Source organism: Palaemon carinicauda, chromosome 35 (assembly GCF_036898095.1).
Source record: "Palaemon carinicauda isolate YSFRI2023 chromosome 35, ASM3689809v2, whole genome shotgun sequence".
In the NCBI taxonomy this organism is placed as follows: Eukaryota; Metazoa; Arthropoda; class Malacostraca; order Decapoda; family Palaemonidae; genus Palaemon; species Palaemon carinicauda.
The window spans coordinates 71386948-71446947 of NC_090759.1; the positions used below are offsets into that span (position 1 = coordinate 71386948).

General features: G+C 39.5%; 5 protein-coding genes across 7 annotated transcripts in view; 3 read left to right on the plus strand and 2 right to left on the minus strand.

Moving 5' to 3' along the window:
• Positions 1–8653, minus strand: part of CLS (cardiolipin synthase) — a 189203-nt gene extending 180550 nt beyond the window's left edge. The window contains exon 1 of the mRNA XM_068359291.1: positions 8503–8653. The gene's annotated coding sequence lies outside the window, so the exon portion shown is untranslated. The remainder of the gene's footprint in view (positions 1–8502) is intronic.
• Positions 8654–10119: 1466 nt separating this feature from the next.
• On the plus strand, positions 10120–23531 carry Vhl (von Hippel-Lindau). 2 transcript variants are annotated; one of them, XM_068359296.1, is made up of 6 exons: positions 10120–10251; positions 19685–19783; positions 20776–20865; positions 21629–21760; positions 23054–23143; positions 23395–23531. In XM_068359296.1, the coding sequence occupies exons 2-6, from the start codon at positions 19697–19699 to the stop codon at positions 23485–23487; spliced, it is 492 nt and encodes a 163-aa protein (XP_068215397.1). In that variant the 5' UTR covers positions 10120–10251; positions 19685–19696; the 3' UTR covers positions 23488–23531. The 2 variants fall into 2 exon arrangements, with proteins under 2 accessions (XP_068215397.1, XP_068215396.1); XM_068359295.1 differs by lacking the exon at positions 10120–10251 and adding an exon at positions 10500–10518.
• A 71-nt stretch (positions 23532–23602) lies between these two features.
• On the plus strand, positions 23603–27048 carry galla-2 (MIP18 family protein galla-2). Its single transcript, XM_068359297.1, has 3 exons — positions 23603–23840; positions 24185–24324; positions 26011–27048. Exons 1-3 carry the CDS (start codon positions 23655–23657, stop codon positions 26165–26167), a joined length of 483 nt encoding a protein of 160 aa, XP_068215398.1. The 5' UTR covers positions 23603–23654; the 3' UTR covers positions 26168–27048.
• A 2501-nt stretch (positions 27049–29549) lies between these two features.
• LOC137627864 (F-box/LRR-repeat protein 5-like) lies at positions 29550–53269 on the minus strand. Of its 2 annotated transcripts, XM_068359294.1 has the most exons (8): positions 53182–53269; positions 52436–52525; positions 38390–38587; positions 37810–37956; positions 35654–36134; positions 34374–34536; positions 33435–33602; positions 29550–31366 (listed from the first exon to the last, which is right to left on the minus strand). In XM_068359294.1, exons 2-8 carry the CDS (start codon positions 52523–52525, stop codon positions 30454–30456), a joined length of 2160 nt encoding a protein of 719 aa, XP_068215395.1. In that variant the 5' UTR covers positions 53182–53269; the 3' UTR covers positions 29550–30453. The 2 variants fall into 2 exon arrangements, with proteins under 2 accessions (XP_068215395.1, XP_068215394.1); XM_068359293.1 differs by lacking the exon at positions 53182–53269 and having other exon boundaries at positions 52436–52566.
• Positions 53270–59502: 6233 nt separating this feature from the next.
• Positions 59503–60000, plus strand: part of LOC137627867 (dnaJ homolog subfamily A member 1-like) — a 16740-nt gene continuing 16242 nt past the window's right edge. Inside the window, exon 1 of the mRNA XM_068359298.1 lies at positions 59503–60000. This exon is cut by the window's right edge and continues 42 nt beyond it. Coding sequence (XP_068215399.1) covers positions 59824–60000 — 177 coding nt within the window. The 5' untranslated portion in view covers positions 59503–59823.

Consider the following 60000-nt stretch of genomic DNA (forward strand, 5'->3'; position numbering starts at 1 on the left):
TCTTAATTCTATTTATTATGTTATTTTCCTTAGTAAAATAAATTTTTGAATATACTTACCCGATGATCATGTAGCTGTCAACTCTGTTGCCCGACAGAAATCTAAGGTCGGGATACGCCAGCGATCGCTATACAGGTGGGGGTGTACACAACAGCGCCATCTGTGAGCAGGTACTCAAGTACTTCTTGTCAACAAGAACTCAATTTTCTCCTCGGTCCACTGGTTCTCTATGGGGAGGAAGGGAGGGTCCTTAAATTCATGATCATCGGGTAAGTATATTCAAAAATTTATTTTACTAAGGAAAATAAAATTTTTCAATATTAATCTTACCCGATGATCATGTAGCTGATTCACACCCAGGGTGGTGGGTGGAGACCAGCATACATGTTAACATTAGAAGCTAAGTATCCCGTATTTCATTTTAGCAGTTATTCAAAATAACAAGCATAAAATAAATAAGTACCTGGTAAGGAAGACGACTTGAATAATTACTCTGCCTTTTTAAGTACGTCTTCCTTACTGAGCCTCGCGATCCTCATAGGATGCTGAGCGACTCCTAGGAGCTGAAGTATGAAGGGTTGCAACCCATACTAAAGGTCCTCATCAAAACCTCTAATCTAGGCGCTTCTCAAGAAATGATTTTGACCACCCGCCAAATCAAGTAGGATGCGAAAGGCTTCTTAGCCTTCCGGACAACCCAAAAATATTTCAAGAGAAAGATTAAAAAGGTTCTGGAATTAGGGAATTGTAGTGGTGGAGCCCCCACCACTACTGCACTCGTTGCTACGAATGGTCCCAGAGTGTAGCAGTTCTCGTAAAGAGACTGGACATTCTTAAGATAAAAGACGCGAACACTGATTTGCTTTTCCAATAGGTTGCGTCGAATATATTTTGCAGAGATCTATTTTGGTTAAAGGTCACGGAAGTTGTGACAGTTCTAACTTCGTGTGTCCTTACCTTCAGCCAAGCTTGGTCTTCCTCATTCAGAAGGGAATGAGCTTCTCGTATTAACAGTCTGATAAAATAGGATAAAGAATTCTCTGACATAGGCAAAGATGGATTCTTAACTGAACACCATAAAGCTTCAGACGGGCCTCGCAAAGGTTTTAAAGTAGAACTTAAGAGCTCTTACAGGACATATTACTCTTTCTAGTTCATTTCCAACCATACGATAAGTTTGGAATATCGAACGATATTGGTCGAGGCCGAGAAGGCAGGTCGTGTTTGGCTAGAAAACCAAGATGTAGAACATGTAGCCGTTTCGGATGAGAATCCGATGTTCTTGCTGAAGGCATGAATCTCACTGACTCTTTTAGCTGTGGTTAAGCATATCAGGAAAAGAGTCTTAAAGGTGAGATCTTTCAGGGAGGCTGATTGAAGTGGTTCGAACCTGTCTAACATAAGGAATCTTAGAACCACGTCTAAATTCCAACCAGGTGTAACCAAACGACGCTCCTTCGTGGTCTCAAAAGACTTAAGGAGGTCCTGTAGATCTTTATTGTTGGAAAGATCTAAGCCTCTGTGACGGAAGACTGATGCCAACATGCTTCTGTAACCCTTGATAGTGGGAGCTGAAAGAGATCGCTCTTTCCTCAGATATAAGAGGAAGTCAGCTATTTGAGTTACAGAGGTACTGGTCGAGGATACGGATACTGACTTGCACCAGTTTCGGAAGATTTCCCACTTCGATTGGTAGACTCTAAGGGTGGATGTTCTCCTTGCTCTAGCAATCGCTCTGGTTGCCTCCTTCGAAAAACCTCTAGTTCTCGAGAGTCTTTCGATACTCTGAAGGCAGTGAGACGAAGAGCGTGGAGGCCTTGGAGTACCTTCTTACGCGTGGCAGACGTAGCAGGTCCACCCTTAGGGGAAGAGTTCTGGGTACGTCAACTAGCCATCGAAGTACCTCGGTAAGTTATTCTCTCGCGGGCCAGAGGGAAGCAACTAGTGTCAACTTTGTCCCTTCGTGAGAGGCGAACTTCTGCAGTACCTTGTTGACAATCTAGAACGGAGGGAATGCATATAGATCTAGATGAGACCAATCTAGTATAAAGGCATCTAAAAGAACTACTGCTGGGTCCGGGATAGGTGAGCAAAGTATAGAGAGCCTCTTGGACATCGAGGTTGCGAAGAGATCTATGGTTGGCTGGCCCCAGGTGACCCAAAGTCTCTTGCATACATCCTTGTGGAGGGTCCAATATGTTGGAATTATTGTCCCTTCCTACTGAGACAATCTGCTAAGACATTCAAGTTGCCTTGGAAGAAACTTGTTACTAGCGAAAAGTCTAGACCTGTTGAACAGGAGAGGAGGTCACTTGCGAACTCGTACCATGTCAGAGAGTAGGTCCCTCCTTGCTAGGAGATGTACATCAAAGCAGGGAGTTGTCCGTGTTCACCTCCACTACTTTGCCTTGAAGGAGAGACCTGAAGCTTTTCCAGGTCAGACGTACTGCCAGAAGCTTCTTGCAGGTGAAATGCATTGTCCTTTGACTCGAGTTCCATAATCCCGAGCATTCCCTACCGCCTAAGGTCGCACCCCAGCCTACGTCCGATGCGTCTGAGAAGAGAACGTGGTTGGGAGTCTGAACAGTCAGGGGAAAACCCTATTAAAGGTTGATAAAGTCCTTTCATCAAGTTAGACCAGACTTATCTTCCGGAAACCGGGATCGAGACCGCTTCTAGCGTCTTGTCCTTTTCCAGTGAAGAGCTAGATGAAACCGAAGAGGACGGAGGTGTAGTCTTCCAAGTGACACCAATTGAACCACGGATGACAGTGTCCTAACCAGACTCAACCACAGCCTGACAGGGCCATGTTCCTTCTTCAGCATCTTCTGGATGGATAGCAGGGCTGGGGGTTGATCGTCTTGTTCAGCCATGTCCTCATCAGAGGGTTCCTCATCCGAAACTGATGAGGAAACGGCAACGGAGTGGGCAACGTCTGACTCGCTGAATCCGGTCGCACTGGTGGATGCGTGACGGAGCCGGACACAAGATCATGGTACTGCTGCACAGTCTGTGAACTGTCAACCATGGGGAAGCGAGGAAGTACAGCGACAACCCGAAACTGTCTAGACTGTCTGGGTTGTGCAGACAACCCCTTAACGGGTTGCTGAGGTTGCCGCACTGCGTCACAACAAGTCACCTCTGCAGGTTGTTGAACGTCTTCCCAGTGACACACTGAACGTCCACAACCACCTCCGAGAGTCGCTTAACGTCAACGTGCGACTGGCAATCGAAACTGGGTCGCACCGGTGGAGGAACCATCTCAACTGGCGGACGTGAGTAGGATACCTCAGCGTCAACAGGGCGTACAACCAACCGGTAGGAAGGTTGTTGGCAAGAAGGTTCTTCTCCGTAAAAAATCCTCTATCAAGGACTAAGCTTGGACTGCATGTCTTGCAACAAAGCCCAAGGTCTATGGGAGCAGGTGTGGCAACAGACGGGGTTAGCGACTGAAGCGGAACCATTTACCCTCCCTGGAAGCATGTTATGCTTTAATTAAAGTCCATAGGAGGCTAAGCAGCTTAAGGCTCCTCTCCAAATGACAGAGTCCTCAAGGGAATATCAGAAGGAGGGAGAACAGCACTTTCTCATCTACAGGAACCATGTCCGAGAAAAGCTAGGTTATCTCAGTGAGGGTTTCACTGGTGCATAAGCAGCAGACCAGAAGGCAACGTTATGAAACTGCTTGACAGTCTGTGAACTGTCAAAAACTGAACTGTCAACCCCAACAGGTGCGTGAGGACATACAGCACTGGTGTATTAGTAGCACACCAGAAGGCAACGTCATGTAACTGTTTGACAGTTTGTGAGTTGGCAACAACCAAAGCTGTGTGGGGAAGCCTCAACTCCTCACTGACAAGTTTGCTGCGGGCGAGTGGCGGTAACCACAGAGTGTTGCGGAGGCTGACACACCGTGTCAAAACACGGCAGCTTGTGGTAGCTCACGCACGGCAACGGAGTGCTCCGTGTGTCTGTGGGAGTCAGCATGCGTGGAGGAGCTCTCACAACAAGAGTGAGGGAGCAGGCAGTCATGCCGGGCGCACAACCGTGGCAGGCTGTAGGCCAAGGGGTGCATAGTCAACCTTCTCCGCAGTCGGAGTGTGGGAGCTGGCAACAACAAAAGCAGAGTGCTGGTGCGTGGGAGGGGCTGCGGTGGGTTGAGGAGCATGCGGTATGGTATGCTGAGCATGCTGTAAGGTATGCGGCTCATGCTGCATGGTATGCGGAGCATGCTGTAAGGTATGCAGAGCATGCTGCATGGGCTGCGGAGAAAGCCGCATAGTGCTGGAACCCGGCAGCTCTACAGAACCTTCCCACTGCTGATGCGGTAGCTCACGCATGTTAGCAGATGGTGCAGCAAGAACATGCGTCTGGCAGGGTGGACTGCGCATCGGTGGTGGAGCTCTCACGGGTGGAGGGTGGGAGCAGGCCGCCGCAGTATCTGCTGAGCGCACAACCTCGGCGGGTTGTAGGTTAACAGGTGCATTGTCAACCTTCCAGCACGATACTCCTGCATGAAGGAGCAAGCTGAGACTGTATAGTCTGCAGCATGGACCACTAGGGTCTATGAAAGACAACAACAAACGGAGCTACCGTCCGTTGTGACTGAGGGTCTAAAACAGCTGGTGCGGCAACAGACGGAGTTACTGCCTGTTGCGGAACCACCTTACCTCTCTTGGGAGGTGTGCAGTTGTCGTACTGCAGCGAGTCCGAACTGACCCAGTGGCTACACCTAGGCCGTTGGACTTGCGCGGAAGGGACCGACTTGCACTTAAAAGCTGCAAGATTTGGTCCATGGTTTCTGCGAGAAACCTCTTCCGCAGACGAGGAATAAATGGGCTCTCTCGTCTTTGTGTGGGTGGGGTGATCACGTCGGCAACGTGTGTAGATACACCCGAAACCACGGAGGGAAACGTTTGTTCGTCGATCAAGACCTGTGGAACCCATAAGTCCTTCGACATTACTTCTCCCCTGGGCTTGGGAGCTTGTAAGAGGTATCGGACTAGGTGAACAACTGGCACGAACAAACGAACCCTCGAACGCAACACTGTAACACTTTGCGCATATCACTTTATCTCTTTTGATTTTCTGTTTGCACTTATTACACTGAACTCAAAACTTTAAGTGGTTTGTACCTGAAACACGCAATCCTATCCTTCATTAAAAGGTAGTAATTGCGAAAACAGTATTACAATGTAACAGAAAAACATAATGAAAGATAAAGAATTCAGTGGCTGGAAAAGAGACTAAACACTAGATCAAATAAACTACGTTTAAAATCTCTCACCGCATAAAGCCTGGGAACAAGAATAAAACTCTAGAAACGTTTTACCTTCTTCCCCTATAGCGACTAGGGAGAAGAGCAAAAAATGAGAACAACGTTACCCGCTTGAACGAAACGTTTATCCTCCTCTCTCTCCCTCCGTCTCTATCTCTCTCTCTCTCTCTCTAGACTTAGAACCTGAGAGATGAGCCCAATTATATATATCGTTAAAACATATTATTTGTTAAAGGAAAAAAACTGAAAGGTTTCCCAAATAAAAAGTTCCTTTATTAGAATTAAAACCATTTAAGCTAAGAAAGAATGAACGAAACGCTAGAATCGGTTTACTCTTACTGCAACGTGAAACCGTGAATACTCTCTCTCTATCGTAACGATAGAGCGCAAGTTGAACGTTCTGAACGTCAACAACTGCGGAGACTAAACAAAACGTTAATTCAACTTTGAAAACAGTACGAGACTATCAAAGAAATTCTTTCAAATACATAAAAATTAAAATAGCATAAATTCTTAACAGGAAAAACGATATGACGGGCTCAATGTTAATTAACTTCGGTTCCAAGTAAGGACCGCCTACTATTAGGAAAGGTCGCATATAAACAAACATAAAAATTAATTTTATAAGTTTATAATAAATGGAAAGATAATCGAAGAGGCCTATAAATGGCGGAGAGATATAAAATAAATCTATAACTTTGTTAAAGTGAAAGAGAGTCTATACTCTCTTCGACACCAACACTTCCGTCTAAGGGAAGAGTCGGCCATTTAAAAGTGAAAGAGAGTCCATACTCTCTTCGTCACCATAATTAAATCAAATTAATTCCAAAAGCTTGCTAAGCTAATGATAAAGCTTCCTGAATAGCGAAGGCTAAACTCTAGAGCAAATACATCACCAAATCGTGAACAATAACTCCAGAATCAACAGCGTATCCAAGTAGGTCTAGCCGGTGGCACGACAGAGGAAAAATTGAGTTCTTGTTGACAAGAAGTACTTGAGTACCTGCTCACAGATGGCGCTGTTGTGTACACCCCCACCTGTATAGCGATCGCTGGCGTATCCCGACCGTAGATTTCTGTCGGGCAACAGAGTTGACAGCTGCATGATCATCGGGTAAGATTAATATTGAAAAAGCTATTTTTCTATCTCCTACTTGTTCAACTTTGCTTTAATCTCATCAAAACCAGATTTTCTTATAAAAGACCAAAATATTTCTTAGAATCCTCTCTAGCAATTGACAGTACATGTACTGTACCAAATATTACAGTATCTAAAACGGCTGAAAATGGAACGTAAAAATGGAACGTCCATATTGTGAAATTTTTTTTACGCTTAAAAAATAAAACATTATAGCCATTATAAAAGAATAACAGACGGATGCATACTGTACATTTAAAAAAGTAAATAATATACTTATAGCTAATGTGTAAAACATAGCTATCCATGCACCACAAAAATATATATTTTGTATCTCATTTTATGACTAAATTAGATATATCATTGACGTAATTTCATGGAATTGGAAGGATAATTAATCCGAGCCTTTATAGTTGGTTGGGACAGACCAAGTCAGTTCGGTAATTAAAATGTGGGTAGATTTATTATAGCACAATATAATGAAGAAAATAAGGAGTGTTCCTAGTGTATATAGATACTTTAAATTGTTTTGATGCAAATAATTGGGGAAAACATATTTTTCAAAATTTTGAAATTCCTAAAGTTTTAAAAGGGAAGCAAACACAATTACATCACATAACCCAAGGTTCTCCACCTAACCTAACCTGCTGGAGGGGCTACGCTGCTGTATCCTTAGCTTAACCCTGTGTTTGTTTCCTAACCAGTTTCACTACTGGCATGGCAAGACTACATGATAATATTTAATAAATCGTAAAACTAACTTCGGAATGTTGTATTTCACTTTACTTTAAGGGTGGCTTTCCTGGTCCAACCCACTACAAGACCTACTAGATCAGTTTATTGTATCACGCAGCATATTATGTGTTTATTGTCAAGTCAGACAAGATAAAAAACGGTTCTATTGTAGTTTATTACAGGGTAATGTAACCTAGGGAAAAAACTACTTTTTTCTATAGAAAAAAGTCTGTTCTCTTCGAAAATGACACTCGTTCCTGTTGGAAATGAATAGTTTCAGAAATATATATATATATATATATATATATATATATATATATATATATATATATATATATATATCCACCAATAATGGGGGACCCCCAGAGGGAACTTTGGGTTTTGGGTAGGGAAAACATACTGAGGAAACGGTATATACAGTAATGGTAAAACAAGCCTTTTCTTCTCTATACATTACCTTCTTGGCTGTATAATAAACCAATAAAAACTTATCAAGCCAGTGGTGGAACAAGAACCATTATATTTAGCGTTGGTCATGTTAGCGTAACATTGCTAATGTTAGCGTGCGCAGCTCGACATTACCGCTTGCCAGTACATATGAGCTTGATGCTTTTGTTTTCTGGCGAGCGAAGCGAGCCCGCGACGGAACAAGAGCCATTATATTTAAACATTTAAACAGGAAATGTATGTTTTCCTCTAGTAAATAATGTGATTTAACCGGTTTCACCTTCATTTCAACCGCAACAACAACAACAAGTTCGGCTACTTGAAGTTAGTCGAACTGGTTGTTCTGTTTGTTTTTGGTTGAAATGAAGGTCAAATTTGGTTAAATCACATTATTTGCTACAGGAAAACATATATTTTCTGTTCGAAATGATACCATGTAGACTTGTAAAACTTTACCTAAAAACATTCTCCTTAAATGGAAAATTGATTTGACAATAAAAAAGTTTATGCCTGTCCCAACCAACTACATATATCCAAGATAACCATTAATGTGGGTTGCATATGGGAAAGAATTGCATAAATTTCAGAGGATTTGGGTATTTTAGGCGACTTCCAAGTTGATTCATTCCTATTAACGGCTAGGCAGTAAGCTTAACCTTAAAGAGGGAAAAGGTGATGAGAAACAGTCTGAAAATATATATGGCTGATATATTTGCAGCAAAATAAACTAATTGTGGTAGCACTATTCCTTTAGGCTAAACTCTAAGATGATACATATGTAGAATGACCTATAAAACGCATAACCACGGAGGATCTGGACTTAAAGTAAGATAGGTCATGGTAAAACATTTTTTTCTTTGTGCCTATTTCAATAAACAATTAACAATAGTCTGTAGATAATTACCTTTAAATGAATTTGATCCTATTTATCAAAGTACATTATGGATATTGTGAATAGCGAACACGAAGCCTTGCTGAAGTTTTGCGAAGTTTGCAAATTAGCAACTCAGCAACTGTCAAATTATGTTTACTTTGCAAGGAATGCGCCAAGAGGCAGCCATTTGTTCGATGAACTAAGTTTGTGTTATTTAAGGGGAGCTATAGATAACATTTAAAAATAATGTTTCTTATATAAAACAAAGTTTCTTAACAAAGTATGTTTGCTAAATTACAACTTACAAAAAAAATCAGATAAAATCGTAATTCTATCTTTAAATAAAACTTAATTTTATCTTCAATATTACCTGCGAGAACATAAGTCTACATGTTCTTAAAGTTCTTGTTTACTTATTCATATAAATAATTATGATCTACAAATTCTTGTTAACTTCATCACTTTGAATAAAGAAATTTTCTAATACCAACTTGTTAGAAGTTCGTTTTACCTAAGCATGAGAATTCTGAGGTAGCTGTCCACAACTAAGACAGCAAAAACTATCAAAGGAAAGTTAGTATGGTTAGTTCGTAATTGTCCAGCATTTCATTGGGGTAGCTGGGACGGAGCCGGAACAGAGCCTGAGAATGAGATGTCTATAGACCTGACAAAGCTAGAGTAGGCCATAAATTATTGTTAATCCTACGTGTGGAGTGCTTCGGCCTCTGGACAGTAAATTTCCCTTTTGTATTTGAGAGTGATGGTTAGTGAATTGTGACAGTAAAGTATTAGCAGGGTGTTTGTGCCCCGAGAGTAAGTGCTCCTATCCTCCCCTGTTGAACTTTATGTAACTGTTATAAGGAGACTTTCCCGGACTAAGTTCCCACTCAGAACACATAACCATCAAAAAATTCTCCACAGTAATCCTTCTGCTTCCAAGTAGCAACAGGGAACTTTCACTTAATTGCTGAGGTAGTTAAAACCCTTATAAACTTATTCTCAATTATCCAGATGGTATTCAAGAATAGATTTCCACCCCTTTACAGTAAAATTTAAAAAAAAAAATCTGGTTTCAGGTGCTCTATTGATATTGTATTATTTGCAGCTAAAATCTCCATTAACCCAGAAACTGGTGACATGACCCCCAAAGACTTTATATATACATATATATATATATATATATATATATATATATATATATATATATATATATATATATATATATATATATATATATATATATATATATATATATATATATATATATATATATATATATATATATATATATATATATATATCAAAAGATTAGAGAGTAATTTTTACCATAATCCCATCATAATGAAATATGATTATGAATGTAAACTGTGTATCTCCAATTCCTTCATAATAAAATATGTGATTCCACCTATCATGAGAGAGAGAGGGAGAGAGAGAGAGAGAGAGAGAGAGAGAGAGAGAGAGAGAGAGAGAGAGAGAGAGAGAGAGAGAGAGAGAGTATTAAAATACCCCAATTAAATTCAATGTTTCAAAATAATTGAACATTACAAAATAAAATGTAGTTTTCATTAACAGAGAGAGAGAGAGAGAGAGAGAGAGAGAGAGAGAGAGAGAGAGAGAGAGAGAGAGAGAGAGAGAGAGAGAGAGACCAACGCCGGAGTAGTAACCTTCAACTGCATTAACTTAAGTGTCGTAAGAACCCAGTGGCACCAGTGCCCTACAACCTTGTTTCTCCACCAATAATAATACGCCTTCCACAGCAATTCTTTACAAGGCAGAGTGAGTTAAGAACTATTTTAATCAAGTTTAATTATATTCTATTATGCTCAATTTATTATCAGAGGTAACCGTTTAACTATATACGTATTTTAAGGTGTTTTTCTTTAAGTAGTCTGGCAAGTCCTGATTGATATCCCAGCTAAGATGACACTATTCACTAAATAGATTACGCAACGCAATGACCTTATTAAATCTATGACCTTATTAAATCTTCACTAGCCATAGTGGTGAAAGTACGTGGTAAGGTACTGCTGGTTATTGCTGATGGTATGTTATTGTCAGAACTTTTGCTACTTGTCATTGAAGATAGAGTAGTTGGTGAATTCTTTTTCTGTGAGGAATGTGTTTTTTTTTTTGTTTGTTTCTGTGAGGAATGTGTTTTTTCCGACCTATTACGATCGTAAACCAGTAGTTGGGGTAAACTTTACCGTAGTTGATGCCTTTGTATAACAGCGCCCAGTTCCTCACGTATTGATTAAAAATGGACATCAACTAACCCAAACTTTTCCTCCTAACCTAACCTACAAGCTGTTATCTTACCTACTTACATAATGGGAGCTAACGCCCCCCTTTGACCCCCCGTAGACTTCTGGTATTCTCTATTCTAAGTCAGGCGTCATCGTACATACAGGTGGATGCTATTATACATATACCCCCCAGTAGTTTTGGGGTGTATGTATGATAGCGGCCGGTATTATTTTACTGTTATAGGGCAATGTAGCCTAGGAAAAAAACTACTTTTTCTTATAGAAAAAATTACGTTCTCTTCGAAAATGACACTCGTTCCTGTCGCAAATGAATAGTTTAAGAAATATATATATATCTATATCCTACAATAATGGGGGACACCTGTATGTATTATGTCTCACTTAGAATACGGAAAAGTGTAAGAGGGGTCATTAGCCCCCCTGTTAAGTAAGTAGGTAAGGACACGGCTTGTAGGTTAGGTTAGGGGGGAAGCTTAAGTTAGTTGATGTCTATTTTTAATTAACGTGTGAGGAACTGGTCGCCGATATACAAAAGCTCCGTAGTTTATAGAGATACCAGGTAGATATCCACGTACTGGTGGCCGCTATCATAGATACACCACCAGTAGTTTTCAGAGATACCAGATAGATGTCCTCTGTTTAGACAAACGTCAATGGACGCCACAGTGTAAAACCAAAGTTGATAGTTGTGATGAAAAGCCATTTCGTAAATGGTGGGAAAGCAGATATATATTTGTATATATTAGGGTATCTCCTGGTAAGTAAGTCCACTATTTTAGGTTAGGTTGTGATGAGGGGTGTGAGATTGCTATATTTAATACTGAAGGTACACGGGTAAATATTTTTTTCCCAAACTTTTTTTTACAAGTCATCATATATATTAAGGTTGTGTGTAGAACTTAGGAAAATTTAGAGCGGTAGTTGGAATCTTTTTTGATTACCTCGGTTGTCGTTACCTGGCGAATCATGTTTATGGACATCATACTAATGTAATAGTAGAGATTTATTGAAATATGCTGGTTAAAATTGTTTTGAAAATTTTGCATAAATCTAATTGCAATATCAGAATAGTTTATTTTGGATGTCGAAGGGCATCCAAATTATAGAATGATAATCAGAGATGGGAGGTGAACATGAAAGCTACTGCAGAAATATACTCATGTATTGTAAACCTAACCTTCGCAAACCTAACCGGTGAGCCTCTGTTATGCCTATGTCTGAACCAATAAGAGTCACCATCTCTGATTCAAAGAATTCTCTTATTACTGAACTCTTAGAAGAATATTGAAACGTCGCCTATTTTTCAATATTAAACTTAGCCGGTGATCATATAGCTGTCAGCTCTGCTGCCCGACAGAAAAACCTAAGGACAAAATACGCCAGCGATCGCTATACAGGTGGGGGTGTACATCAACTGCGCCATCTGTCGAGCAGGTACTCAAGTACTCCATGTCAACACAGAACCAATTTTCTCTCTGTCGTGCCACTGGCAAGACCTACTAAATACGCTGTTACTAACTGGATTTGTTTTCACAACTATTTGGTGAAGTACACTATTCTAGTTTTGAGCTTTCGCTATGCAGGGGTTTTATCTTCATCTCAAAACTTGAACTCGTTTTGGATAGATTTAATTATGGTGACAATGAGAGTATGGACCCTCTTTCACTTTTAAATGGCCGACCCTTCCCTTAGACAGAAGTGTGTTTAGGTTTTTAGTATTTTTGCTTAACACGTTATAGATCTATATATTTTATATCTCTCCGCCTGTATTAGGCCTCTTAGATTAACTTTCCATTTATTATAAACATATAAAAATAAATTTTTATGTTTTGTTTATATGCGACCTTTCCTGATAGTAGGCGGTCCTAACTTGGAACCGAAGTTAATCAACGTTGAGCCCGTTATATCGTATTTAGCCTTTAAAGAATTTAAAACTTTTTAAATTTAATGTTTTATGAAAGAATTTCTTTGATAGTCTCGTACTGTTTTCAAAGATGAACTAACGTTTGGTTTTTAGACTACGCAGTTGTTGACGTTCAGGACGTTCAACATGCGCTCTATCGTTACGATAGAGAGAGAGTGTATCACGGTTTCACTTTGCAGTAAGAGTAAATCGATTCTGACGTTTCGTTCATTCTTTCTTAGCTTAAATGGTTTAAATTCTAAATTAAAGGAACTTTTTATTTGGAAAACCTTTCAGTTTTTTCCTTTAGCCAAATAACATGTTTTGACGATATATAATTGGGCTCTTCTCTCAGGTGCGAAATCAAGAGAGAAAGAGAGAGAGAGATAGAGACGGAGGGAGAGAGAGGAGAAAAAACGTTCCGTTCAAGCGGGTAACGTTGTTCTCGTGTTACTCTCCTCCCTAGTCGCTGTACGGGGAAGAAGGTAAAACGTTTCTAGGGTTTTATTCTTGTCCCCAGGCTATGTGCGGTGAGAGATTGTAAACGTAGTTTATTTGAACTAGTGTTTAGTCTCTTTCCCAGCCACTGAATTCTTTATCTTTATATATGTTTTCTGTTTTTGCTAGTATTAATGAGCTGCATTATACGACTGTTTTCGCAATTACTACCTTTTAATGAAGGGTAGAATTGCGTGTTTCAGGTAGAAATCAGTAAAAGTTTCGATTTCAGTGAAATAAGTGCAAAACAGAAAATCGAAGTGATAAAGTGATATGCGCAAAGTGTTACAGTGTTGCGTCCGAGGGTTCGTCTGTTCGTGCCTGTCGTTCACCTAGTCCGGGACCTCTTGCAAGCTCCCAAGCCCAGGGGAGAAGTAATGTCGAACGACTTATGGGTTCGTCAGGCCTTGATCAACGAACAGACGTTTTCCCTCCGTGGTTTCGGGCGTATCTATCCAAGATCGCCCCACCCACACAAAGACGAGAGAGCCCATTTACTTCTCGTCTGCGGAAGAGGTTTCTCGTAAGAAACCTTGGACCAAGGTCTCGCAGCTTATTAAGCGCAAGTCGGTCCCTTCCGTGCAAGTCCAACGGCCCAGGTGTAGCCACTGGGTCAGTTCGGACTCGCTGCAGTCTTCCGATGACTGCACACCTCCTAAGAGAGGCAAAGTGGTACCGCAACAGGCAGTAACACCGTCTGTTGCCGCACCTGCTGCTGTAGACCCTAAGTGGTCTTTGCTACAGTCTATGCAGACACAGTTAGCATCTTTTATGCAGGAGTATCGTGCGGAGAAGGTTGACGCTGCACCCGTTAGCCTACAACCAACCATGGTTGTGCGTACAGTAGACGCTGACGCTACCTGCTCCCGCACTCCGCCTGTGAGAGTTCCACCACCCATGCGCAGTGTACCCTGCCAGCCGCACGTTGACGTTCACAGACGCACGCTACCCTCCGTTGACGTTCGCGAGTTACCACAACAACAGGAGGGTGGAGTTAAGTTGCTTTGTTTTGACGCTGTGCGTCAACCTCCGCAACCCACTGTGGTTACCGCTACTCGCCCGCAGCAGACTAGTCAGTCAGGATTAGAGGCTTTGCTTCCCCACACAGCTATGGTTGTTGCCAGCTCACAGACTGTCAAGCAGTTACATGACGTTGCCTTCTGGTCTGCTACTAATGCACCAGTGCTGTATGTCCTCACGCACCTGTTGTGGTTGACAGTTCAGTTTTTGACAGTTCACAGACTGTCAAGCAGTTACATAACGTTGCTTTCTGGTCTGCTGCTAATGCACCAGTGAGACCCTCACTGAGATAACCTAGCTTTTTTCTGACAAGGTTCCTGTAGATGAGAAAGTGCTGTTCTCCCTCCTACTGATATTCCTTTGAGGACTCTGTCATTTGGAGAGGAGCCTTAAGCTGCTTAGCCTCCTATGGACTTTAATTAAATCATGATGATTTTTTAAGGATCTCCGTCCGGATCTTGTAACTGCTGCTCCTCGTTCGCCTAACGTCAGAACTTACACTAGGCCTAACTACTTCGAAGCCGTTGTTGTTAAGCTAGTGCTCTCTCGCTCTCCTAGAGAGCGTTACGTTGGCTAGGCGACTGGTTTTTTGCACCAGGAGGAGTTTTAGGGATACAGCCTTTGATTTCCCTTCTTTTAAACTGGCTTATAGAGCGAGAGTCTGTTAGGACACGAGAGAAGTTCTCGGCTTGGGAGTTCATGCCTCTGCCCAGATAGACTTCTCAATTCTGGTAGACTCGCCCTGGCGCCTAGCCAGGAGACGCTCCAAGTTGTTTACAGGTCTACTTCTCAACTTTTGTCGAGCCTTTGAAGTTTTGCTGTACTATTATGTCACACATAACAAGGCTTCCAGGGATGGTAAATGGTTCCGTCTCAGTCGCTAACCCCGTCTGTTGCCACACCTGCTCCCGTAGACCCTAAATGGGCTTTGCTGCAAGACATGCAGTCCAAGCTTGTGTCCTTGATAGAGGACTTCAATACGGAGAAGAACCTTCTGGCCAACAACCTTCCAACCGGTTGGTTGTGCGCCCTGTTGACGCTGAGGTATCCTACTCGCGTCTGCCAGTTGAGGTGGTTCCTCCACCGATGCGACCCAGTGTGGGTTGCCAGTCGCACGTTGACGTTAAGCGACGCTCGGAGGTGGTTGTTGACGTTCAGTGTGTCACTAGGAAGACGTTCAACAACCAGCAGAGGTGACTTGTTGTGACGCAGTGCGTCAACCTCAGCAACCCGGTAGGGTGTTGACTGCACAACCCAGACAGTCTAGACAGTTTCGGGTTGACGCTGTACTTCCTCGCGCACCCATGGTTGTTGACAGTTCACAGACTGTGCAGCAGTGCCATGATATTGCGTCCGGCTCCGTCACGCATCCAAAAGTGCGACCGGATTTAGCGAGTCAGACGTTGCCCACTCCGTTGCCGTTTCCTCATCAGTTTCGGATGAGGAACCCTCTGATGAGGACGTTGCTGAACAAGACGATCAACCCCCAGCCCTGCTATCCATCCAGAAGATGCTGAAGAAGGAACGCTGCCCAGTCAGGCTGTGGATGAGTCTGGTAGGGACATTGTCATCCGTGGATCTTTTGTGTCACTAGGAAGACTACACCTCCGTCCTCTTCTATACCATCTAGCTTTTCACTGGAAAAAGGACAAGACGCTAGAAGCGGTCTCGATCCCGGTTTCTGGAAAGATAAAGTCTGGTCTGACTTGGTGAAAGGACTATATCACCTTAGAGAGGGTCTTCCCCTGACTGTTCAGACTCCCAACCACGTTCTCTTCTCGGACGCATCGGACGTAGGCTGGGGTGAGACTTTAGACGGTAGGGAATGCTCGGGATTATGGAGCTCGAATCAAAGGACAATGCATTTCAACTGCAAGAAGCTACTGGCAGTACGTCTGACCTGGAAAAGCTTCAGGTCTCTCCTTCAAGGCAAAGTGGTGGAGGTGAACTCGGACAACACCACGGCTTTGGCGTACATCTCCAAGCAAGGAGGGACCTACTCTCTGACAGGGTACGAGATCGCAAGGGACCTCCTCACCTGGTCAAAAGGTCTAGACATTTCACTAGTAACGAGGTTCATCCAAGGCAACTTGAATGTCATGGCAGTTTGTCTCAGTCGGAAGGGACAAATAATTCCAACAGAATGGACCCTCCACAAGGATGTATGCAAGAGACTTTGGGCCACCTGGGGCCAGCCAACCATAGATCTCTTCGCAACCTCGATGACCAAGAGGCTCCCAATATTTTGCTCACCAATCCCGAACCCAGCAGCAGTTCATATAGATGCCTTTCTACTAGATTGGTCACATCTAGATCTATATGCATTCCCTCCGTTCAAGATTGTCAACAAAGTACTGCAGAAGTTCGCCTCTCACGAAGGGACAAGGTTGACGCTAGTTGCTTCCCTCTGGCCCGCGAGAGAATGGCTCACCGAGGTACTTCGATGGCTAGTAGACGTTCCCAGAACACTTCCCCTAAGGGTGGACCTTCTACGTCAGCCACGCGTAAAGAAGGTACACCAAGGCCTCCACGCTCTTCGTCTGACTGCCTTCAGACTATCGAAAGACTCTCGAGAGCTAGAGGCTTTTTGAAGGAGGCAACCAGAGCGATTGCTAGAGCAAGGAGAACATCCACCCTTAGAGTCTACCAATCGAAGTGGGAAATCTTCCGAAACTGGTGCAAGTCAGTATCCGTATCCTCGACCAGTACCTCTGTAACTCAAATAGCTGACTTTCTCTTATATCTGAGGAAAGAACGATCTCTTTCAGCTCCCACTATCAAGGGTTACAGAAGCATGTTGGCATCAGTCTTCCGTCACAGAGGCTTAGATCTTTCCAACAATAAAGATCTACAGGACCTCCTTAAGTCTTTTGAGACCACGAAGGAGCATCGTTTGGTTACACCTGGTTGGAATTTAGACGTGGTACTAAGATTCCTTTTGTCAGACAGGTTCGAACCGCTACAATCAGCCTCCCTGAAAGATCTCACCTTTAAGACTCTTTTCCTGATATGCTTAGGCACAGCTAAAAGAGTCAGTGAGATTCATGCCTTCAGCAAGAACATCGGATTCTCATCCGAAACGGCTACATGTTCTACAACTTGGTTTTCTAGCCAAACACGAGCTGCCTTCTCGGCCTTGACCAATTTCGTTCGATATTCCAAACTTATCGTATGGTTGGAAATGAACTAGAAAGAGTCTTATGTCCTGTAAGAGCTCTTAAGTTCTATTTAAAAACCTTTACGAGGCCCGTCTGAAGCTTTATGGTGTTCAGTTAAGAATCCATCTTTGCCTATGTCAAAGAATGCTTTATCCTATTTTATCAGACTGTTAATACGAGAAGCTCATTTCCATCTGAGTGAGGAAGACCTAGCTTTGCTGAAGGTAAGGACACACGAAGTTAGAGCTGTCGCAACTTCCGTGGCTTTTAAACAAAATAGATCTCTGCAAAGTATAATCGACGCAACCTATTGGAAAAGCAAATCAGTGTTCGCATCTTTTTATCTTAAGAATGTCCAGTCTCTTTACGAGAACTGCTACACTCTGGGACCATTCGTAGCAACGAGTGCAGTAGTGGGTCAGGCTCAACCACTACAATTCCCTAATTCCATAACCTTTTTTAATCTTTCTCTAGAAATGTTTTATTATTGTTTTTGGGTTGTCCGGAAGGCTAAGAAGCCTTTCGCATCCTACTTGATTTGGCGGGTGGTCAAAGTCATTTCTTGAGAAGCGCCTAGATTAGAGGTTTTGAGGAGGTCCTTTAGTATGGGTTGCAACCCTTCATACTTCAGCTCCTAGGAGTCGCTCAGCATCCTATGAGGATCGCGAGGCTCAGTAAGGAAGACGTACTTAAAAATGCAGAGTAATTGTTCAAGTCGACTTCCTTACCAGGTACTTATTGATTTTATGTTTGTTATTTTGAATAACTGCTAAAATGAAATACAAAATACTTAGCTCTTAATGTAAACATATAATGCTGGTCTCTACCCACCCCCCTGGGTGTGAATCAGCTATATGATCACCGGCTAAGTTTAATATTGAAAAGTGTTATTTTCATTAGTAAAATAAATTTTTGAATATACTTACCCGGTGATCATATATTAAAGGACCCTCCCTTCCTCCCCAATAGAGACCCAGTGGGCCGAGGAGAAAATTGGTTCTGTGTTAACATGGAGTACTTGAGTACCTGCTTGACAGATGGCGCAGTTGATGTACACCCCCACCTGTATAGCGATCGCTGGCGTATTTTGTCCTTAGGTTTTTCTGTCGGGCAGCAGAGCTGACAGCTATATGATCACCGGGTAAGTATATTCAAAAATTTATTTTACTAATGAAAATAACATTTTTCATTTTGTGTGACTTGCTAGTCTGGTCATCTTGCCCTTCCCAGAATCTAATTTCATACTACCCCAATGAAAGATGATGGAGTTTGTTATGATGGCTAACAATATATTCAGTAGTAAATATGTCAATATTGTAATGGTAAATTTCCTATGGATTTAAATGTTTCAAATTTATATCAAGAAGACTTAGTGATGAGTTATCTGGCAGGCTAGAAATGGTGAAAAATTTTGTGATTGATATACTTGCAATACACATGTATACAGTTATCATGATTTGTATTTGGCGATAAAAGTACAGTACTGTATACATCAAAATATATATAGTGGATGGGACTTTGCTTTAGTAGGTGATTGTATAAGTTAGTACAAATACAGTACAGTATGTGCATGATTTAGTACACACTGTAGTAGATTTTCTCTTGTTAGTTATATCCCAAGGTTTTGTTGTTGTTTTTTTTTTTATTATACTTCACTCATAGTATAGAAATTGTAATTTAGAATCCACTGTGAAAAAAGTTTTTGCTATTGTGCTTTTGAACGGATGTAGTCATAGTATTGTATAAACATTTCTCAACTTACATCTTCTTCTTTATATGCATGTTGAATTTTATTTTTATTAAAATTAGAGCTTGGAAGAGTTGAGCCAGACATTTTAAGTATTATTCAGAGAAGGTACAGTACTACATATCATAGAATCATTAATGAGATATAAAATACTTCAGTTTCCGAAGTTACAGTACAGTACAAATATTTCATACCTGCCATTTACTGTACGTAGGGTAATTAAAACTTAAACAATATTTTTATGAATAGTGCTTACCTGGCAGTTATATATATATATAGCTGATTTGCGAGTGATGTATGCAAGGTGAGGTTACCGAAAGTGTAACCTCACCTTGCATACATAACTCGCAAATCAGCTATATATATATAACTGTCAGGTAAGTATTCATAAAACTTTGTTTTATCATAAAAACTCCATTTATTTGAAAAAAAAAAAAAAAACAATATTTAACCAAAGAATGTAAAGATTTTCTTGGCCAAAAAATTAAATTCCAAGGAATGGTATGGGTCATGGTATTTAGGGTCAGAGCTGCATTGAAGTTTCACGTTTGTTGTCAGGCAAGGTTTTGAGTACAAGAACAAAGTTTATCATTTGATAAAGAAAACACATGTCTTTCAGGATGCATATGTAATGGCAGATGATCCTGAACCAAATCAGTGGGAAAACAGGGTACAGCCTGCCCGGCAACAACGGCTTTTGAGATCCCAGAACTCCAGGGTATGGAAGATTCATGTTCATCTTCAAAATTTAGAGCTGTAAAATTGCTGGCATGAGCGTATTTCAATATATAGATGGAAACATCGTATTTAGTATGAATAATGTACAATACTACATTTACACTGTCGTTAAGTCATAGTTAATTTTTTTTAGTGAGGCAGGTTTGCACCAACTCGCAGGGCTGTCCTTTTAGCTCGGGAATAGTTTTCTAATAGCTGATTGGTCAGAAGTATTTTTGTCCAAATACTTCCGACCAATCAACTATCAGGAAACTTTCCAAGCTAAAAGGGCACCCCTGCGAGTCTGATCAAATCTGCCTCACTAAAATAAATTGACTATAGTTCTTTATGCATGTTGCATAAGATTTTTCATAATTCTAACCATCCTTTGCATTCAGATCTTCCCAGACTACCATCCTTTACGTAGTACTCGGTATGCAGTTAATTCTAACAGTCATGCCTTCTCTGTCATAAGGCTAAATACTACACTGTATTCTAGAAGTTTTATTCCAGCTCTGACTAGATTGTGGAATGATCTTCATAATCAGGCAGTTGAATCGGTGGCACTTCAGAAGTTCAAAACTTGCAGCGATTTTTGTTGAACTGGCTGACATAAATCTCTCTTCATAGTTATATAAAGTAGACGTATTTTAATGTTGTTACTGATCTCAAGTTACGGTACTTTATATTCCTTATTCATTACTTCTTATTTAGAGTTTGTTTATTTCTGTATTTTCTTAACTCACTGGGTTATTTTACCCTGTTGGAGCCCTTGGGCTTGTAGCATCCTGCTTTTCCAACTATGGTTGTAGCTTACCTATTAATAATAATTATAATTAGTGTCTTGAGAATATTAGTACCGTACTTCAAATGTGCTAAGTAAGAAGATTAAAGGACCGGAAGTATGCTGATTATAGTCGGCATTATTTGGAAATTAAAATACAAGTTAATACTGTAGCTAAAAAATTGGGTTTTTTTCATTTTTATTTCCAGGAACATAGCTTTGTTCGTTTTATGAATCACACCCAGAGGTCTGTTGACGTGTATTGGCTGACATATCAAGGAAGAAGACAGAAATACACCGTAAGTATTAAGTGTGAATAGCAGTATGTTTTTAGATATTGCACTCATAAATAAAATACTTAATTTCTAAGATATATAATTAAGGGTAAGCACAATGTATTGGAGTTACTGTGACAGTTTTCACATGCTGTACTGTATTTTATTAATGTGAGTTACATATTATAAATATTATTATCATTATTATTATTACTATCCAAGCTACAACCCTAGTTGGAAAAGCAAGATGCTATAAGGCCAGGGGCTCCAACAGGGAAAAATAGCCCAGTGAGGAAAGGAAATAAGGAAATAAGTAAATGAAGAGAACAAATTAACAATAAATCATTCTAAAATAAGAAACAACGTCAAAACAGACATGTCATATAATAAACTATCAACAACATCAAAAACAAATATGTCATAAATAAACTATAAAAAGACTCATGTCCGCCTGGTCAACAAAAAAGCATTTGCTCCAACTTTGAACTTTTGAAGTTCTACTGATTCAACCACCCGATTAGGAAGATCATTCCACAAATAAGGTTTGTATTAATTGAACGGGAGAATTATTTTAGATTTTGTATGTGTTGAGTACAGTAATTTGCAAAACTTTCTGCGAGTGTCGTTCGGTGTCAATCACCTTAGATGTCAGGATGCCAGAAAACCTCAAATCAATCAATCAATCAATCGGTTAGCCATTTATTATGAAATAAAGGTGTTTTATGATTATTAAAGCTTTTATTTAAAAAGTTATACAGTAGTTTAAAATTAATCCTCTGTGTTTCAGACATTAAGACCCGGCAGTTCATATAAGATCAACACGTATGTTTCCCATCCTTGGATATTCCGTGACGCTCAAACTAAGGCAAAACTTGTAGTTAATTCTGAAGAAGTGTATTTTCCCAGACCTTGGAATGAGGTATGTGTGTTTATGTGATTGATAAATCATTAAATTGATCTTTGTTACGTAATTTGGCGCTTTTCCTGCTTTTAGTAAACTCATGAAAATTATGACACCATCATTGACGCAAAGGTCCTCGGTTAGATTTCCCCAGTCATCTTTATCTTGAGCTTTTAAGTCAATACTGTACTTGGTATACTATTTTATGACACTATTCTATGCAAATTGCTAATAATTTTGCTAATTCCTATTAAATATTCACAAAGGAGGTACATTAAATAAGTCTTAATAATATTTGATTAAAGATTATTGGAAGCCAACTTAGAACAAAATTGTGTTGCCTACGTGAGGTGGAAAAATTTCATAAGTGTAGAATAGAAGATGCTAACAGAAGCTAAATTTGCACATCTTCTCATCTTTTGAAACTCATTCTGTTGTTTGAGAATTGAATTTGCATTTTATTGGGCATTTTAGTTAATTTCACATTTAAGAGACCATTTTGTTAATCCTCTCTAACTTCACCGTGACTGTGGTACAGGATTTGACTTATGTTAGTTTTATACATACTCAAATATACAGTAATTGTAGTTTATAATTCAGCACTGTAGTTACATTTTTCATCAACTCCACTCTATTCATTATCATTATCATCTCCTATGCCTATTCCCAACTGTTTGAGTTTGAAAACAAGGGCCTCATGATTAACACGGTCAAAGGCAGCACTAAAATCAAGCCAATCATACAAACTTCCTGACCACAATTGTAAGGAGAGCATCACCTGCTCCAAGGCCTTTACAAAAGCCAAATTGCAAACTAAGCAACAGATGATTACCTTCAGCAAACCTATTTAGACGTTTTGCCAAGACATTCAAAAACTTTAGATGGAAATTGGGGGGTAATCAGTTGGATATGAACTACCATAAACACATTTACATAGTTGAGTAACATTATCAATTCTCCAACAAGTGCTTAAAGCTCCTCTTCTTGCTAACTTGCGCAAAACAATGGAATTATTTTGCTAAGAAATCGTCTGTCTTTATAAAAAAACAAAGGAAAAGTGCCATTTGGGTTTACACCTCCATGAGCATCAAGGTCCATCAAGTATGTGTTACTTAAGCTTTCATTATGCTCTTGGAATCTAGTGCAACCTGCAAGCCCAAGAGCTGGTGGAATATTGTTATATCCCATATATATTAGAATGATAACAGTTATTTTTATGGTGCATGATTTTTTGGGAGTTTATACTTTTCCATTTTTTGTATCTTCAGGTCATAATCATCTCGACATTTCAATAACATTTTCCATTTGCAGGGTGCCAGGATTTTAGGACCTGTTATGCCCTGTCATGTGACGGAGTACATTATCATTCCAGTGTATTCTCTCAAGGATAGAGCCATACAGGTGGGAAAAAGGTGGTTTATGTTTTGTTTATAAAAATAAATGAATACATGGTAGCCTTTTGCAGTTAGTAAATTGGTTTACGATGTTTACTCCTTAAACTAAGAAAAACCATGTTTTCGTTCCTTCCAGTGGACTTGCGTGCTTGAAACTAATGGCTTTGACATGTTTCTTCATGCTGTCAGTTTTTTGTTTCAAAATTAAAGTAGCAATATATATGTTACCAATGCAATCTTTTTTTATTCGTTTCACAGATTGTTCGATCACAACTAAGAGTTCCTGAAGACGCTTACAAATTGGATATTCCCCAGACTCTTAGGACTGCAATTGCAGAGTTCACAACCTGAATATTACTGTCTATATATTTTGGTGGTGAGTTTCTCTCATCCTTCATTGTTTTTATAAGAGTTGTTTTGGAAGAGTTATTTTGAAATGCAGTACAGTAGCTTCATATAATGTCTTCAGTTTCCTTCTAACTGGTTTTACAGTATTACATTTTCAGACTACCATTAAGATGGCCACTAAAGATCGCCTAGAGAATGTGAATCCTCACATATTTGCAAAAGCTGGACAGAGATTAGAGTTGCCTACCGACTGGGATGATGAAGTGTATGATCCCTTTGACTCTCGAGAAGTTTTTGATCTGGTACGGAATATCAGGGATCCAGAACATCCTCTATCATTGGAGGAATTGAATGTGGTGAGTTCTTACCACTTCTTATGAAATAATTAACTCCTGTTGGAATTGAATTGAGGTTGAGAACTACAGTACTCTAGTTGTCGCTAGGTGTTCAGTGTACGAAGAAAATCAGGAGATTGATTTAGACAAAATAAAACCTGACTAATAATTTTTGAATTGTTAATGTTAATAACTGATGTACACTACTTGATTTCATAACACAGGTAAGATTTTACAATTACTGTTGAAATTTGGTAAACAATTTCCTTTATGTTTAAAGCATTAGCTTATTGCAAAATTTCAATCAATTTGACTTTGTCTAAACATTTCCTTATCCATGTTGTTATATTTTTCTATAATTCAAGGTTGAAGAAGGGCAGTGTGAAGTATGTGATGATCAGAACTCTGTGATGGTACATTTCACTCCCACCATTCCACATTGTAGCATGGCTTCCCTCATTGGCTTGAGCATTCGTTTGAAGCTTCTCCAGGCTCTCCCAGCCAGGTATGTTTACTGTATACAGTGCATTAGTTTTGATTTCTGTTCTGTATTATACATTTATTCATGTTTTGTGTCACTGCTTTTCCATTCTGAGTTCGCTACTCCTTTTTAACCTTATTCGTGTTGGAACAACTATGGATTTGAGAAAATGGAAAGAGCAATACCATGAGGAACTCCAATTTAGATGGGGAAGAGAGAATATGTGGTAAAAGACTAATCACTGAGCTGACGTAAAAATATTAAAACATGGTAAAAGACATAAAAGAACTCGACAATTTCGAGACTGTTTAATGATAGGCAAAGGGAAGGCTGATACTGTTTACTGTACTAACTAGTATGAAAGTTAGGATGAAATATACATACTTGATACAGAAGTGCTAATTGAAAATTATTGATATCTGGAATTGTTTGGTAGGCCTCAAGTCAGAGAAGTTATAGGTGGAATTTTATACAATGACCCAATACGGGAGTATTGAGGTGTTTGACAGAAAACAATAAAAAAATACATAGCATTATAAAAGCCAAGTACTAAGACCAATGTCAATCCTAACACAAGATCTAAACTACAGTGATGGACAAAAATGGAGAGTTTTGAGATAAATGTTGGTGTTCATACATTTAACCTGAAAAGTTCTCTCCTGTCCACAGCTACTAAAAACTGAAGAAAGGAATACCATGAAAGAAGTCATTAAGAAATGCGAGTTTGAAATACAGTACGGTAAAGGATTGGTGTTGGTGATGAACTCAGAACTATTAATTGAAGTGAAGTTGCTTTTGCATGAGCAAGTGATCGTAAGAGGGAGACATAGCATCATGATGTTGAGGATGGGGTTGCATTGTGCAATAAAGTTAGTTATGGAGGTATAGTACAGAAGAGTGGCAAGAGATTAGATAAAATGTTGAGGAACGCCAAGCTACTAATAAAGTAGTATTTTGTTAGGTAGCATAAAAAATTTATTGCATGTATCAAAAGGCCTTTATTATTTAAAGCACAGACAAAGTTGCTGACAAAAAAGAAATGTTACATTTTGAAAACGTGTTACAAACACGTTAAGGTTCATGGTTGGAGTTTTGTTGGAAGATCATTCAACAATAAGGCAGTTGACAGACATCTGAAAGGTTGAGACAATTTGGATAGGTGATAGGCGTAAGGAACAGTTTGTCAGAAGGAAGGAAATCAAAATAATAGGAGTTAGGAACAGTTTGTCAGAAGGAAGGAAATCAAGATTATAGGAGTTAGGAACAGTTTGTCAGAAGGAAGGAAATCAAAATAATAGGAGTTAGGAACAGTTTGTCAGAAGGAAGGAAATCAAAATAATAGGAGTTAGGAACATTTTGTCAGAAGGAAGGAAATCAAAATAAAAGGAGTTAGGAACAGTTTGTCAGAAGGAAGGAAATTAAAATAATAGGAGCTAGGAACAGTTTGTCAGAAGGAAGGAAATCAAAATAATAGGAGTTAGTTACAGTTTGTCAGGAAGGAAGGAAATCAAGAAAGTTTATAAATCAAGTGAAAAGTCATAGACTAAAGCCAAATTGCAATACAGGTGGAAAATGCACGAGAAAAGTAAACTTACCTTGATACCATTGTCAACAGAATCTCACTTCTACTCCAGACCATCTTTACTTACGTTGTTTAAAGATTAGTGTTTTCAAGTAAGAATGTTAATTAAACTCATTCATTTTTTTCAGATTCAAAGTGGATGTACGAATTACTCCGGGCACTCATGCCTCCGAGCAAGCAATTAACAAACAGCTAGCAGACAAAGAGCGTGTAGCTGCTGCCTTGGAAAACCCTCATCTACTTGAAGTTATCAACAAGTGTTTGTATCCACCTGGTTCAGCTTGAGACATTTTAAAATAATTCTACTTTTAAGGTATTAAATATTCAAAGTATATATTTTTGAGACAGAATCTATAGCTCTACTTATACTGTGTGTAAGTGTGAAAAGTTTCCGTTGTATCCTTTTCTTCTTGTGTTAAATGCATTAAGTAATTTAAATCCATTCTGAGTGTTAAAGGAATTTGCTTATCAGTAAGGTTGAATTACTAAATGTGCTGAAACAATAAATCAAATAATGAAACGTGATTTAAAGTGTTTTGGAAATTTTAACGGTAAGATTGTACTTTTAGTTTCTGTAGTATCAAAACCAGGACAGTAAGAAACTGGTTTTGTACATCCAGATACTACTATACTTTACTTCTTAAATATTTTTACTTTTAGTTTCCCAAGATCTGTATAACAATTGATTTTTTCTTTTTTTTATGGCAATAATTAATGGAGAAAGTATGTTTTTGAATTCACTGCTTTGTTTTTGTCACAGTATTGTCAAGTAACAATTTAATTTGTTGAGGCTGAAGTCAATGAAGAGAGTACTGTAATTTGTTTTTGTCACATTACAGTTGTGAGGTATGGAGGCTTTACTTATAGTCTTGCCAAGTCCCTTCAACCCCTGGGTGCACACACCTTATAGCCTACTTTTCGTGTTTCGTTCGTAGTTTAACTTCCGGGTTCAATTGAGTCATATAGCCAAAATTCCAGAAATCCAAATCTCATTGATGTTTTATTCAGATTGAAAATTTATCAAACTCAAATCACAATATAATTTTATATCACTTCTGAATGAATACATTATTAATTTATATTCCACTATAGTATTTGAATACTTGAAAAGTTCCAGTCAAATAAATGCATTAATTCCATAATCTATGATATTTGTGGTCATAATTTATTATAAACATCCCTTGCTGTATAGTAGAAGGTAGAGTAGTGAAGATGTAAATATGTTTATTAAATTCAGCTTTACTTAATAAGGATATGAAACAAGTTGGCCACACCTATGAGCTAAGAGTTTTGATGTGATCTGATTTAGCTATTAATTAATAGACCAAACTGTTCAGTGTCTACTCAGCGATAAGTGATGGATTATTCTCATTGTTTGAGAGATCTGTCATAGCCATGATTTGTAATGTACTTTTCCAATATTACTCGAGAAGGAAAAGTAGCGTGCAGTGATCTTTGTACCGGGTAGTTGGGTGTCTTGCCAAAACCTCTGATAATTGCTGTTTGTATTTACTTTTCTCCAATTAATTTTTGTAGTTTTATCAGGTCTTATTATGTTCCTTTTTATTTTACCTTTTTGCTGTTTTCTACTTCATGTTCCACTGTGGTTTTCTTGTCAATCTTCACAACATTGGTCATTAGTTTCTTTCCACTTTTATCAGTATTAAAAATTTTTGTACATTTAAATTTATGAATGCTAAATCCTGCATAATTATCCTAATTATAGTTTGTGATCAATTATAATTTATTGCAGAATAAATCTTCAAAAATGTAATCACGGTACTCTACCAAGCAATTCTGTATAAAGAATCGTTTTCTCTTTGAACCTATCTTTTTTGTCCTTTTACCAGTTTTATGTGAAACCCAATAAACTTTATATTAATTTGTGTTTGCCCAACCTTTTCACATTTAATTGTGGTATTTATAGTCTTGGTAAAGTTGTCTTTACTGTGAAAGAAAAACATTGGTTAATGATCTGTAAAATAAATACAGCTTTTATTCTCTGAATGATATATAAACAGGTGAGAAATGATGCAAGTATTAAGATAAATGTATCAAATACCCTGCATTGTATAATCAGCAGGTGTCCATATATTTTCCTTTACTTGACAGCCGAGCCAAATTTAAATTAATCGAACATTCTTACGCCAATATTAACAGGCCTTTACATAAAATCAATATCCCTCAAAAAAAGCATTAACACGAATAAATACAGTAGTAAATATTGGTAAATTAATACAGTACTTTTTTTTCTTTTAAATATCTTAACTGTCACAATTCTGGAAAGCATTACAAGAACCCTAGACTTTCAAGGTAAAACCTAGCAAAGTTATTACAAACTTTACACCAGCCATCATTCACCCGTTGTCCTTGTCATCATGGGATGGCGACACTTGTTATTCAAGAAAATGTTTTGAAAACTATACAATATTTACAAGACTTCGGAGCAAATTTGTTCTAGCTATCGAGCATTTAGTCATTGGTGCTAGCTGAATCCACTCCTAAAGAAAGGTAAACCAGTTAAAAGCTTTTATTTAATAATCTGAATTATCTATTTTCGTTGGCTAAGAAATAAAATAAAACACCGCAAACCCAAACATCACATGCTTACATGCTTGAAAGTTTCAGAAGCACCATATACTTTCCACCTTCTCTAACTAACTAAATTATTCTGCTCCCTTTTTTTAAAGCAAGAGATGATATCAAGCCTCATATAGAGTCCTGCAAGCCTGAAAAACTTCCAACTTGAGTGTGTTCCATGTAAAAATTATAAGATAGCATGTCAAAATTTCAGCTAATATAAGATAGCATGTCAAAATTTCAGCTAAAACACAACCTTGAGGACTAAATTCTATAATCCTATCCTATCATTTCTTTACATAAAAGCATAAAATATTACAAATGTATCTCATTTTCATAATAACACCAAAAGAAACATTTGCCAAAATACATTTTGAGTAGCCCTACACTCTTCTACTTGCAACTTGGTGGTACACCTGACTGAAACATGGTTTCTTACTGATACTGAAAATATTACTTTCGAAGCAAATATATTGATGCAAGCAGAAAAAAAAAAAAATCAATAGTTCAAGATTTGCATTTTCAGGGTTACGAATATTTCTTCACTATGCTGCAGCGGATCTGCCAACAGTAGCTGCACATGAGATTTGTCACTATTGGATGTGCATGCAAACTTACTTTATGATAGCCTACATTTCCATATTTATTGGGTTTGCTGCTGATTACAGAAATTCATCAAAAGATTGCTTTATTTTCTTTTGTATTATTAGGAATTCTGTCAACACTCCAATAACTTTAACTGTGTAATAGCAGCAAAACTTTAATAATAACTTTCCCCAGTTTCTGCATTAATAGTATAATTACCCTTCACATGGATGGATTTACTGTACAATCAAACTTCATGCCATTGTTTTAAAATAATTCATATCAAACCACAAGAATCTCTTGGCCTTTTCATTATCATGCCTATTCATTCAAGTAAATATTTACATATATATACACACTTACCCCACTATTTCTATACTATGAGGACCAATGCCTTGGTATGTTAAAATCACAGCCAATCGACTAAGTATGTTCCTTTTACGGAGAATCAAAATGACTAAAAATGCAAAGTTGATGACTAACCAGCCCAATATTGTACTAATAAATATGCTGTAATTCTATACAACAGAAACCTAATACGATTTACTTTGAGCTCCATGAAGTGATTGTCACAAAATTCAGCAAACGATTTACGGGCTACCAACGCAAGAGCCCGTGTTACACATAAGGTGGGCAATCGTAAAAGAAGAGTAAACGAATTACAATACTCAAGAAAAGTTCCAATTACAAAATCCTTTAGCATGTTCACTCTTGTTGGTTATAAATGTACTTTGATGAAGCCTAGGGCAAGGTCATGAATACTTTTACAATTTACAGTAATCCTATAGAAAAAAAGCTTTAATAAGAAAAACAGACCTTTATTATGTGGTTTAACACTATTTTGTGAAGAACTAATGGATATCTTACCTTGAATAATATTAATACAGGTAATGAATTCTGTAAAACTAACCATTCTCCAATTATTTTGGTGTGAACCATATATTGGATATGCACACTAATTTATGAGCACTGACGTGCTTACTTCTTGCCATTGCAGGATACTAAACCTTGTGCTTCAAGTTTTAATAAATTCTATGAAAAACATTGTGGTGTAGCCTAACACTTTGCTTTTTTTCAATTCCCTTTTTGTAAATGGATCTACATTGATTCTATCATAGTTTATAAAGAAATGCATTCAAAATTAAAATTGTCAACTACCAGACAGCAAGTTAACATAAAAATCAAGCTCTGGGTAAAATACAAAAGAAACGAACCTAGCGGCTTCCACAGGAGGTGGAGCGATTTCTCACAATTCTCCCCTTAGTGAGCCATTTGAAATTGCTGAGAGTGCTAAGGAAGTGGCGATAGACGCTCTGGCCTTCCTTAGGCCTGGAGGGCGTGACATCTTGATATCTACACGCAAAATTTTGCGATGGCTACTGAACAAAATTCTGACAACGAGAAACTTACCTTCCACTTCGACAACAAACTCTAACTGGATTGCACAAATTGGCACATCCATTAGCCCTTGTAGAATAGGGACCATCAGCAATATTATCACAGTAAAATAGATTTTCAGCCTTAAGTGCTGTGCTATCATATGCAAACATTCTCAAACCTTCTCCGCTTAACTGAAAACAGCCACTGACATCCAAGTGACATAACCTACCAACAGCTTTAGCTTCCACCAGCGCTAGAAGGCCCTCATCTGTTACTCTCCAGCATCCAGATAAATTTAGGTACAAAAGTTGGAACCCACTGTTATTACCTTCAGTGTCCAAAACATGCCCATTTCTTTGTCTTTTCTCATATTCAAGGACTTCAGCATTATCACTCATAGGCAGCTTCTTACAATGATTGTTCTGCTGGCTACTATTTTGCAACGTATTATTTCCTGGACGGCAACATATTTCTTCAATGTCATTTTCCGGTCTCAGCGTCTCATGTCTGGATAAGCTCTGTTGATATGATGAAATTCCTCTTTTTTCACATTCATGTCTAGGGTGGTTCAAGGTATTAGCAGAATTGTGTTGCTTGTAATCAGGAAAATGTGAGCAAGCTTGAGGTCTATGTTGTCTGTTTTGAGAAAACACATTCCGGTGTGAATTGCTGGATCTCTGAGCAACTAGATTTGCTCGCCAGCAGGTGCAGTAGTTACAGTATTCAAAAACAGGACCACCATTATTAACTCTCCATGACTCATTCGTAGATCGTTCGTTCGGACACAACACTTCCTCTCTATCATCAAGGTCATGGGAAAGGTATGGATTATCTGGAGCTGCACACTGTGCCAGACACTCTAATGCATCGTCATCAATAAATTCACAACCCTGTAGATCCAAATGCTGGAGTTTTCGTAGAGCACCTTGGAACCATAAGCTGAAAAATAAATAACAAGACTTTGGTTTTACAAATTTAGTTCACTGCATTGCACATCTACATTTTTGAGGTTAAGAGTGATGTGCAGTCTCCAAGGACTTTTCTGTTGAGGGCTAAATCAGGGAATCCAATTCGACAATGTCCTTAACAGGAAAGTCCTTGGAAACCACATAGTTCCTCTCTAAAAATAAGTTTTTCCTTCATCCAAACGACTCTATTATACATAGACTAATGAGTCCCGGCTTATTGATCAATGACATTCTACTAAAATTTAATCAGTAGAGTATATTTTTGGTAAAATAATTAATATCCTTTATTACTAGCAAACAGCAAATTATATGCTCTTCAAAATAAATGCTTAGGAAATAATTAAATTTTTTTTCATATAAAATCATTGATTCATCATAATACCGTGCATATTATCATTATTAATTGCTAAGCTACAACCCTAGTTGGAAAAGCAGAATGCTATAAGCCCAGGGGCTCCAACAGGGAAAATAGCCCAATAAGGAAAGGAAACAAGGAAAAAATAAATATTTCAAGAATATTAAAATAAATATCTCCTACGTAAGCTATAAAAACTTTAACAAAACACGAGGAAGAGAAATTAGATAGAATAGCGTGCCCGAGTGTACGCTCAAGCAAGAGAACTCTAACCCAAGATAGTGGAAGACCATGGTACAGAGGCTATGGCACTACCCAAGACTAGAGAACAATGGTTTGATTTTGGAGTGTCCTTTTCCTAGAAGAACTGCTCACTATAGCTAGTCTCTTCTACCCTTACCAAGAGGAAAGTAGCCACTGAACAATTACAGTGCAGTAGTTAACCCCATTGGTGAAGAAGAATTGTTTGGTAATCTCAATGTTGTCAGGTGTATGTAAAGAATATGCCAGACTATTCTGTGTATGTGTAGGCACATGTAAAGTGAACTGTAACCACAGAGAAGGATCCAATGCACTACTGCCTGGCCAGTCAAAGGACCCCATAACTCTAGCGGTAGTATCTCAACGGGTGGCTGGTGCCCTGGCCAACCTACTACCTACTATAATGAATAAAAAAATCAGGTGGCACCAGTAGGTTGGCATATGCTTATAAACTCATTTTGGTCCTCTTTGTGGAGTCAGCTAGCAATACAGTCTTAACTTGATACATAACAGTAACAGAGATTCCTTTAATTTTGGTTACAGTTATGGCTTAATATACAAAAGAAAGATGTTTATTTACAAAAACTTGTAAACATACATAGAAGGTACAGTACCTTGAACTCCTAACGAGGTGAAAAAGACCTCATGAAATAAGAAAGCTCTTGAGAAAAAATATTAAAAACCTATACTGTAACTCAAAATGAATAATGGGTTAAGAATTGTATTGACATTCCACTGTATCTGAAATTGGAATAATCTGAATATGAATGTGAACACTGAAACCATGTGTACACTGGCTTCTTGACAAAGCATAGAAAAAGGTAATGTCTCAAAATCTGTTTACTTAATAGTAACAAAAAGATCAGGAAGATGAAATTAAGTTAAAGATGCTCTTGATGTAACTACCAGGTCATGAGGGAGTTGAGAAAGACAACCTTTGCAACCTCTCCAAAAGTCGATTCAACCTAGAGTTGTGCTTGCCAAAAACACAATTTAAACTGAAGACTTCAAAGGCGGCTCAATTACATGATAGAACCAACTTCAAGGCATGAATCTAATCACTTGAGGTTATGAAAAGATCACGAACAGCCCAAGCCAAAAGGAGAAAACAAAATTCTAATAATAAAATAACTTGCTTCTCTTTTTGACTGCTACCCTAAGACTAATAAATTCTCCATTTTCTTTTCATACTTGATCAACCCTCTTCAGCCAGAAGTCTTGAGTTTATGCGGGCAATACCAATTTTTCTAAAAATTTCTTCTTTCATTTTTACTTTTCTAAATAAAGGCAAAGTTTGAACACCAAAAAGAAAATGGGGTACAGATGTTGCCTAAAAGGTCATGAACTTGCAAATCAGGCTTCCATACAAAATGCTAGATTATTAAAAAAATTAAAAAAACTAAGAAAACTTCTAATTTCTTACCCTTTGAATGTATAGTAATCAACTTGTGTATGTGCTGCTGAAAATACAGTGATATTGGGGCACAAAGCAATAGCGTGGTGCAAAAGTCGAGATGTAATTCCTGATCCTGCATCTACTACCAGAGTACTGACGCCGTGTCCTATACGTGGTAAAACCCAGTTCACTAACCTAGAAAATATAAATGTTACAAGACTTATTGGATATTCATTGTATACATTGTGTTTAAATAAAATATAAGTAAGTAAAACAAATAGCCCCACACGGTACAGTACTGTAAATCTCGTAACTAAGATTAGATCAAATAAAATTTAATAACGCCGAAAAGAACTAATATTAAATATGAGTATCATAGCTACATACAAAATAAAGAAAACTGCTAATTATTTTGATCATGGACATCATATGTTAAAGTCCAATGCTAAACTATCATTATTACTGCCATTACATCACATCAAATTTTCATAATCTTTACAAATATTAACTCAACAACCACTTAGTAACATACAGTAAATGAAAGATATAAGTACTGTAATTTGTATTTGAGTAAATAATTAATAACACTTATCAGTAACAAATACTATATGTAAAAAAAAACTTGTGTGAGTAACTTATACAAACATTTAAGCTTTTTATTAAAATTTTGTACACAGTGCAGTGTGTTTTCATGGTAAAAAGAGACTAATATCTACATGTATTTTACTTTACATTTCTAGTCTGCACAATTTATCTCTTTATTTTTACAGATGGAAACTACACCTCTAAAAATATCTAATTGATTTAATGAGGACAAAATCAAAACTAACTAAATGCTTGAATCTGACATCTGTGATTTTGAAGGTCCAATATAGAGGAAAATAATCTATTAACTATACTTTTCATAGTCAGCATATCATCTCAAAAAAGTACTGCATAGGCTTAAAAATTCTCTCAGCTACTCACTCTTCTAACATAAAATTTTCCAGGTCAGCTAAAGGATTTCTCGTTTCCTCGGCTTCATCTACATCTTTGTCTTCGTCCCGTTTGCCGAAATTACAGGACAATTTTAGTTGAGCAGCATCTTCCAAGGCCCCGCATAAGCCAACGTTATGCCACTCCCAGATGCCTGGGAAATAAAGAGAATATACTGTAATTTTTCCCTACAAACAAACAGGAGTCTACATGCAGTATATAATTTCCTGTTAACACAGACTAATATATCTAAATTAGTCTATCTAGTAGTTGGCTGCTCCCTCATAAACCCTCCAAAGAGGAACCCTCTGGAGATGAGGGCTTTTAGCTATAACTTACTTCACTCACTGTGTCTGGCAAGGAGTCAACAGCTTATCATTTTTCCTACAACATTATGATATACTTCCTACCTATTTTGAAAATTTCTATTTCTATGCTTTTCCATAAGATGTAGTATCAGATGGTGCTATATTTTGTCTCTGCATCACAAATTTCTCTTCATTATTGCTTAATGATTACTTATTGATCACAGGTGTCATTAAGAGTGTTTGTCTTAAAATCACCTTAGTGAAGTACACCTGCTTGCCTTCAGACAGCTACTGTTTTGGTGATCTAACATTCATCGTTTTCATGTGTAATTTACGGTATATCCTTTCAATTAAAAATATATGTTCCTTTTCATAATGGCTAGTTTTTGTGATGTTCAATAACCTATTCAATACACTTATATATTATTAGTTTAAATATAAAAATCAATTGCACAAATCAAAGATGGAAAGGGAGAATAAAAGTTCATCAAAGAAATCAAAAGATTTCTGTTTTATTGAACCAATATAGTTATTACTGTTAAATCCTAATTTCCTCTTTAGTTTCATGTCTAAAGGTCCTTAAAGCATACAAATTTAACCTGTATTTATCAACATATGAATACATGAAAGGATGAGCTTTTCTAAAGCATAACATTTTATAAATTACCCAAAAATATTATGAAGAACCGGTAAATGAAGAAATATTCATTGGTATCATAAATTTTTCATCTATTGTTGCCTGCACAATTTTTTTTAGGATTTGCAAAATGACATTTACTTTGATTGCTATACCAACAATAATCAAATTATGCAAATATGGTATAAACACAATACGGAACATAAATACAGATATAAAGCTACCAACATCAGTAACACTAATAAAATAAAGTTACCCCTCACATGACAAGTTGTACAACTAAAAATTAATCAGACAATTTCTGAAACAAGCAAGGTTTTTCTTACCTCTAGCCCACTGAACTGGGTATAGCGCCTTCCACAGAGCCGGTGAATATACAGCATCATTCCAAGCAGTGCAAACTTGAGCACATCGACCTAGATCTTGAGGAGAGAGCAGTCGAAGAATTTTGAATAATATTTCAGCTGGGAGATGAGGAGCCTCGGCACTCTCGGACGAGGCCAGAACTAATTCCGGGCATGCGTCATCAAAACGACGGTCTTCGATTTCAGTTGGAATGGCCTCTTTCCCCAACTCTGAGTGGCTAATGTGTGAACAGTAATCGCTATCCTCCTCTAGAGATTCATCCGAAAAACAATGCAAATCCCAGTCAAGATCCCTCAGTTCCTTCACAACCCCACACGTTTCTGGTTCCTCATCGTGGGCTTTTTCCAAGCTGTGTCTTTCCTTGACGTGCTCGTGTTCTTTGAGAACAATGTCCTTAAGGATTTTAAGTTCGTCGTATTCAAAGTATTCGACCAGTAAAGGCTGTTAAAAAAATAAAGGAACATATGTTTTATTTCAACATAATAAAACTAAGATCATAAATCAAGTACTCTATCTGGTAAGAAATTATTGTCTATACATCATACATACATACATATACCATGGCACTTCCCCCAATTTTGGGGGGTAGCCGACATCAACAAAGAAACAAAAACAAAAAGGGGACCTCTACTCTCTACGTTCCTCTCAGCCTAACAAGGGACTCAACCGAGTTGAAGAATATTAAATACTATATGTAACAACACTGTTCCTATATCTATGCCACCCTTTCATCAACACCAACTTTGTTCAATACTAAGCAAATATGATGCCAAATAGTGATATATTTGTCAAAATCATCCTCTATGTCTTATTCCTTAATGAAATCAGATATGAGAGGAGAATTTGCAAATTAAGACCACATAAATCAATTAATGACTAATAAGACCCTGCTTACAGCGTTACAGTAAATGAATTAAAAGGATATGTAAAAATCTCCTCAAACCCCACCTTCCCAGATTTCATTCCACACATTTAGTACACTACAATATAGAACTCAGTACTGTATGAGTAAGCCCAACTGCAAGCATTCCTCAAAATAACCTATAAAGGCCAATTAGAATTAAAAGATTTTGCAATAATGAAAGAAAACTATTTCCATTCTTCACTGACAAAAGGACTATTATACACCAACTATAGTCCATTTCTTTTAGCGATGCATATTTGCACCGACTCGCGGCGGTGCCCTTTTAGCTCGGAAAAGTTTCCGGATCGCTGATTGGTTGGACAAGATAATTCTAACCAATCAGCGATCAGGAAACTTTTCCGAGCTAAAAGGGCACCGCCGCGAGTCGGTGCAAATATGCATCGCTAAAAGAAATGGACTATAGTACATAGCAAAATTATTGGTTTACAGTATTTACAAAAAAAACATATGAGAAAGTGATTGTACCAACTGTGATGTATGGATCGGAGTTGTGGGGGATGAAAGTGATGGAGAGACAGAAATTGAATGTGTTTGAGATGAAGTGTCTGAGGAGTATGGCTGGTGTATCTCGAGTAGATAGGGTTAGGAACGAAGTGGTGAGGGTGAGAACGGGTGTAAGAAATGAGTTAGCGGCTAGAGTGGATATGAATGTGTTGAGGTGGTTTGGCCATGTTGAGAGAATGGAAAATGGCTGTCTGCTAAAGAAGGTGATGAATGCAAGAGTTGATGGGAGAATTACAAGAGGAAGGCCAAGGTTTGGGTGGATGGATGGTGTGAAGAAAGCTCTGGGTGATAGGAGGATAGATGTGAGAGAGGCAAGAGAGCGTGCTAGAAATAGGAATGAATGGCGAGCGATTGTGACGCAGTTCCGGTAGGCCCTGCTGCTTCCTCCGGTGCCTTAGATGACCGCGGAGGTAGCAGCAGTAGGGGACTCGGCAGTATGAAGCTTCATCTGTGGTGGAAATGTGGGAGGTTGGGCTGTGGCACCCTAGCAGTACCAGCTGAACTCGGCTGAGTCCCTGGTTAGGCTGGAGGAACGTAGAGAGTAGAGGTCCCCTTTTTGTTTTGTTTCTTGTTGTTGTCGGCTACCCCCCAAACTTGGGGGAAGTGCCTTTGGTATATGTATGTATGTATGTACAAAAAAAACAATAATAAAACAGTAATGACCAGAGCTGAGTAACAGTATCATACCTGAAAGACCTGTTCTTCTTCTTCCATGTGAGACAGAAAGTTCTCAACAAACTCTTCAAAAGCTCTCTGAAGTTCTTGACAAAAGCTGATACGTTCCCCCATTCCTTGCTCCTGAACTTTGGTGCCGGTACGCACAAGCTGGAGAACCTATTACATGAAGAATAACGAATTTCATTATTCCTTGAGACAGGGCTACCAACACTGAAAATCTTTAGTTTCCCCTCTTCGGCTGTTTGTAATCCAAGTAGAATAAAACAAATGAGAGAATTACATTACATATATGTAAACTTTTTATTGATACACGGTACAAGAATCCTGATGAAAAAACTAAGTATAAATGAAAGCTTAAATTAAGCAATACTACTTTGGGCTAATGGCTTTAGCATCCTGCTTTCCCTACTAGGGGTGTAGCTTATTCAGTAATAATAATAATACTATTCATAACCTATCGTTCCCGATGCCTCAAAACTTTAAATCAATCAATCAATCAATCCCCTTTATGAGTACATACACTGTAAATACACGCATGCAATTCAGTGCATAAAGAAAAAGCCAGAAAAGCTATGAGCGTAATACTTACATCTGCAAGTCTGTTGTCGTTGTGACAGTCGCAAACAGCTGTGTTGTGTATCTTTCGCTGCTTTAACCTATTTTTGAGTTGATCCATGATAAATATATTCTCAATAGATTCGTGAGACTTGAATTCATATAATGTGGTACCAAGATCGTGAAGAAGTGAAAAAACTTCCCTGCCATCTCTGAAATTTAAACACTGGACCTGAAAATGAAAAGAAAAAGGGAATTATGATCCATAAGGCAAATTCCATTCCATATTCCCTTACTTTTATCCCTTCAAGTGTAGGTTTATATATAATTGTTCCATTGGTTTTATGTAGGCTGAAACTGCAACGAAATATTGCACTTAATGAACTTTTCCTATGTTCTATAAAATGACAAAAATCACACTTCTTTAAAATAAATATGAAAAATTTGAAAGTAAGTTGTACTTTACCTTACAATACAAACGTGTAGCTATTTCTAGGGATTATACTTTTGGCAAAGCTGGAAGACTAACCATAAGACTTTTAGCAAGGTGTAAACATCCTAACATTAGTTACCAGGGGGGGAGGGGTAGGAAGGGTAGCCAGCTACCCTGCTCACGCACACTCACCTGTGTTACCTCGTCCCTTTTTATTGCAGACAGGAATCACCGGGGGACAGGTGATGGCGGACCAATTAGTATAAATAGCTACAGGTTTGTATCATTCGGGAAAACACAAATTACTTTCAAATTTGTTATACTGTATGTTAAGACATTAATTCAAACCCTGACACCTCGTTAAACAATTTGTGCAAAACAGGGATAGCGGCCTGAGCAATCTGTGTGATTGTGTGATACTAGCAGTGCGACTAGACCAGGTAAGAATTCTCAAAAACGTAGGAATCTTAGGATCAACCATAGATGTTATCCAATCCCATCTCGCCATGGGGTATGGGGATCTAACAAGTATATCTCTCTATACCATGATACGCAAGGGAAATGGTTTTACTTACAGACAGCGGAGGACAGCTTTGCAGAGTACCGTAGGTGAAGTTCCCCCTTCAAAGAAAGAGCCAGTCATTCTTTGTCATTCATCCCAGATTTAACCATACAGTAGTTATACTATGCCCTCCACCATCCGCTACTTGTCCATCAAGGAGCCTAACGTGTTTAAACCATTTATTGTGTATCCAACCAAGGGTCATTGGAGAACGTCTCCATGTTCCTGTGGGTCACGTCTTACAGGAAGTGGGCAGTGAAGGTTATTTGACACTTCCACACGACCGCTGACAAGAACTGCGTCACAAAGTAGTTTTCACAAACGCTAGGGGCTTGCTCCTGCTCTTAACGTTATGAGCTCTAGGTCTCCTCTATGAGGAGAAGGATCAGGATTCAATGCTCGGTCCAGAACCTTGCGAATCCAAGGTGAGAACAAGTTCTTGGTAATCCTTCTCTTGACCTTCCCCAAGCTGACGAAGAGTGCCGACATTCAGGGGAGAGCTCCTGTAGTTTTCTTGAGGTACCACCTCAATTTCCTCCCTGGCATAGTAGCCGTTGATCTGGATCATTGGCTACACTACGAAGGACTCCCAATCCGAAGAGCTCGAATCTGGTATCCGAGCTACCAGGGACGAAATCGAGTATTACCTGGCCCATCGTCGTGAATGAGAGACGTTGAAGGAATCCAATGAGATTTGCCGACTCTCTTGACCGAAGTCAACGCAAGAAGAAGACCTGTCATCGAGATCAGGTGAAGATCTGCTGCTTGGCATCCTGAGTCGTAGGGGGGCAACCTTCGGACACGAACCTTGCTCCGGGGAGGAGGTCTCCCTTTCGACTGAGGGCAGGTATGCTTGAAACTTTGTATGAAGAGAGGCGATGCCGACGGAGATGAAAGGTTAATTCCTTTTGGTCTGAAGGTGAGGCTCAAGGACGAGCAGTGGCCTTCCATCGCCGAGGACAAGAGAAGCTTTTTCTCCCGAAGGTAAACAAGGATCTCCGCTATTGGTGGAGTAGTGGCATTGAGGGGAGAGGTATCCCTTCCACGACACCAACTACAGAAGACAGTCCACTAGGCCTGGAAGACTGAAGCTGAACATCTACGCAGGTAACCGCACATCTTATTTGCAACTTGTGGAAAGGCCTTTCTGAGACAGGAGGTACTAGATAGTCTCCAGGCAAGAAGTCACAGCTAAGCTACAGGTTTGTTAAAGATACTCACATAAGGCTGTTAGAGGACAGTACAGTAGATCATGTTGTGGGGGGAGTTTTCTGGGGACTTCCGTCAGCAGTTGAAGAATATACGGAAACCATCCCACAGATGACAAGCGGAGCTAAGAGGGTCGTTGCCAGGTTACTGATGATCTTGACTTGTTAAGCACCCTTGTCCTTAAGCAGAGCAGAGGAAAAAAAAAACGGCTATTACGCAGCTGTTGACCCGCAGTTGCTGAATGTATTGTGCCGTGGAACCCGGGGATCCGGGACTGGTGAACAGTGGAGCGGAAGCCAGTCGTTCGGGGACATCGTGAAGAGATCCAATGTTGGGAAACCCCTCAACGTCATGACTTTGAAGGTCACTGGAAGATACAAAGACTGCTCGGGGACCACTATCGAGTAGCTCTGCTCAGAAGACTGTGAGCACAGTCCTGTTTGTCTGGAATGGATCAAGCTAATAGGGAACCAAATTGTCTTCTGCCCATTAGCCTACCGTGCCAGAAGACGGAGGTGTTGCAAAAAAAAAAAAAACAGGTGCTGCCCAGTTTGTTTTACTAAGCCACTACAGTACTGTGGTATTGTCATCCACCAATACCACCAAGTGACCCGCCAGGGACTGATGTACAGTATCTGCTGTAGGGCTAGGAAGGCTGTCCTTATCTCTAGGAAATTTAAATGATGGTGCCATTCGGGCTCTGACCACAGCCCGGAGGCCGAGTGGTATAGCATGTGGCCCCACCCTTTCTTTGATGCATCCGAAGGAAGCGTCAAATCAAGGAAGGGACGAGGAGCTTGACTCCTCGGTGGAGATTCTCGTTTGTCAACCATCTTCTTAGGTCCGCCTACCGCCCGGGTCCCGTGGAGACCAGAGAAAAAGGAAGATCCTCGAGCTGCACCAACTGGGATCTGGCTGCCCCAGAAGAGGTTGGATTCAAAGGAGTCCGTTGTGGGCTTGACGAACCAGAGTGAAATGGTGACCCATGAGATGTAACCACTGCTGGCTGAAAGTGCGTCTCATAGAAGGAAGAGACTACCACCATCTTCCACCTTGGACCCCTTGGTTCCGGAGAAAACTTCTGCAGGTTGATGACTATGAACATGTCTAAGAATACCCGTCTCTGATATGGAGGCAGGGATATCCCTCGAGATTTACTTCAATCCTCAGATCGTGATAAACTTGAGGAGTTGTCTCAGCGGTGACGAAGGTAAGCCACTGTGTCTGTTAGGATCAGCCAGACGTCCTTTAGTCTCAGAGAATGAAGCCGATCCTGTAGGCCCAGGTTGACACTAGGGTAAAAAGTCTCGTGAAAACCTGAAGGATGAAGGATGTCCTAGAATCCAGGAATATGAGTCCGAGAGGTTAAATGTTCACAGGAAGTCCTGTGGACTTAGTGCTTGTTTGACCGTATACCTCCTCCTCGCCGAATAGAGTTAGATGAACAAACTTGTTAAAGGAGGAGAGGACAAAAATTGGAAACTTCTATAGGAAAGAAACGACTGTAGATGCTCAAAGATACCTTGATGATATAATGCCTGAGTCCGTGAGTACAACTGGATGTTTGGATTCGCGTATATTAAAGAGAGAACTTCCCTCACACCTCAACAGGTGGAAGGATGAGAAGATGTGCATGCTCCTGTACCTGAGCTGGAGATTCTCCGTCACGCTAACGGTTGGTAGTATAAGCCTCTTCGGAGGAGGATCCCGCAACTGGAGGGCTGAGGTTGCTCATGTAAATCCCAAGGGAGTGTAGGCCGACAGAGACAGAGAGCAAAAGGAGAGGAATCCTCGCATCTAAGTTGCTATAGCCGTAGCGTAAGAATGAGCTTATTTCGGTCCCCCAAGCCAGAGGGAAAGAAAAAGAATGTCTTCCAATGCAGGTGTGAAGGGCTGAGGGGAAGATCCAAGAAATTACAGTAGCTCAAAAACCATGACAGAGATCAGATAAGTTATCAAGCTTGTGGAAAGGAGAGAAGCAAATAATTCCAAAGGATTATGTTCACAAGATTCGTTCCGAATCATAAGTGGAATGCGGCAGAGGCGAGAGGTCGGAAGACTTGTGTTGCAACAACTGCCGTATAGAACTATGTTCTACCTGCCTGGAGGCGGCATATAGGTGAGAGAGGGTCTCCTTCTGAAGGGATATGGTGCCCTAAGAACGATACTTCACTGGCGGCAAAGGTACAAATGTCTTAGCGGACTACAAGGTTGTACTATTGTAGGTGATCGAACATGATGAGTAGATGACAGATGTGTTCCTCTTTGGTGGAAGAGAACACAAGTATGTTGTCCACAGAGCGCATGCGCAACTAACGAAGGTCTTATCAATGAAGATGTTGGCTTATAAGGAAACATACAGTACCACAAGGTGATGCAAGGGAAGAGGTAGCGTGCGGAAGAGGTGACTTCGTCCCTGAGGCACATGGCACATCAGCCCACTAGTAGTAGTAGTGGTCATGATGCAAATAAAACGTTCATGAGGGACAAACGTTCATGAATGCTGATGAGGACGAGAGCCGATGAAGAAGACTGCAGGCTCTTTGAAGCTCAAAGAAGAAGAAAGCATCAGGAACCAAAAACACTGTACTTGTGTGAAACCACAAGTTCCAAGAGGCAGGTGAGGTATTAAGTGCCATGGTCGACACTTGTGCTACTGTACAGTGAACCCTCGCTACTTCGCGGTTCGACCATCGCGGATTCACCACTTCGCGGATTTTTTTCATAACCCATGTCTATACATATATTGCGGATTTTCCGGAAATATCGAAAATACCGCGATGTGACCGATGGTGCGAGATTGGAGAAAGTAAGGAAAATTGAATCATGATTGATTTTCAATATAAATGAAACTTTGAGGAGCAACAAAGATATCATTTGTTAGAGAGATAGAGAGAGGTAAGGAATGGGAGGTAGTGAAAAGTAGCCCACAGAGAGAGAGAGAGAGAGAGAGAGAGAGAGGTAGAGAGAGAGAGAGAGAGAGAGAGAGAGAGAGATAGAGGGGGGTTTAAATGTAATAAACAAAAAAATTTGATAGGTTATAACACATTGGTGCTTATGTAATATCAACTGTATACTGTAGACGGTTTGAATAAGTTAAGAAATGGTGTAAATGATACTTTGTTAGTGTATTCGTACACACTCAAGAGCGGCAGCTAGATGACAGCTGATCTAATCACAGCCAAAAGTAAAAAAAAAAAAAAGTCAACAATACTCGATTTTTAAAACACACCCGAAATTTAAAAACAAAAGTACACGCTTTCTTAATGTGCAATTAACTATTTAAAGAGTGGCAATTTTCTAGAATAAAATGATATTTCCCAAAAAATAGTGGTTTGCTGATGAAATCGGATGCCCTATTTTTGGCTATGATTGAAATGGATGTAGACTCGGCCTAATTATTTCATTTCGTATTTAATTGACACTAAGAAAACTAATTTTAGTTTCTTCATCTAAATGTAAGTATTGTATAACACGAAGAGAGAGAGAGAGAGAGAGAGAGAGAGAGAGAGAGAGAGAGAGAGAGAGAGAGAGAGAGAGAGAGAGAGAGAGAGAGAGAGAATGAATCAGCTGTTGTAATCAAATGGCGTGTTTTTGTTTCGTGAAAATTTCATCGCCACGACTTTAACAACAACATACTGTACTGAACTTTACAATATTATACAGACTACTGTAATATGATAAAGTAAAATATTTGTAATCTATTTTATATGAAATGGGGCTATTTTTGTTTTGTTTAAAATTTACATTTACGTATGTAAAACAACTCTCTCTCTCTCTCTCTCTCTCTCTCTCTCTCTCTCTCTCTCTCTCTCTCTCTCTCTCTCTCTCTCTCTCTCTCTCTCTCTCTCTCTCGTAGATTGTTTTCCTGCTTTGCTACGTATGTATGATTTTATATAGATACGGTAAATAATATTTGTAATAACATATTTTATAAAAGCTTTTACTGTAATATCATTATTTATCACTTTCATCATGCGGGTTAAATTCCTTAGTTTGTTTACTGAGCGTACTTTATGACGCCGTCGTTTCAGGCGGCGTCATAAAGAAAAAAATTTCATTTGGAAGTCCTAAGAAAAATTAAGTAAAACATTAGTAATAACCAAATCAACATACTGTACTGAATAATCAATATAATTGATGCAAAAACTAACCTATAAACAGATGTGTAAATGCGTTTGTTTCTTCATTAGGATCAGAGATAAACGTAAACAAAACATTGGTTGCCATTTTTTATCGTGCTTTTTGGCGTGTTTAGGAAACGCATGATATAAAGTCGCCTTTAATATTTGTGCCTGTTTTAGTTTAGGGTACTGTATTACATGCATTAAGTGTTCTGTACATTAAAGGGTAGTTTGTTAACAGTACTACGTACAAGGGAAGGTTTTAAAAGTCTGAATATACATGTTAAATAAATAGGTAAATATGGTGTTACTACTTCGCGGATTTTCACCTATCGCGGCCGCGTCTGGAACCTATCTACCGCGATAAACGAGGGTTCACTGTATACCCTGCCATTGATGGAGAGCGTTGGGTTAGGTTCCAATAACGAAGTGTGTGCTAGACTCCCTTAACTGCAAGCCGTGGGAAGCACTACCAAAGTAGCGTAACTACTGGCACAAGGGGGGCAACCTGCTGAAGTTTTTTGAGGTAGTACAGTACCTCAAAGTCCTTACTGGACATAATAGCAGTTGATCTGGGTTGTCGGTTACAGAATGGAGTCTCGTTATCCGGATGGAATACAATCTAGGATCCGATACTGAGTCTTAGCAACAAACTCAGGGACGAAGCTGAAACTTACCTCTCCTCATCCCCTTGAAAGGATGATGTCATTTGAAAGACCATGAAGTTCGCTAACTCTTTTGGTCGAAGACAATGCAAGTAGGGACACTGTCTTCAAAGTGTGGTGGCGATCTGTTGCCTGGCATAATGGTTCGCAGGGAGGACCCTTCAGGGACCAAAGAACCCGAACCACATTCCATGGAGGAGGTCTCACTTCTGACTGGGGACAGGTAAGTTTATAACTTTGTATGGAGGAAAGTTCTAATGAAAAGGAAATATCCAATGTACTCCTTTCAGCTTAAAGGCGAGACTCAAGAGGACAAAACCAAGAGGAGCATTTCCTACCGATGGACAAGAAATTTCGCTATTGCTGGGATAGTGGCATTAAGGGGAGAAATACCCCTTCCACGACACCAACCACAGAAGACATTCTACTTTGCTTGGAAGACTAAAGCTGAAGATCTTCGCAGGTGTCCAGCCATTTGCTTCGCAACTTGTTGCAAAAATCCTCTCTGAGTGAGGAGGTGCTGGATAGTCTTCAGTCGTGAAGTCGTAGCGAAGCTATGGCTTTGTGGAAGATGTTGGCATGTGGTTGTCTGAGTAGATCACGTCAAGGAGAGAGCTCTCTTGGAAGCTCCGTCAGGAGCTGCAGAAGGTCTGGGAACTATTCTGCGTGATGCTCTAACGGAGCTATGAGAGTCATTGAAAGACTGACTGATGTTCAGGTCTCATTAAGTTCTCTTCTCATCAGACAAAATGGGGGAAAGGCGTAAACGCTGACGTTGTCCCACCGTTGTTGGAATGCATCTTGCCAGAGTGCCTTGGGGTCTAGGACTGGGGAGCAGTACAATGGAAGCCAGAAATTCAGGGATGTTGTGAATATATCCACACTCGGGAAACCCCACTAAGTCAGGACTTATTTTGCTAGTATATGATCCAAAGACCACTGGGAGCTCACTGAGTCGCTCTGCTCAGGATGTCCGCGAGCACATTCCTTTTGCCGGGAATGACACAAGCTGATAAGGTCACTAAGTTGTCTTCTGCCCATCTCAGTATCTCTACCACCAGATGGGATAGGGGCTGCGAAAAAGTACCGCCTTGTTTGTTGATATGAGCCACTACTGTGGTGTTATCACTCATCACCATCACCAAGTGGTCCACCAGGAACTGTTGAAGGGCCAGGAAGGCAGCCTTCATCTCTTAAGAGATTTAGTGCTGGTACTTTTCGACCTCTGAACATAGGCCTGAGGTTGTGTGGTGCAGCATGTGGGGGCCCCACCCTTCTTTTGATGCATCTGAGAAGAGTATCAAGTCTGGGGGGAGAACGATAAGGTCGACACCCTTTAGCACCATACTCGTCTGCCACCCATCACTCGAGGTCCGTCCCTTCCTCTGCTTCCATGGAGATCAGAATGTCCAAGGAATTAAAGGCCTTATTCCACATGGACTTTAGCCACCACTGGAGAGATCATATCCTGAGGTGGCCATTGGGAAATAGAAGGGCCATAAATGATAGGGGCGCGAGGAGACATAACCACCTCTGGGGTGGGAGTTTTTCTCATCTGAGGAATAGTCTTGCAACCTTTGTCAGCCTCACTACCTTGTCGTCTGATGGGAAGGCTTTGTGAGGGAAGGTATCTATCAACATTCCTAGGTATACCAGTTGTTGAGAGGGAAGCAAAGATGAGTTCTTGAGGTTTACCATGATCCCCAGATCTTGGCAAAGCCCCAGAAGCTTGTCTCAGTGCTAAAGAAGGGTTGCCAGGTAGTCTGTTAGAATCAGCTAGTCGTCCAGATAACGTAGGAGACGGATGACGATTCTGTGAGCCCAAGATGACTTTAGGGCGAACACTTGTGAAGGCCTGAGGTGCTGTGGAAAAACCGAAGCCCAGCACCTTGAACTGGTATTTCTTGTTGTCTAGAATGATTCTAAGATACTTCCTGGAAGACCCATGAATTGGGATCTAGAAGTATGCGTCCTTTAGATCCAATGTACACATGAAGTCCTGTGGCTTTACCGCTTGTTTGTCCGTGTCTGTCGTCTCCATGCTGACCGGAGTTTGTCTGACAAACTTATTCAGAGCTGAGAGGTCGATGACTGGTCTCCAGCCTCCAGATGCCCTTTTCACAAGGAAGTGTCGACTAAAGAAGCCTGGGGAGTCGTCAAGGACCTCTTGGAGAACGCCCTTCTCCAATATGGTCTGGGCTTTGGCCTGAAGGGCCAGCTTCTTTGCACATCCCTTCACATAGGAGCTCAATGGGACTGGAGTCTTGGTCAGTGGAGGGAGAGATTGAATAAACGGGACGCGATACCTTGAACGAATCAAGAAGACTGTCCAGGGTTTGGCCCCAAGCTGCATCCACCTCTGCCAGCAGTAATGCAGGCATCCCCCCACTGATGGACAAGTGAGGGGACTGCCCATCCTAGCGGTTGTAGCCTCAGCCACCCTCTCTAGGATTCTTCCCTCCACGGGAGGACTTGGGGCCTTTCTTGTCCTTGGCAGGAAAGAGCTTCTTAACACCTTGTGATACGTTGCTGTAGTCTTACTTGTTGTCAGCTTCTGCTGCTTGTTCTGCGGATGAGTAGGTGGTCTACAGGGCCGGAATATTAAAGCTCTATGGAGAAGGGAGTCCTGATCGGACTTCCTCCATCTCTCCGCAGCCCGCTCAACATCTTTGTGGGACTTGAAGATGGAACCTCTCCACTATCAAATCTCTCTGTCTTAAGAGGGTGTTTGCCCACAAGTTTACAACTTGTTGGGCAAGGAACTCGATGGTTCCAGCCCCCTTCAGCAGAAAGCTTTCAATCGCCTTCCTAGAGCTTTCTATGGACAAATCCTTGGCCAGCAACAGGTTTCCCACAGACTCCAACCATAGGTCTAGCCACGAAGTACCCTGCATGGCATACTTCGCCACCTTCTCCTGATTAAGGATCTCAGAAGCAGAGAATGAAACTTGTAGTCATGAAAGTCTCTCTAGGGAGATCCCCTTTGTTAATTCCTCTAAGGAATAGTGTAGAGGAAGGGCTGGAAGAGACTCATCAAGGACCTTCTAGTATTTCCTCTGAGGCCACCAAGTGGTGGGAGGAGTCTAGAGGATGAAACTGCCCAGAGGGAGCCAGAGGAGCCAGTGATCTGAACAAACGCCTTTTACCGGGCACTCTTCAGACCCTGAGACTAGGGCAGGGCTGCACTGGTCTTGGGGGGCTTTAGTGCCGTAGACATGGTCTAAGACCGTGTCTTTGTCTTCCTGAGGGGCCATCACCGGGTCTGACAACCCATTGATGGCCCTCATGCAGGCCAAACCTACCAGAAGGCATGCTCGGAGTCTCTCTGCTCTGTTTCCAATGGTCTGGACTGACAGCAAACTCGGAGTCTTCCACCACTGAGATATCATCTAAGGGTAGGTCAAGGTTGTAATCGAAGTGAGAAATTGGGAACAGCTGCCTAAAAGCCTCTGCCGGTCTCGTAATCCTTGCCGAGGATTTTGGCAGTGTCTTTGCGCCCTTGAGTTCTTTCCTCCAGGGAAAGAGAGTTTCAATAAAGGAAGCCTTTGGAGGCACCACCTTACATTGCTCATCCGTAGGAGGAGGGACAGTATCTTCCACGGGCTTAGAGGTTGGTCAGTGCTCCCGAGGAACCACCTTGATGGGAGAGGGGAGGAAAGAGCTTGCTAGGGACTCTTCCCTGCGTGGAACCTCTTTCGGGTCTGCTGGTTGTTGAGCAATTGGACGAGGAGGAGTAGGAACAGTGATGCTCAGCCTCCACTTGGATGTTTTGACTGGAGTCAGTTTGACCCTATGCTAGACCACCTTGTTAGAAGCTCCTCTCTTCCTCTTCAGGGGAGAGGAAGAAACCAAAGTTTCTTTACAAGGAGGAACCGTGGATTTTCACTTTAGATCTGCCGGAGGCGAAGAAAACTTCTCCAAGGCTATCCTGAGTGTCTCCGAAGGATGGCCAGGGGGAACCACTGCCGCGAAGGCTTGAGAAACGGCACTCACCAGGGCTCTAAACCACGGTTCCGGACCTATACAGTAGCAGCGCTAGCGGGCAGATCCCCAGAAGGGATTGTCGAAGAGGGTTTCTGCAAGGAAGCCTTACTCGAGATCAATGACGACCTTACGGGAGGTCTCTCGTTCTGACGTCTCCTTACGAGGGAACAGTACCAGTCGTGAAGAAAGTTCTCTATAAATCTTGAATGCCTGACGAAGGGAAACATCCTTGTTTCTCTGTTCTCTCCAGCAAACGTGATGTCCTACATTTGTGAGGAGAACAAGGAGAGGGTGAACGGCAAGGGGGAGACTGTTTGACGATGGTCTAGGGCTGCTTCTAAGACCGTTGTGTAGCAGGTGGTCGATTGCGAGAGGTCACCTGTTGACGGGCTGCTCGTGGAGAATACCAGACACCAGACGATTGTTTAGGGGATCGTCGCATTGGTGAATGGCAAGCAGTGACAAGCTAGTGTTGTTTGACCTTCGATTTCCTAGGAGATCGGCGAGTTGCTGGCGAGCGACCCATTGGTGACTGGCAAGCGACCCATTGGTGACTGGCAAGCAGCCGAAAGCTGCAGGTGAGCTGGCGTGTAGTCAGAGATCGGCGAACCGTTGGAGAGAGGCGATAAGTTTGCGAACGGCAGACTGTCAGCGAACAGCATCAACTGTACGTCGACAAGTTGGCGAGAGACAAGCAACCGGGTGGTTGTAACCAGCTGACGAATCACGAACAGTATTTAGGCCTAGTTGATGAGTAGTTGGCGAGAAGCGTTGGCCTGACAAATGCCGCAAGGTTGGCGAATGACAAGACCGAGGAGCGTCTGTTAGAACAGGTGAAGGTCGGGAACCAGGAAGCATGTGGCGAGACTGGCGAGAGTCGTCGAAATGACAATCTCTGAGAGATGGCGGATCTTCAGAAGAGGATCTTCCAGCAGCAGATGACGGTAAGCCAAAAAGATGTCTCTTTGCCGAAGGCGAAAGAGAACGTCTGAGGCGAAGAAGGCCACGAACTCTGCAACGACGTTGACCGCGAGAGTGAACTTGCACTGGGGAAGACTGATCAGGAGGCTGGTCACTAGCAGGCCTCCGAAGAGGAGTCGCTATGGGTGATCTCTCTCGCGAATCAAAGTGATCAAAGTTTTATAGCAGCTAAATCTTACGCTTCTTGGTACATATGGTTACCTTGGTCTGGATATACTGTAGATTCTGAACACACATTACTACCTGTCTAAATGACTGAAATTCATGATGAACTGTAAAGATTGCTTTGACAGAGAAGTAAACTAATCTCACTAAATAAAATACAGTATACACCAAGCACAATGGTAACAATAGTTCCTTTCATGGGGCTGGAAAAATATCAATAAATGAGTGTACGCTGAATTTACACGAACCTATGATCAGTGCAATTTCCATTAGGTAAAAACACTGCCTAGAGCTTGACCTAGGTTAACCAGATGTCTCATTGATTAAATCAGAACGCCCATGCCTCAACAATGGGTGATTGATAATACCATCAATCATACTTTAATAGAAGCCCAAGATGAAATCTCAGAACTCAGTAAATTTCCCAAAGAATAGATAAACAAATCTCAGAACTCAGTAAATTTCCCAAAGAAAAGATAAACAGAGGATAAATGTATTGTACTTCAAAATATGAATAATCAACCAGGTAAAATTTTCAACAGTCTGAATAACTTTAATTCTATGATGTTTTGAAAAGACAAAAATGTCATGAGATATGGAGCCATCAGCTGTTTTGTAAACTGCCTGCTTGGCTCAGCATTTGTACTGCCATCAATGCTAAAATATACATTAAATCATCAATAAATCTTCCTTTACTTTGATGTTCAAATTTCACCAAATGGAAAAGTAACACTAGTTCATCTATAAACAAGCAATATCCCTGAATTGTAATCCATTAACCCTTTTACCCCCAGGCTATCTGGAAATTTCCAACCCTTAACCCCCAGGGGGTTATTTTTTTCCCAGCACATTTTGCAGTATATTTTATTTAAATTGCTCTAACAGCCTTAATTTTTGTCAGAGAGAGGTCAGGTTGGTCTCATTCTCTTGGAAAATGCCTGAATTTTCTCAAAAAATTATCAAAAATATGAAGAAAAAAAAAATTTAATGGCATTTTTTTGCAAGGACGTACCGGTACGTCCATGGGGGTAAAGGGATGGCTTTTGTGAAACGTACCAGTACGTCCTTTGGGGGTAAAAGGGTTAAATACTTACCTGCAAGCTAATGCTAGCAAACAATATAACTTCTTGATACCAACCCTAACACAACCTTAAATGCCTTTACTTTATTAATTTCCTTAAACTAACACATGACACAATATTCTATCTCACCGAACATCACAGTATATCTGATCGGTGCACAGATAGAGTTTTACCTTTTAATCCTAAAATGTTGATTGAAAAGCTGGGGTGTATGTATGATAGCGGCCATCTGTGTGTATGATTACGGCTGACTTAGGATGCGGCAACGTAAGGGGGCGTCGAAGTAACGCCCCCTTGTTAGGGAAGTAGGTAAGGACACGGCATGTAGGTTAGGTTAGGTTAGGTTAGGTTAGAGGGGAAAGATTAGATTAGTTTATGTCCATTTTTTTTCTACGCAGAAGGAACTGGCCGCTAATATACAAGGGCTCCAAAAAGCCTAAGAGGTTATGATTAACATGTTTAACCAAATAAAAATAGGTAGAAAGGAAACCCAAATACTGCTTATTATCAGTACCGAACATTAATAAACCAAACCTAAAAGAATAATAGCTAAGATAATATAACCTTGGGCTAGCCTATTACAGGTTCAGTTGGCCTATACAGAAAACAGGCTTAGCTGAACGGGAATTAACATAGCAATGTACTTTTGTGTAATATTTACATAGCTTATACACATACATATCCTAATTAGTTATGACATTAAAATGTAAATTATCATTATGTCAAAATACACAACAGTCCGTTACGCTATGTTGACAGGACCCAAGTTGACAAGTCAATATCCCGTGGTGATGAAACACACCAATTCATGATTGACAGTCCTTAAAAAGAGATGGTGAATCTATTTCACACAGAACACTTGTACCACGACATACCTTTTGTGTATAAATGTTCACCAGTTCCTTCATACGAGAGTGGGGGCCAGCAAACACATCAATTTCATCTGGGAAGTTTCGAGGCGCCATCTTGACATTTGTTTACCATTGAGGAAGTCCAAGGGATCATTGATGTAAAAAAAAAAAGTTTTAATATATTAAATAAATACATTTTATCATAAAAGTTAGTGGCATTTTGAAACTTTTATTTTCTTGGTTCTATAATTAAATTCTTAAGTCTTAATACCATCTATAGAGGATATACGTAATAGTTTTACATGAAATAACATAACCTTGGGATTATAAACTGAAATGCCAATGTAGATACCGTTATGATAGCTCATGCCAGTTTTCCTTTCTAATCATTACTTTATTTGTTAATGTTAAGAACATTCATGTATCCTTAGTAGTTGTAGATGTGTTAAAAAAATATACTAGTAGACAGTCGCAAACATACAAAAGAATAAAGTATCAAGACAGAAATAATTCTGTCATGGCGAACGGACACAAAAATGATTTACACCATATGTGTATGTCATGTTCATAATGACAGTAAATTAAAACAAAATTCAATGAACAATTACATTAATGATACGGGTTCCCATACCTAACAAAAATACTTAAATATACACAAAACTATGGATTAGGTAACGGGGCTAAACTGACAACAGGCATCAACGCGTTTTCTATCTCAAAGAATTAGACTAATTTGCACAACTTTTAAAAACTTAAAAAATTACGATTACCTTTATAGTACACACACTTAATTAAAGACGTTACAGATGTTAAATGGGCAAGACCGCACTTTCCTTATTTATCCTACACAACACTTGATTTATCAGTGCGTTGATTGGTATTAAAGCGATATACTCGCACGTATCAATAGATGGATAACACTACACTTGCGTGTATCAATAGATAACAGATATTGGAGCAATGAAATCGGTCATGTTTATAAGAGCAGCATGTATAATCGCATATCATTTCTGACCCTATTTAAATGAATGTCATCAGTATTAAATTTAGAAGGTAGGGGTGCTATACTAAAAATTGAAATATTCTAGAGTTATTAGAAATACACAATGCAAAGATTTTACATAAATACATAAATACTCCAAGTGAATCATGAGATGAATTATAAAAGATGATAAAAGACTAGAAAAGAGAAAGCAGAAATGTAAGACTGAAAATGAATATGAGTTAAACTAAGATAATGTTCAATGAAATTGCATAGAAACAACAAATAAGAGTTATGGGCGAATCTCTAAAGATTGTTAATAAATATACGCACTTAGAACATGCAATAAGTGTTTTATCTGGACAAGAGACCGAAATCTAATGAAGGATAAGCATGGAATATGAGCATTTGGCAAACAAAATATTATGAAATGTAAACTGCCACTTTCTCTAAAGAGAAAAGTATTTAATGATTTGGTCCTACCATTATTAACTTATGCATCATAAACTTGGAGCCTTAGAACATAAGCTAGTTACAACTCGAAGAGCTAAAGAAAGAATAATAATGGAAATAACACTAAGATACAAAAAAAAAGACAAAAAAAAAAAAGAGAAACATGGATATAACAGCAAACTAAAGTAGAGGATATTCTAACATGTAAGAAAATGAAATGGATATGGGCAGGACATGTAATGAGAATGGCAGACAATGGATGGACATTAAGAATAACAGAATGGGTCCCCTGGTAGTATGATGGCCAGGGCACCAGCCACCCCTTGAGATACTACCGCTAGAGAGCAACTGGGTCATTTGACTGGCCAGACAGTACTACATTGGATACTTCTATCTGGTTACAGCTTATTTTCCCTTTGCTTACACTTACACCAAATACTCTTGCCTATTCTTTACTTATTCTCCTCTTTCCTCATACACCTGACAACACTGATTTTACCAAACAATACTTCTTCGCCCAAGGGGTTAACTACCGCACTGTAATTGTCCTGTGGCTACTTTCCTCTCGATAAAGGTAGACGAGACTCTTTAGCCAAGGTAAGCAGCTCTTCTAGGAGAAGGACACTCTAAAATCAAACCATTGTTGCCTAGTTTTTGGTAGTGTCATAGCCTCTGCACCATGGTCTTCCACTATCTTGGGGTAGAGTTCTCTTACTTGAGGGTACACTTGGGCACACTATTCTGTCCTATTTCTCTTCCTCTTTTTTTAATCTATATAGTTTGTATAAGAAAGATTTATTTTAATGTTTTTTACTGTTCTTAAAATATCTTAGTTTGGGTTTCTTAATTACTTCTCTTTTAGTTTATTTATTTCATTTCATCACTGGGCTATTTTTCCTGTTGGAGCCCTTGGGCTTATAGCTTCCTGCTTTTCTAACTAGGGTTGTAGCTTAGTAAATAATAATAATAATAATAATAATAATAATAATAATAATAATAATAATAATAATAATAATAATAATAATAATAATAATATTTGTAAAAGAAGCAGGGGAAGGAAAAGAAGACTACGGAATTGATGAGGTAAGAAAGTTTGCGGGTATGGACTGGCACAGAAAGAAAGAAAACAGGCGCAAGTGGGAGGGCATGTCTGAGGCCTTTGTTCTGCAGTGGACAAGTGACGGCTGATATAACAATAATACCCTGGAAATAAATAATAGCAAAGGGTATTAATCCCTACGGTCCACCCAAAAAGCCAGAGCAAAGTCCCTCAAAAGAAGGCAACCGTGTTACCCCCATACGAATGGAAAAAAAAGGCACGCTAATACTAGAGTGTATCTCCCTCTTTGTTTCTTGCCCCATGGCTATTACGACACACTCACACACATACACACGCACCCACACCGCAGCTTCAGAATAAGCAAATTCGCTTGCGTCTAAAATCGATTTTTGAGATACGGTAGCCCGGTAACCTTTCCATTATGTCAAAAGAGTCTACTTACCCACCTGAGGGCTGACAAGTACTTGGCATATACTTTGGGACCAAGTAAAGTAATGGTCTTCAAATCTTTCTCAACCGGTGGGACCTTTTAAAGGTTAAAGGTGTCTGGCTTCATTTCTAGTTTCATCAGAATAGATACTCACCAGAACGTCAATCAGACAAGCCTAACACCCCACTGTGGTGCCCAACCACAACAGTGGCCTCCCCAGTAAACAGCTTAAACTCATGGTCCCTATCTGGGATCGATCTGCTGCCATGCGAATGCTAGGCAAACACAGTACGACTGTACTAGCCAAGAAGCTTTTCCTTGAATGAGGACAGCTGCTTCACTAGAAAAACAGGACAGAGGTCAACTGCCGCATCCCCTGTCTTTCAAGAAGGTTTTCAAGAAGAAACTGAGGACATTCTCGTTTTCTATGTGCTTCGATTATGTGGGTATAGCAGTAAACATACAATATGCTGTGTCATGTGCTAAATACATAAGAATGTATATGATAAACTGGACGTTTAGGTCCTGTAGAGAGCAGAGTTCTAGAGTATAGGACCAGGAAATGAATGAATGATTTGAGGTTTCTGGCATCCTGACATCGAAGGTCATTGGCGCCGAATAGTAAGTAGTATCCTCAGGATCATGTCTATACCCTAAGCATATATTGCACTAGCGATTTAGTTTACATTCTTTAATATCAAGACTGTTTTGACAACACATGCAAGTCTTCGTTCAAACCATCAGCCTATCTTAATTCCAGATTTGCTCTCTCTCTCTCTCTCTCTCTCTCTCTCTCTCTCTCTCTCTCTCTCTCTCTCTCTCTCTCTCTCTCTCTCTCTCTCTCTCGTTTCCCACATTTGTATAAGGAAACAAATTCAAACTACCCTGAACCATAAGTAATTTCACCTATGTTAATCTGCCTAATGTATTTCTGCCTATCTACACATTTTACCTGTTTCGTTCTGCATTCTATAGAAATACCGACAGACATTTATTCTCGATAGCTTCCCCTTTCTTTTATTATTTCTTCAAATGTTTCAGCAGTTCTACTTCATTTAATCACAGAAGAATTTATCATATTTGGTACATTGTTTTCCCGAACCACTAAATCACACACACCTTCTGCAAGGCTCGCACTGCCTGTCTTACTTCACCTGTTCTGAAACTTATCGCTTTTATCTGTAATAAGTTACAAGTACCTGTAGGAATCAACCATTTTTATTCTTCTATTAAACCAAAGCAAGCAATGAATCTCTCAGTATTCCGTTGATACATCTACTTTCTTCTATTTATCTATACGTTCTATTTATAAATTCTATTGTCGATTTTCACCTTTTACAAAAAAATTCAGAACATTTCACCCGCTAATGCAGGGTTTCTTCACATGGCTATATACATGCACACACACACACACACACACACATATATATATATATATATATATATATATATATATATATATATATATATATATACATATATATATATATATATATATATATATATATATATATATATATATATATATATATATATATATATATATATATATCTATCTATATATGTAAATATCACCCACGAATGGCATTTAATACCGAATTCTATCTTTGGGAATATATATCCACTTGGAATTCATTTTATGGTAACAGTTTCTGGCCGGGTGGAGATTCGAACCCCCACCTGTGCGGCTTGAAACTATGCCTACAGTGACTCTACCGAGTGAGCTCACTCGGTAGAGTCACTGTAGGCATAGTTTCAAGCCGCACAGGTGGGGGTTCGAATCTCCACCCGGCCAGAAACTGTTACCATAAAATGAATTCCAAGTGGATATATATTCCCAAAGATAGAATTCGGTATTAAATGCCATTCGTGGGTGATATTTACATTGATTGAAATCACGTGTGCTTGTGATATATGTTCATATCTATATATATACATATATATATATATATATATATATATATATATATATATATATATATATATATATATACATATATATATATATATATATATATATATATATATATATATATATATATATATATATATATATATATATATGTGTGTGTGTGTGTGTGTGTGTGTGTGTGTTTTGTATCCTTTCCTTACTGGGCTATCTTTCCCTGTTGGAGCCCTTGGGCATATAGCTTCCTGTTTTTCCAACTAGGGTTGCTAATAATAATAATAATAATAATAATAATAATAATAATAATAATATAGGTAAATGGAATACTGCGTGTAACAAAAATCGATAAGCAATTCCTATGCATTTTTGTACGTATGCAACCAAAATTGCAGTGAAAGCTTTACTGCTTAGAGTTTTACACTTTGTCCATTATCCAACAGACAAAGGATGGGTGTGAAAGTGACTTGTGTTGGTCTGTATTTGGAGCCATCCTCTGTCACGGGAAAATGAACGGGGATAGACCAGTAGTTATACGTCTTGTCGCTGATCGTGACAATATATATATATATATATATATATATATATATATATATATATATATATATATATATATATATATATATATAGCCAGACACTCGCTCTTTATCACACAAGGGAGTTAAACTGACTAATATTGGTAATTTATGCAGGAAATGGAATTTCGAAATCTGGTCCAACGCACATTTCATAACTATCTTATGAAAATGTTTGGGGAACTCAAATTGCAACTATTTACTGTAACCTTATCATGCGTGTGTTCGTGCATCTACTGTATCTTGCTGAGGTACAATATCGTAGTAGGTTGGCCAAGGCACCAGCCGTCCGTTGAGATACTACCGCTAGTTCTTTGACTGGTCAGACAGTACTACATTGGATCCCTCTCCCTTCTCGCGGCTTATTTCCTCTTTGCTGATACATACACAGAATAGTCTGGCCTATTCTTTACACAATCTCCTCTTTCCTCATACATTGCACAACACTGAAATTACCAAACAATTCTTCTTCTCTCAAGAGGTTAACTACTGCATTGTAATTATTCATTGGCTACTTTCCTCTTGAGGGTAGAAGAGACTCTCTAGCTATGGTAAGCAGCTCTTCTAGGAGAAGTACACTTCAAAATCAAACCATTGTTTTCTAGTCTTTGGTAGTGCCATAGCCTCTGTACCATGGTCTTCCACTGTCTTGGGTCAGAGTTCTCTTGTTTGAGGGTACATTCGGGCACACTATTCTATCTTTTTTCTCTTCCTCTATTTTGAAGTTTTTATCCCCTTGTTATTTTCAAGTGTTTATAGTTTATATATGAAAGATTTATTTTGATGTTATTACTGTTCTTAAGCGTCTCTTGTAGTTTATCCTTATTTCCTTTCCTCACTGGGCTATTTTCCCCGTTGGAGCCCTTGGGCTTAAAGCTACTAGGGTTGTAGTTTAGCAAGTAATAATAATAATAATAATAATAATAATAATAATAATAATAATAATAATAATAATAATAATAATAATAAATGAGTAACTTTATTCTCTTGAAGGCTGGATCATTCAATGTTTGATATTACCCGTATAGGCTACTAGTTGTTAAGATTCTATAATTAATCTAAAATCAATCTATCAATATCTATAGTTATTATTATTAGTCCTTGTAAAACATTTCAGCAAACAAACTGACGGGGAATTACGCAATTTTATTTCCCCTTTAACCTAAGAAAATAAGATACATCGTACCGATGACGGCGTTCTTGGCACTAGATCTTATTTTAGCTTAGTCCCATGTGGGTACAGCAGCCCGACACAGTTGCCAGATCAAGAAGGGAACGCATTTCTTTAGCGACTCTAGGCACTGTTCCCAGTACAACAGGTGTGAGTCTTGATTTTATTTAACTAATTGTCACCGTTGCTTTAATTCAACTAGATAATTTAGGTATCATATGCTGGAAAATCCTGAAGTGGTTTGCTATAAACTAGATATAAGATACTTGAAATAAAAATGGTTTTTATCTCATATTTACAACTCGCAATAGTGAGGGAGACTAAAGTAAATGATAGGTGATATATAAGACATTTCCTGTATTATTTGCCAGCAAGAGGAACATCCAATAAGACTGATTAACCCGTCAAAATTGCCAGATTTGGATGCCCACTGCAAAAGCGTTCACCGCTAGGTTTCTGCAGTCAAAGTGGCAAGGCACATGACAAGGTGTTCGGTAACTTGGCACTTGGCACCTAGTTTCGCTTGTGTCTTGAGAGAAGCAGATGAGGGGAGATCGTTCTAGTATTTTCTTTTAGCTATATATATTAGCGAAAGCCTGGTTGCTGTTCTCAACTCGCCAGAGAAATTATGATTTGTAGACTGTGATATGTTTTAATAAGTTCTCTGAATACCTTTGCTTCAACTTGGGAAATTATAGTCCACGATTATTCATCGATGATCTCCAGTGAATGATATACAGTGGCCCAACAGGCAGAAACTCTTCAGGGAAAAAAGAGGTGTTATAATCGAGTGACTGGAATTCCAGGAACACTTTAAGTGAAATAATAAAAAAAAATGGTTAAAGAAACGACATATTACGACAGGCTTGGCGTCTCCCCGGACGCCACCCCAGAGCAGCTGAAGAAGGCCTACAGGAAGCTCGCCCTCAAATACCACCCGGACAAAAATCCCGAGGGAGGCGAGAAATTCAAACAGATCTCGCAGGCCTACGAGGTCCTGTCCGACCCGAAA

Bases quoted from the DNA above. Each gene is read 5' to 3' on its own strand.
- Vhl (XM_068359295.1), top strand. The intron at 19,784-20,775 runs GTATGGAAGATT...TTTTATTTCCAG, and splicing joins TGAGATCCCAGAACTCCAGG to GAACATAGCTTTGTTCGTTT. The intron at 20,866-21,628 runs GTAAGTATTAAG...TCTGTGTTTCAG, and splicing joins GAAGAAGACAGAAATACACC to ACATTAAGACCCGGCAGTTC.
- galla-2 (XM_068359297.1), top strand. From the start codon at position 23,655: ATGGCCACTAAAGATCGCCTAGAGAATGTGAATCCTCACATATTTGCA. The intron at 23,841-24,184 runs GTGAGTTCTTAC...CTATAATTCAAG, and splicing joins CATTGGAGGAATTGAATGTG to GTTGAAGAAGGGCAGTGTGA. The intron at 24,325-26,010 runs GTATGTTTACTG...CATTTTTTTCAG, and splicing joins CTCCAGGCTCTCCCAGCCAG to ATTCAAAGTGGATGTACGAA.
- LOC137627864 (XM_068359294.1), bottom strand. From the start codon at position 52,525: ATGGCGCCTCGAAACTTCCCAGATGAAATTGATGTGTTTGCTGGCCCC. The intron at 36,135-37,809 runs GTATGATACTGT...TTTTTTTAACAG, and splicing joins AAGAAGAACAGGTCTTTCAG to CCTTTACTGGTCGAATACTT. The intron at 34,537-35,653 runs GTAAGAAAAACC...TTTATTTCCCAG, and splicing joins CCCAGTTCAGTGGGCTAGAG to GCATCTGGGAGTGGCATAAC.